The sequence below is a fragment of the Kogia breviceps genome, chromosome 12 (genome assembly GCF_026419965.1).
Source record: "Kogia breviceps isolate mKogBre1 chromosome 12, mKogBre1 haplotype 1, whole genome shotgun sequence".
In the NCBI taxonomy this organism is placed as follows: domain Eukaryota; kingdom Metazoa; phylum Chordata; class Mammalia; order Artiodactyla; family Physeteridae; genus Kogia; species Kogia breviceps.
The window spans coordinates 55,670,269-55,742,357 of record NC_081321.1 but is presented as its reverse complement, the minus strand read 5'-3'; the positions used below and the strand labels follow the sequence as shown (position 1 = coordinate 55,742,357).

At 39.6% G+C, this 72,089-nt stretch overlaps 1 protein-coding gene across 1 annotated transcript; it reads left to right on the top strand.

Annotated features, from left to right (window-relative positions):
- The first annotated feature begins 37,948 nt into the window (after positions 1-37,948).
- Positions 37,949-42,530, top strand: IFNG (interferon gamma). Its single transcript, XM_059080190.2, has 4 exons — positions 37,949-38,062; positions 39,220-39,288; positions 39,384-39,566; positions 42,396-42,530. Exons 1-4 carry the CDS (start codon positions 37,949-37,951, stop codon positions 42,528-42,530), a joined length of 501 nt encoding a protein of 166 aa, XP_058936173.1.
- The last annotated feature ends 29,559 nt before the right edge of the window (positions 42,531-72,089 follow it).

The following is a 72,089-nucleotide window of genomic DNA, read 5'->3' as shown; positions in this document are numbered from 1 at the left end:
TATGGAAACAATATGTGTCCATTGATAGATGAATGTATAAAGGAAATATGGTATACATATACAATGGAACATTCGTCATCCATGAGAAAGAAGGAAATACTGTCATATGCAACCTCATGGATGATCTGGAGGACACCATGCTGAATGAAATAAGCCAGTCACAGGACAAATACTGCATGATTCCACTTATCTGAGATATCTAAAAATAGCCCAGCTCTTAGAAGTGGAAAGTGGAGTGGTGGTTTCCAGGGGTTGAGTGGGGAGGGGGAATAAGGAGTTGCTATTCCATGGGTGTAAAGTTTCAGTTACACAAGGTGAATTAATTCTAGAGATCTGTACAACAGTGTGCCTAGGGTGAACAATACTATAGTGTAAACTAAAAATTTGTTGAGGGTAGATCTCATGTTAAATATTCTTACCAGAAAAATATAATGTCAGATGATGACAAGCATTAAAAAGAGCAATCAAGCTGGAGGGGGATCAGGGCCAGGGGTCAGGGCAGGGGATGGTTCACTCTTTAAAGGGTATGGTCAGGAAAAGGCTCACTGATGAGGTAGCATTTTTGCAGATCTGAAGGATGCTCACAATGACTGAGAAGTAGTAGCAAAGGTAGTATTATTTTTTTAATTTTTATTTTTAATTTTAATATTTTAATTATAGTTGATTTACAATGCTGTATTCGTTTTAGGTGAGCAAAGGTATTACTGATTTTGTGTTTTCTGTGGCTATAGAAACTGTGGCTTGGGAATGTTAAATATTTTCAGTAATATCGCATAGTTATTAGGAAACAGACGAAAACCATAACCTACAAAGTTTTACACTTCTCTGAGCTGCCTTTTGTGCCTTACTTTCTCTCATCTCAGTTATCTGATGACTTTTAATAAACAGCAGAAACAATTTCTTAACTGTTGAAAACCATGTTCTCTTGATTGACCAAACTATTTTTTTAAATACATGTAGTGAATATGTTTTCTGAATCAAAAATTGGGAAACAAATTCAGAAACATTTCTAAAGTACTTAGAGGGACAATGGACCTTGTAATTGAAGTTGACATCAAATCAAGAATATGTGGCCACCATAATACAGATCCTTTGGACCTGACAGAAAACATTAAACACAAACTAGGGTGTACCTTGCTCCTAAGGAAAAAACAAATATGTGACTAAAACGAGAATTTCTCACTCTGTTCCATGGAATAGTAGCATTTTCTCAATATAGTAGTAGTTTTTTTTTTAACTTACAAAAGTGTTTTTTTATTTAACAAGTTTGGGAAAGTGATATAAACTATATTTTCTACCTCTGGAATTATATTACACATTGGAATATTAAAGGCTTGGAGAAGTTCTGCTTTAAAATAAATCTTTAACTTTGTTTAACCTGTTTTCAGAAGTTGTTTGACCCAAGAATATGTTAGCTTTATCACTTAGCAACATCTGTGTCTTTCTTTCACAGAAAATAGTTTTGGAGACACTGGTCCACACAAATGATAATCTTTAGATGAAGCAGAGCTAGAAAAGATTTAGTATTTCTGACCAAACTCTAGATGTCACTCAAGGAAAAGATGATAAGGATTAAAATGGCCTTTCCCTGCTTCTTGAAATAAGAGGTGGAAGCCAATTTGTTCCTCCAGTTACATTGCATTAGGAGTGTGCAGTACATACTTCAAACTCTCCCCTCTCTGGATCTTTTTCCTCAGCATATAAATGTGTAGAAAACTCTCTTCTTACAAAAAGAAACCTTGCCTCAAGCTCACCTTCAGTCTCTAGCCCCGGACTTATTGTTCTTCTTCCATTTAGAGCTAACATTCCGGCAAGAGCAGTCTATGCCTCTGCTTCCTCAATAGCCATTTACCACTCACACTACTACAGATCACCCACCCATCCATCCATCCATCCATCCATTCATCCAACAAATAGTTATTTATGTCATGCACAGTTCTAGGCACAGGGAACAAAACAAGGTGTCTACCCCCATGTGACTTCCATTATTCTAATGGGAAATAGGCAACATAAACAAACACAAGTATATAATAAGCTAGATGATCAGACCTATAGAGTAAAAATAAAGCAAGGTAAAAAGGATAAGGAGTGGGGAAAGATGAGGATAGAGTGGGTCAATGTCTTTGCCACAATGAATGGTTCAGTCAACACAGGACCAATGGAATTAACCTGACCATGGAGATTTATTCAGAGGGAGCTCAGTCATTTTGAGGTTTATAAATTTGGATCAATAATTGAAAGGAGTACTATCTATTCCTGATGTGAATGAGAAAAATTGTAACTATTGTGGGCCTCTCATTACCAGTAAGAAATTTAGCCAGAATGAATGAAGCGAGTACAAGGAGGCCAAAGTTTAGAGAATCACCAAGGAGTGGAGCTGTATTTTAAATTAAACTGTGGCCCAAATCTTCCCTATGTTTTAGTCAGGTGGAATAATTAATCATTGTTTTAGGCCAAATTGAATAGAATTTTTTGTTACTTGCAACCAAAATCCTCCTAACTCTATAGTTTAGATTTCTACCCAAACAGACATGGGATCTGTGGGCCTAGGTACAATTGTTGGGATTCTGAGTTGTTTCTAGAGGTTCCTTTGTTGTTCCTATTTCCACGTCATTGCCCATTTTTTTCTGACAGTTATGGTGTCCCATCAATGTCCAGATGCTGGGACCAGGTTTCAGAGGTTCCCTAGCTGCGCAGGACCATTCTTGGCTTAGGTGCTGGGGTGCTGTGTACCCATGGATCCTGGGCTACATAAGTCCACGGAGAGAACTTTTAAAGTCTGAATGGGCTGTGAGAGCTGGCTGTGGGCCACTGAAGCATATTTGGGCAAGTTTTCCCAGAAAGAACATATCCCCTTTGTAACACTCCAGAATCCTCTGGAGCAGTGAATGATCTGGATTCCCAACTAGGCACTTGCTTCTTATATAAGCACCATCAGCTGTCCACACTGGATCTTCTTGGCTAGCATCTTCCTTGTCTGGATAGCCAGGGAGAACTTTGCAAAGTGCAAAAACTATCATGACATCCACCTCCATCACCCTTCAAAACATGGATTTTGGGCTTCCCTGGTGGCGCAGTGGTTGAGAGTCCACCTGCCGATGCAGGGGACACGGGTTCGTGCCCCGGTTCAGGAAGATCCCACATGCCGCGGAGCGGCTGGGCCCATGAGCCATGGCCGCTGAGCCTGCGTGTCCGGAGCCTGTGCTCTGCGATGGGAGAGGCCACAACAGTGAGAGGCCAGCATACCACAAAACAAAAAACCAAAAAAACAAAACAAAACAAAAAAAACCATGGATTTTCATTGTCCCTGTCATAGTGAGCAAGCTCCATGAAATGATCTCCATCAGGGCTGGTACTAGGGTGAGGCCAGTGGGGCACCTGGCGTGCACGTTTTAAGCAGGCGTTCACTGTCAGCATTGTGCAAATGGAACTTGCACGATCCTGATAGTGAGAGTCTCCTTACATTTTAGGCTCTAGTCACCTCACTCTCCTCACCTTCAGTCCAGCCCTGGCTTCCAGGGTACTATGTGTCCTCGTTTAACCTCATCTTGCAACACCCTTACCCTAATTGTCCTTCCTCTTTGAGATCTAGACCCCTAGTCTTTTCATTTCCTCTTGTTGGAAACATTTGCAAAGGTCATAGTTGAAACATAGAACATGGGCTTCCGCTGATCAGAATGGATGCCCAACCACTCAGAATGGACGGTGGCTTGAGAACAGGTGGCACGATGCTATTGGTGTGTGCGAGCATCGGCCCTGCGAGCCTGCACATTCTGTTCCCTCCCTGTGGAACATGTTTTTTCCCCCACTTTGAACATTAAAAAAAAAAAAAGTCCTTCCATGGTGCATATTATGGGCTGGACACTATTTTGAACACCTTACAAATATTAACCTATATAATCCACATACTAATGCCATTATTATAAGTGGTTTAGGTGAAGTACACCAGTTCACACAGCGGCCGACCAGCATTTCGTATTAGCATCTTGGCATTCCAGCCTCAGGGTCCGTGCTCGTAGGCACCATACAGCCTTTGCACCAACTCCCAGTTTAATCCTATTTGTTTGTTATATGCTCTCAAACAGCTGTTTTCTTTCCTTCCTAGAATTTTATTATCAATCATCAATCAATCATCCATCTAACTAGTCATCTAACATTTCCCTACCCACATTAGAATTAATCTCCAAAATGCAGGAACTTTTGCCTGACTTGTTCATACTACAACCCCAGCACGCTTAGTCAGACCTAGAACTAGGAGGTATTCTGTAAATACTAGTTAAATATCAACTGAATTACATTCAGTAGTACATTTGATGACTATCTCAACTCTCTCTCCCCAGACTGTAAGGTCCTTGACAGCAGGAACTTTGCTCATGGTTGTATCATCAGCCTGGGCACAGTGCCTGGGACATGGTAGGTTCTCAACATTTGGGTGCTTAATTAATGAACGCAAAATATGGGAGGATTTCCTGGGATGGGGGCTCCTCTGTTACCCCTTGGTCTCCTTCTGGAGTAGGCATCTTCTGACTTCCTGAAACTCAGAGGATGTTAAAGTCCAAATAATGGCTGAAAGAACGCAATTTGCCTCACACGGAGTCACTGGGATTGTGGGGCTGGTCTTGATTATTCTAGATTTGGTGATTTGAGCACATGCTTGACAAAGGTATTTTCTTCCCTCTGAGATGCTCTTGATGACCCATGTTTCTCCTTCTCCCATGACATTGGTGGCCTCTACTGGAGCAGATTTTTCGGGATTTTTTTTTTCTTAAATGGTGGCAGGAGTCAGGATGCTGTTGAGATGCTGAGAAAGGGTAGACCAGACTGTTAACCTTCTAGATAAGGCCTTGGTCCTTCAAGAAGTTGTGTTACTAGAAAGGCCAAAACAGAAATACAAAGGATGAAAAGGGAAATCTGTATAATTTCACAAATAACCAGGTATTTTTATTTGTTCTCAGGATTTCTATGTCAAACTTTCTAGCACCTAACCTTGTACTCTATCAATATCTTAGCTGGGTAGAATGTGACCCATGAATTCCACCATTGTGTCCTCAAATACAAAACCTAAGAAATATAGATATTCCCAAAGAAGAACTTCTCTCCCCTTAATTGTAATAGCAGCAATGCACGAAGACATAACTGTATAAAACATTCCAAATTTATACGAAGGAACTGAATATGTAAATAAATATGTTCTAGTCAAAACAGAGGTATTTAATTGATCTTAGGTTGATGACCAATTTTGCAAATACCAAAATAATAGGCAACACCATTAAGAATAGACCTATGTGTCTTATTATATCAAATTTTAAAAAATCATACATGAAGAACAACTTTTAGTACATTTAAAAGATAAAAACCACGTTGGAAAAAGATTCTTTTAAAAATTATGACAAAGGTTTAATATCTTTAATACTTAAATAGATATTTTCAATAAGTAGGTATAAAAAGTGGTATAGATAAATGACATGAGAATTTTCTTTTTGAAAAATGCAAGTAGGAATGTCTACCAGTTTTTATGATCACAAAATTCTGTGTAACAAACATCCACTAAATCTCAGCATCGTACATAAGCAGTCTTTTGGCTCTCAACTCTGCATGCCATTGGGGTCCATTTGCCAAGGTTTGACTTATCTGGATGGCATTGCTTATCCTGGCTTGGCTCTGCTTCCAGTACTGCTCTCCTACTTTGAGGATCTAAGGTGGTGGGTGTAAAAATGTAAGGTCTCTTAAGGTCTAAGCTCAGAACTGCCAAATTGGCATGTCCTCCTTATTTGATTGGCCAGTGCAAGTCCAATTCAGAGACAAATGGCAGGGGCATATTTCTGCCTCTTTAATGGGAGGAATTGTAAAGTCCCATGACAAAGGGTGTTGATGAAAGGTAGGGTGAAGAATTAGGGCCAGTAACATAATCAACAATGGGAAGTAATAGCTTGGAAGCTGCTTCTGAGAAGTAAACTGTGAACTTGGAGTAGGTATCAGTGACTTGTCTCTATTCACAAGGGCTGCAGGAGCAGTGGGCTGGAGGAGACCACTACAGAACAGAGACGGCATGAGGGTTTTACATTTTGAGTCAGATTTGACATGGATACAAAGCATCAACTTACTAGAAGGTTAAAAAAAAGCTTGAATGCAACATTGCTTTGAAGTTATTGGAATATCAGTGAGAACTTGTTGTGAGGCCATCAAAAAAATTCTTGATCAGGTGAATTAGGGGTAGTGTAGGTTAATTTTCCAGATCTTTTCCTCATGTGAAAACAGTAGTAACTCCCAAAGGAAAAGGACATAGTTCTCTTTTGACAGAGTTTTATAGCCTGTGTTACTTTGTATAATTGGGGAATTTTCATTGGGTCATCAGACCATGGGCTGCTGATGTGACTGAAACCTTCTTCGATTCAGAAAACAACAAAGACCAGTTCATTAATGAGGAGGACAGAAGGAATCATTTCACTGAGCTTTGATTTTTGAAGTTCTGTGTGAGGATGAATATGTTCTGTGATAATGCTGTATAACAGACAACCCCCAAATCTCGGTGTCTTAAGACGGTGCCTTGTTCCTGGGTATCTGGGTCAGCTGGGGCTGTTCTGGTGCAGCCTTCAGGCTGTTGGTCTAGATTCAGGTATACTCTACATATCTTTCATTCTGTAACCTAGGGCATGTCCTTTTCATGCACATGGCAGAAGTGCAAGAGGCCAAGCCAAACCATGCAAGCATATTGTAAGCTTCTGTTTTCGTAACATCTGTTAAGATTCCATTGGCCAAATTCAGTTAGATGGCCAATGCCAATGTCACTCGGGTGGGAAAATAAACTCTGTCTAATCTAGTGGTTGTGGCAAGAGGCATGGATGAATCGTTCTAATATAAAGTGAAGAATTGAAGCAATAATCTAATCTACTTTAAGGGCCTCACTGAGTTTATATCCACTCACTAGAGTTTATGTCCACTAACTTCCATATTATCTGATGGGACTGACCCACGATGTGTAAACCTTTGGTGACTTGGGTGATAGTTTTTCCTCTGATTTACTGTGCTAGCACCATCTGTGAACATTGCCTGACATAAATGTGCCAGAGCTGTCCAGCCAGCTCGTGATCTTGGGAAAGGCGTTCTTAGAGCAGGGAGCCAGAAAACTATTGTCTTATCAGGACTGTGACCCTGTCATCACTCTCAAGTCAGGAATCCGGTACCCAGGTAAGAAGACATTCTCAAATTTAGAACTGAGACCAGTTTTTTGGGAATAAAACAATAAGAAGCTTTTGAGGTGGTTCATTAACCCTAAATATCACCCAGTAGTATATGTAGGGATAAAAAGAACAGGAGTTATTGCTGTGTTAATGTAATGATGCTTTCTCTTGCTCCTTCCTATCCTGATGTACCAGTTTACTTTGAGGAGTTCAGGTGTCCATGAATCTTGATCTCTTGGAGACCTGAAATTTCACACACCTTTAACAGGGGTGAGGTTGGGGAGAGACAAGTGATGCAAGTTCAGTCACACTCTGCCTCCTGAAGCACCTTGTGAACTGGTGAAGTGACCGGGCAAGTATTTATATATTTAGATACCATCTACTAGCCTCATGATGACACCACTACTCTGGAAATTCTGGATTTCATTAGACAACAGTCATCTCTGAGACAAATGAGAGGAACAGTTTTGAATACTCTGAGGCAGTGCTCCTGACTCATTTCAATCCAGGAAATCTGGGTCATACTCCACTTCTGACTGTCTAGGTGTTTAGTTTGAAACAGGACTCAATTGATTAGCTATTTCAAGGTCTCTGATATCAGTTCTTTGTCCTGCTTGTTTGTTCATTTTTAATACACTATTTGTTTATTCAACATATATTTATTGAGTGCTTATCGCATGCTAGGTACTGTTCTCATACCGGGGAACAGCCATGAAAAGACACTATACCCCTGCCTTTCAGGTTCTTACAATCTAATGGGGAAGCAGAAAACAAAGAGCCATACAACGACATGACAACAATGACAACAAAACTGATAATTTCAGAATGTGATAAGTGCTCTGAAGGAAATTACTGGGGTAATAAGATAAAAAACAATTCACTGGGGGTGGGTGGGTGAGTATGTAGAGGGTTATTTTAGCTAGGGTGCTCAGGGCAGATTTCTGAGATGAAATGACATTGATATTTAAGCTGAGACTTGAAAGATCAAAGTTGAGACAGCTATGTGAGTTGCTGGAGAAAGAGCATCTGAGGCAGAGGAAACAGCAAGTGCAAAGACCCTGAAGTGGGAAAGACCTTGGAGTATTCAAGAAACAGAAAAGGAGTCAGTGTAGCCCAAGCACAATAAACAGTGAGAATGGGACAAGATAGGGTAGGAGAAGTACGCAGGAAGTAGATGATGTAGGACTAGGAGGACAGGGCAAGGAGTTTGAATTTTATTCTGAGAGTAAAAGGACATCTTTCTATTAATATCTTCATCTTTTTACTATAAAATCTTGAAACTTACAAAAAAGTAGAGAGGCTATTATTTAAAAAAAACACAAAACAGACAGACCCTAATATACTCAGCATTCAGCTTAAAAAATTCTTAACATCTGGCAATCTTGATTCACCTGTACCTCCTACTCCTCCAGCCTAGATTATTTTAAAGAAAATTCCAAGTTTTATCCATAAATACTTCAGAATGTCAAAGAAATAAAGACTAAAAAACCCCACCACCATTGAAATATTGTCATGACATGTGAAAAATTGACAATAATTTATTAATATAAAATTAAACATCTCACAAATGTCTTTTTTATAGTTGGCTTGGTTGAATCAGGACACAAAACAAATGGGTAGATATATTTCTTAGATCTATAACAGTACCCACATGCTTCTCTTTCCCTTTCTCTCTCAATCTTAATATTTATTGGTTGGAGAAACCAGATTACTTGTCCTATAAGATTTTCCAACTTTGCATTTTGCTGCTGGTATCTCCACAGTGACACTTAACATGCCCCTCTCATCCATAGAATTTCCTGTAAATTGGTTATTAGATGCAGAGGTATGGTCAGATTCAGTTTTGATTTTTTGGCAAGAATACTTCACAGTGGTGCTGTAGATTGCCTATTGCATCACTTCAGACAGCACATAATGCTGCATCTCTTTTCTTGATGTTAAGATAGATCAGTGGTTTCAGATGTTGTCAGCCAGATAAAATCTTTATAATCAGGGGAGTGGCAAGCCATGATTTATACCGTAAATATCACTCTGGCTAGTACGTGGCCAAAAAAAGTTGTGGGCAGGGATGGTAATAAAAATATTTAACAAACTGTATGACATGGGTTTTGACCAACCACAGGGAAAGCAAACTTACTCATGGATTCTCAGCCCTCATTGTAGGAGTGAGAGCTTGGGAAGCAGTTAAAGGGCACTTGCAGTGGCACATGTGACAGATGGTGGCAACTTAGACCAGGGAGGAGGTAGCAGAGATGGAGAATGGTGGATTCAAGGAGGCTTTGGAAAGGTCCAGAGCTGCCCAGTGTGTGGGTTTTCCAAACTGCAGTTGTCATTTCTGTCTAAAAACCATGTATCATGGGGCTCCTTATTTGAAGGCCACACAACTTATTATTGTTAGGTTCTCCTATCATAGCCCTAGAACAAACCCTGGTTCTAGAAACAACAATGTTAATTCTCATTGTTCTTTGAGACACCAACTGAGTAGGAAACTAGAAGAATCGATGTACCATTGATGGAGCAGAAAAAAATCTGTTGGACTTCTTTTCAAAGAAAAAAGAGACACATTTAAGAAATCAAAACATTAATATGGTATGTGTTGTTGTGAGGTGATTCAAAGTAGAAAGTTTAATAAGTATATAGAAATAATTTTTATATTTGCTATTTGTATTAGTAAAACGAAGTGAATCACATAAGTGTCAAATTCACTGATGATACATCTCATGTTGCTGCTTCCTGCTTAACTCATCTCTTAATGAAAAAATAGTGTCACCACAGTTACTTGCTTTTAACCACAGGTGAAGAACTAAGCTTTATTTCCTAGACAAAAATGTAAGAAGCCAATATTATTCACTTTTTTTCTGTTCATATGTAACATCTTGGGGATGACCAATGACACTTTCCTACTGAGAAAGAAAATTTTCATGGTAGTGGTAACCACAGGTTTGGTCGATTACTCACATTACTACATTAGTAACATCTTTTACTCTATACTCCACACAAGGAAAAAAGTGCTGAATGCAAAACCACAACCTCAGCTGTTGGTGGAAATGATAGTTAATGGCACCTTGCTGCTGCATCTGTGGGCCAATTCTCAGTAAAGAGGATTACTTTGAATATGGTTTCCAAATCAATGGATAAGAGTGAGTTGTGGCAAAAGTTAAATGATCCATGGAAGTAACCTAAGTGTCTATTTGACAGATGAATGGATAAAGAAGATGTGGCACATACATACAATGGAATATTACTCAGCCATAAAAAGAAATGAAATTGAGTTATTTGTAGTGAGGTGGATGGACCTAGAGTCTGTCATAGAGTGAAGTAAGTCAGCAAGAGGAAAACAAACACCGTATGCTAACACATATATATGGAATCTAAAAAAAAAAAAGGTTCTGATAAACCTAGGGGCAGGACAGGAATAAAGACGCAGACGTAGAGAATGGACTGGAGGACACAGGGAGGGGGAAGGGTAAGCTGGGACGAATTGAGAGAGTGGCATGGACATATATACACTACCAAATGTAAAATAGATAGCTAGTGGGAAGCAGCCACATAGCACAGGGAGATCAGCTTGGTGCTTTGTGACCACCTAGAGGGGTGGAATAGGGAGGGTGGGAGGGAGACGCAAGAGGGAGGAGATCTGGGGATATATGTATACGTATAGCTGATTCACTTGTTATAAAGCAGAAACTAACACACCATTGTAAAGAAATTATACTCCAATAAAGATGTTAAAAAAAAAAGTTAAATGACTCAATTTCTTATCACACTTTAAACAGATTGATTTATCTTTTTGGTACAAGAAATCTGGTTATAAACTATACAAGTAAACATATACAGATAAATTACGTAAATAAGTGCATATATATCTATATATAAAAATTATAAACAACTTGAAAAAATCCCTAGGTATAGAATCAATTTGTGCTTTCTAAAAGATATCTCAAAAGCAATTCTAAGTTATAGTGGGAACAATTTGGGGCCTCAACGTATCATTTTAGAAATCTAATAGCCTATATTAGAGAGTTAAGGTCATCAAAGTAGCCAAGACAAGTCCTAAGAAATAATAGCTTTTAGTTGGGAGCCTTCAAGAAAATATAGATTTATCAAATAGTCTGTCAAATTTCACAAACACCACTGAAACAAAATATGTTTAGCCATAATATAGGTTTTCCATTAACTATTTCTACACTGGTAAAGTATAATTTGTAAAAATCTTAGGATAATAGTTTTCCCCCTCAAGCATCACTTAAAAGATAGCTTTGAGGCATAGAATCCACTAGGATTTTTAATTTATCAATAGTTTTTCAAAGAATATTCTCCAAGAGTGTTGTGACAGCAAGTCTTAAAAATGTATTATTTTAAATTTGTCATATAACAGGCCATTTTACTTCAGAGCTCATAATTTGGTGACTGTAGTATCAAGTGTACAAGAAAAATCAATTACTACTGTTGTGTAATGAGAAGTTATTAGTGTCACCATTGAAGCAGCTACCAATAATTATGCGGCCAAGAGAATTTTAGGTGGATTATGATAAATGTTTTAAAACAAGTTTTGCCTATTTCCCGCTAGCGAATTTCCCAAATAATAAATCAGTTCTCCTTTAAGTGGTTCATCATCTTCTTTTTGGATTATTATTTCTGAGGAGAACTTTCCAAGATATATTACATAGATCCCTACTTATCAAGGGTTCACTCTACCTCTTTGCACTCCAGTTTTCTGCTCACTGAAATGAAGACATTCAGTTCAGAGACCACTAAGCTCCCTCATAACTCGTCTTCTACTGGCCCCAGGCCTGCTGGTCTGTTGGTATGTGTCATATTTACCCCTTCCTTCCTGGGTGTGTCCTTACATGGCTTTTCTTCCTTAGGACGCCTTCCTCCTATGGCTCCATCTATAGATATTAATGCAGATGTGACATCCTCCTCCCCAGGGGGTCTAGACAGAGACTGGAGGTCCTGTCCTCCTGGGAGATAAGACCACTGTTCCCTCAACCTCCATACAACCACTGGCAGGACTGGAGAGGGGACCCATATCTCCTTGTTCTTAGTAGGATCCTCAACATTCATAGCCTCCCCACCACTCTGGACTCTGAGAACACCAGCAATAATCCCATGGTGCTCTTATCCCTGTTTAAGACAGATGCTACAGAAGCCCAGAATCCCAGGTCCCCTCTCACCCTCAGGCTTTCATCTCCACAATGGCTCTGCACTTCCTTTTCTCTGACCCCATCGCCAACTTTTGGACCCTCCCATTGTGTCCTCTGAACTCACTGTCAGTAGCCAACAAAATCCTTTAGACCTTCAACACTTTTCCCTGAACTTCACCTTCTTGCTGTAACTGACCTGACTCTTCCCTGGTGACCTGGCTTCCTTGTAGCTCTCTCTAGATGAGGCTGTTTTTCTTCTCTTTCCTCTGATAAACCCTAGGTATGGAGGTGGAGGGAGTTTGCCCATTTGTGTTTCATCATAAGCATCCACACCATCTCCCTCTCTGCTTTCTAAAATGCATTAGCTTCTTCCTGTTTTAAATATCATATTAGACTATGTCACCCACTGGTCCTCTGGTGGTCATTATATGCTGACCCTTCAGTCACTCCTCCTCATTCTAGAAAGATTTTACCTATGGATCCACTGTCATTCTCTCCAGCACCATTCCTAACACAAACTTTAATATCTATTTAGATGGTGACTCCAATATGCTGATCTCTTAATTCCATGATCTCACTGCCACCGAGATCTAACCTTCTATCCTCCTCATCTGGCTGTCCCCATGGACAGACCCCATAACTTGCATTATAACAACAGCCCTCACTCCCCATATTATCTCAGTTTCATGAATCCTACTCTATAACTTCACAGTTTGTCCCCTCTGGTACCCATTCCGGCAATCATTCAACCCCATTGATATTGAAAATCCATTAATCCTTATATCTTTTCATTACCCCCTCACCCATTTTACTTCTCTTAATAGCCAGCCTACATTTCATGGTCTGTCATCTGCCCTTCTCTTCCTTCTTCATATTCTCCTGGCAAAACCTCATTTATGGCTAAATCCAACTCTCTGTTGCGTACTCTCAGCTCTGCACCTGGTGGCAGTTTCTCAAGTCATAAGAGTGATATTTATTTCTTTGTAGCATTTGTACTAGAAACTGAATCTATCAAGCTGGCCAGTACCAATCATCATCATCATCATCAACAACAACAACAGCAACAATATCCTAGCTCGCTCTCTGCCTACCAGGGCTCTAAATGCTTTACAAAGACCAACATGTGTGTTCTTCACAATAATTCTATAAGCTAGGTGCTGTTATATTCCCTATTTTTAAACGGAGGAAAGTAAGGTCCCAAGAGGCTAAGTAACTTGTCCAAAGTCACATAATCACTGAGTAGTGAAGTTAGGATATGAACCACAGTTCTCTGGCTTTAAGGTCTGGGCTGTTAATTGCCATCCCAAATGCCTCCTAACTTAGGATTCAAACAGTGAAAAACATAAATCAAACCAAACCACAAAAGAAAAGAAAAAGTAGATGTTTCTACATAGGAATGTTGCATTAAGTGTAATCCCTGTAGGGAGCCAGTACTCCAAGCACTTCCAGCAGGCTCCCTGAAAGTGGTTTCGTAGAGCGATCTTTATGTGTAGCCAGCATGAAATGCTCTGCGAACTTGCTGTGCAGATACTATGATGTTTTACTACTTCTCTATTTTTGCTCCCATTATTGGGGTAGGACTTTTCTCTCCACCCTCGTTGGGGAAACTCCATGAGTGTAACACTCCAGCTCTCTCTTTGCCCTCTCACTCACTCTGCCCTGGGGTGTGGAGTGTCTCATCTGGCTGCCATGTTTGGGAAGACAAATGGGGCAGCATATTTTAGTCTCTTCCTCTTCTCTCTTCCTTCCCTCCTGGGAGTGAAATCCTTAGGTTTTGTTCTGCTCCTGCCAGGGGCTTGGAGGGTGTGTCCACCCTGTCTAGCAACACAGGATGGGTAAGTCTCTAATTCTGAGGTTCAGTTTTAAGATTCCCACTTGCCCACAGATTTGAGCCACATTCACTAATATCAGCTCAATCAGCAAAAGAGTGACATTTTGCTCTTCCATTGTTCCATTTTTCTGTCTTATTTTTCAACTAGCACAGAACCAGGAAGAAAAGAGGGATGTTATTTATTGGATGTCAGATTGAACTCTAAAATTCACTCAACTTACAGCAAGAAATCCAGCATTTCCTTCTTATAGGTTCTTCAAACTTCCTCTTACAAAAGCCCTGGGGACTTGTAAATCCAAAAAGGTAGTTGCACAATCAAGTGGCTCTAGATGACTATTTCCTCTGCTGCCACTTGTTGAAGAGTGACCCAACACTGAATGATGAGCAAGGCTTGCATAGGTCACTGAAGCACTCCAGGGCAGATGATTTCAGTCTCCCTGTGATAAACTGCCAAGGTACCCCAACTTCAGCTTTAAACTTGCTGCCTTTAATGCTCAGTTCTTTCTGTCCCCACACCTGGCCACCTCTCAGGTTCCTCCTGGCCCCAGGAGCACTTCCTCAGAACTGGTTCCAGCATCTGTCCCCTCATGCACTCAATGACCCTTCTCTGCCCCAAGATCCATTCCATGACCACGACAGCTTTTGCCTTCTAAATTATCAAATACAAAAGGTCTGCTATTCTATTTATTTATATTTTTATTTAATTTTATTATTTTTTTTGCGGAACGCGGGCCTCTCACTGTTGTGGCCCCTCCCGTTGGGGAGCACAGGCTCCGGATGAGCAGGCTCAGCGGCCATGGCTCACGGGCCCAGCCGCTCCGCGGCACGTGGGATCCTCCCAGACCGGGGCACGAACCCGTGTCCCCTGCATCGTCAGGCGGACTCTCAACCACTGCGCCACCAAGGAAACCCTATTTATTTTTTTCTTTCTGCATAATGACAACATTTGACCTATGTTGACACTCTGTGACTGTTCGATCATCTGCAAAATGGAAATAAAAATAGTACCTACTTCATAGAATTGCCAGAGGACTACATAAGTTAATACATGCAAGTGGTATATAGTAAGCACTTATTAACTAATCTGATAATATTTGTCATTATAATTTCTTGTTAGAGAAGAGGCAATGTCCTCACCACTTGATAGAATGTAATTGGTGGGGAAACCAGCTATATGTGTATGAAAGGTAGTTGTACTGGGTTGAATGGTGTTCCCCCCAAATTCTTGTTTTCCTGGAACCTGTGAATGTGACCTTATTTGGAAATATGGTCATTGCAGATAGAATCAAGTTAAGAGGAGCTCATGCTATACTCGGGTATTCCCTAATCCAACGATTGGTGTCCTTTTAAGAAGAGGGAAATTTTGACACAATTACACACAGAAGGGAGTCAGCCATGTAAAGACGGAGGCAGAGATTGGAGTTAGGTTGCCAAAAGCCAAGGAACACCAAACATACCAGCAAACATCAGAAGCCAGAAAAGGCAAAGAAAGATTCTTCTGCAGAGACTTCTGAGAAAGTATAGCCCTGCTGACACTTGATTGTGGACTTCTAGACTCCAAACCTGTGAGACAATAAATTTCTGTTGCTTTAAGCCACCTTGTTTGTGGTAATTTGTTATGGCAGCCATAGGAAAATAATAGAGTGGTAAAAAGAAAAGATTAAGAATGAAATATTTACCAAATAAACCCTTCCTTGTCTTGAAGAAGCTCCTAGCTTAGCGGGGAAAACACACATATAAACAAAATTATAATATGAGATGAAAAATACAACTATGGAGGTATACACAATATGCTGAGAGTACAGAAGAAGAGAGCTGTATTCAACCTGAATGAATCCATGAAAGCTTCCTGGAAAAGGTGATGTTCAAGGTGAGTTTGAAAAAGTAGGAGTTATCAGGTGACAGAGAGTTCAACACGAGCTGGAGGCTGAAATCACTTTGGTGATGCTGGAGCTTAAGATGTGAGGCAGAGAATGCTGAGATGAGGATGGGCAGGTGGTTGGAAGCCCAGGGATGGTCTCTTGCATTACATTAAAGAATGTGTAGTGAAGAGTAGTTCTTATTTGAGGAAAGGCACGCCACAATCATATTCACGTTTGAGAAAAGAATCTCTGTTTGGAAAGAGTTGAAAGGACCATAAGCAGAGACCAGAAGCTGGTTAGGCAGCTCTTGAGGTTTAGGAAACACAACAAGTTTGTTTCCAAAGAATGGGCAGGAGGCTAAAAATATTACATTAGGACATAAAATTGGAAGACCTAAGAGGTTGATTAGATGTTGGATGTTTCTAAGAAAAGAGGATGCCACCACCACAGAGAGAGAGAGCAAAAGTGGAGGCAGCTTAGGGTTGATGGATGATGTTTGGGGTAACTGTCAGCCAACAAACGGCAGTAAACTCATTTGGGTGTATATTCCCCACTCACAACTGTCCCCTTTGAGATCAACCCTGCACCTGGCAGCCACAGTTTGGTTCTCACAGGTTGTAACAGTCAGGGTTTGATCAAGAAAATAGAAGCTGCCTTAGGTATTTCACATAACAAGGTTTTAATGACGGGGATTAGAGTTTGACTGGATCATTGTTGGGAGCTTTTGTCAGCCTACAGCATTGAGCTGTATGGTTCTTAAGACTGGCCCTGAAGCAACTGGGAAGCTCAAAAACCTCCAGGAGGCTTCTATGGACCATTTCAGTCTGTAGAATTGATGTGGGAAATTCTCAGGAAGCTTGCTCAGAAACTGGTTTGAGCCCCATGTCTATTCATGTGCACTTGAGTCTCTTCTCTCTTCTACCTTCTAAATCTTGTGCAAGTGCCTTAACTGGCCCACTCTAACCAAGGAATATACAGAGAAGAGGATTCTGGGAAATGTAGTTTCTGGTTTCATTGCATCACAGAGGAGAGAGACCTTAGAATGTATGTGGGTTCTGCAAAGCTGACAACAGGCAATCCAGATGGATCAGTTAATTCCACTGGAAATTCTAATTTATGATTCAGGGACAGTAGAGTCTCTGCCTCTGTCTAGAACCACAAGTAAAAGCCCCAGAGCTATAAGGTGGCCATCTTTTGTCCTGTGAAGGCAGAAACAGACAAATATTCAGGAAAAGAAAGAATGAAGCAAATGAGCAAATGTGCACGGAAAGGTGACGAGAAATCATGTAGCCTACAGTCAGAAAGAGAGAGACAGAGACAGAGAGAGAAGAGATCTCTTGAACCATGACTGAAATTCCTGCCTTGGATTCCGTGAGAAAAACCTGGGTTCTTAGAATAAATTATCTTGTTAAATATTTTTGCTTAAGGTAGCTCATGTTGGTTTCTAATCCTTCCAAATAAGGGAGTCATGGGCTTCCCTGGTGGCACAGTGGTTGAGAATCCGCCTGCGGATGCAGGGGACACGGGTTCGTGCCCCGGTCCGGGAAGATCCCACATGCGGTGGAGCGGCTGGGCCCGTGAGCCATGGCCGCTGAGCCTGCGCGCCCGGAGCCTGTGCTCCACAAAGGGAGAGGCCACAGCAGTGAGAGGCCCACGTACCACCAAAAAAAAAAAAAAAAAAAAAGGGAGTCTTAAGTGAGGTAGTATCCACTGGGGGATGTCTACTCGACAGTGGGATAAGTGGGTCAGAGGTTTTGGAGAGAGAGGTCTCTGCCAGAGGTAGAGATTAAGAGGTTATCAGTAGAAAGAAGCAGCAGAACTGTGAAAATGAGGAGCTCAGAAAATGGTTACTTTACCTGAGGGTGAATGATAATGTGGATATTAAAGGAGTTATAAATGGATCTTTAGAACACTGTAGTGCTGGTATGAAAAAATGATAATCAGTGTTGTATGAATGAATGAATAAAATTATAGCATGAAATGAAGTTGGAAGGATGAATAATATAGACAAGTGTGTAAATAAATATGTCTTACTTGATAAATGCTATAGTAAAGTATATTTACCTGCAGAAATGCTTTTCAGGCCTTGATTTTTGGCATGCTACTTGGTAATGAATGAAAAGAATCTAATTTTAACTTCTTTTCCAGTACAACTAGTAATAATTTTGAGCTAAGTGGGGTTTTTGTTGTTATTGTGTTTGGCTCTGAGAATGCTGTGTATTTTTATTTAATAGATTATAAAACTTAAAAATTGCCAATTAAATTTTAGCATGTGCACTTAAAAGATTATTGATGTAAACAATATTTTCATAGTTTTTTTATTTTAGGAGGAAGATACATCTATCTTCAAAAAACAGAAATTTCAAAGCTGTACTCACATTTCTTTTACACACTAATGTTGAAATATGATCATGAGTTAACAGGATATATTTATCTATCTTTTAAATAATCACTTTTTGTGAGGTAATTTGCAAATTAAACCTATGTGATGGGCACATACTATTTACCTGTCCAGCATCTTTCCTTCTTTATTTAACCTGGCTTATATTGTATACATGATTTATTGGGAGATCATAATTTTTTATATGACTCCACAGTTGATTGTCTGTGGGGTTGGCACTTGACTTAGGTTTGACCTTTTGGGGCCTCACTTGGATTTTTCTGGAAGACTGCAGGAGCCTCCTAATTGGTCTCTCAGTTCTACTATTGCCTCACTGGAGCTTAATTTCCTTTTGCCAGCCACAAGGATCCTGTTTAAACATATGTCAATCAACATTGTGAAAATGACTATACTACCCAAAGCAATCTACAGATTCAATGCAATCCCTATCAAACTACCAATGGCATTTTTCAGAGAACTAGAATAAAAAATTTCACAATTTGTATGGAAACACAAAAGACCCCGAATAGCCAAAGCAATCTTGAGAAAGAAAAACGGAGCTGGAGGAATCAGGCTCCAAGACTTCAGGCTATACTACAAAGCTACATTAATCAAGACAGTATGGTAGTGGCACAAAAACAGAAATATAATATCAGTGGAACAGGATAGAAAGCCCAGAGATAAACCCTTGCACATATAGTCACCTTATCTTTGATAAAGGAGGCAAGAATATACAATGGAGAAAAGATAGCTGCTTCAATAAGTGGTGCTGGGAAAACAGGACAGCTACATGTAAAAGAATGAAATTAGAACACTTCTTAACACCATACACAAAAATAAACTCAAAATGGGTTAAAGACCTAGAAGTAAGGCCAGACACTATCAAACTCTTAGAGGAAAACATAGGCAGAATACTCTATGACATAAATCACAGCAAGATCCTTTTTGACCCACCTTCTAGAGAAATGGAAATAAAAACAAAAATAAACAAATGGGACCTAATGAAACTTAAAAGCTTTTGCACACCAAAGGAAACCATGAACAAGATAAGGAAACAACCCTCAGAATGGGAGAAAATATTTGCAGATGAAGCAACTGACAAGGGATTAATATCCAAAATTTATAAGCAACTCCTGCCGCTCAATAAGAAAAAACCAAACAACCCAATACAAAAATGGGCAGAAGACCTAAATAGACATTTCTCCAAAGAAGATATACAGATTGCCAATAAACACATGAAAGAATGCTCAACATCACTAATCATTAGAGAAATGCAAATCAAAACTACAATGAGGTATCACCTCACACCAGTCAGAATGCCATCATCAAAAAATCTACAAACAATAAATGCTGCAGAGGGTGTGGAGAAAAGGGAACCCTCTTGCACTGTTGGTGGGAATGTCAATTGATACAACTACTATGGAGAAGAGTATGGAGGTTCCTTAAAAAACTAAAAATAGAACTCCCATATGGCCCAGCAATCCCACTACTGGGCAGATACCCTGAGAAAACCATAATTCAAAAAGAGTCATGTACCACAATGTTCATTGCAGCACTATTTACAATAGCCAGGACATGGAACCAACCTAAATGTCCATCGACAGATGAATGGATAAAGAAGATGTGGCACATATATACAATGGAATATTACTCAGCCATAAAAAGAAACAAAATTGAGCTATTTGTAGTGAGGTGGGTGGACCTAGAGTCTGTTATACAGAGTGAAGTAAGTCAGAAAGAGAAAAACAAATACCGTATGCTAACACATATATATGGAATCTAAAAAAAAAAATGGTTCTGAAGAACCTAGGGGCAGGACAGGAAGAAAGATGCAGACATAGAGAATGGACTTGAGGATACGGGGAGGGGGAAAGGTAAGCTGGGACGAAGTGAGAGAGTGGCATGCACATATATACACTACCAAATGTAACATAGATAGCTAGTGGGAAGCAGCCACATAGCACAGGGAGATCAGCTCAGTGCTTTGTGACCACCTAGAGGGATGGGATAGGGAGAGTGGGAGGGAGATGCAAGAGGGAGGAGATATGGGGATATATGTATATGTACAGCTGATTCACTTTGTTATAAAGCAGAAACTATCGCACCATTGTAAACAAATTATACTCCAATAAAGATGTTAAAAAACAAACAAAAATATGTCAGATCATTTCACTGTCTTGTTCAAAACCCAATGGAGACTACCCATTTGTTTACTAGAATAAAATCCACCTTTTTTCCCTATGGCTGCATGAGCTGGTCCCTGGCTATTTCCACTACCCGCTCCTCAGGTCCAGCCACACCAGCTGTCTTGCTCTAACCCAGCCCTGGCTCACGATGCTCCCATATTTGCTGTTTCTATTTTGTTATTTTCTCTGCCTGGTCACTCTCCTTCCAGCCATGACCCTGACCCCCTCCTTCCCTTCAGTCAGGTCTCTGCTCAAATGTTCTTTCCTCAGAAAAGCTTTCTTTGACCCATCTGTTTAAAGTAGCCCTGTCCCTTGTTCACTGCAGCATTAGTCACAATAGCCAAGACATGGAAACAAGCTAAATGTTCGTCAATGGATGAATGGATGAAGAAAATGTGATATATGTAGATAGATAGATATGTAATTATCTACGTATAATGAAATATTATTCAGCTTTTAAGAAAAGGAAACCCTGCCATCTGTGATAACAGATGAACTTGGAGGACATTATGTCACAAGTGAAATAAGCCAGACATAAGACAAATATTGCATGATCTCACTTGCGTGTGAAATTTAAAAAAAAAAAAAGGTCAAACTCATAGTAACAGTAGAGTGTTGGTTAACTGAAGCTGGAATGTGAGGGGAAAGGGGAAGTTTAAAAAAAAAAGGAAAGTAGAATGGAGGTTGCCAGGGGCTAGAGGGAGGGGGTCATGGGGAGACATTGTTTAATGGGTACAGAATTTCAGTTTTGTAAGATGAAAAGAGTTCTGTAGGTGGATAGTGGTGATGTTTGCACAACCATATGAATGTACTTCATACTACTGAACTGTACACTTAAAATTGGTTAAGATAGTACATTTTATGCTATGTGTATTTTACCACAATAAAAATAAAAGGTACCAGCCCCTTCTCCTACTTACTTTTTCATACAATAGTCCCTTCCTGACATTATATTACATAACTGTTTGTTTCTGTATTGTCAGTTTCTTCCACCAGACATAAGATCCATGAGGACAGGGGTTTTGTCTCTTTTTAAAATTATTGCTGTATCCCCAGTGCTTAAAAGGATGTCTAGCACATCAACAAGTATTTAATGAATTAGTACAATGTTTCAAAGTGGAATTGAAAAAAATGTTAGTCTATCTCTGGGGGCAAAAATCTGAAATATGAAGTTTTGGAGGAATGTTTTGACAGCCAAGTTTCCTTCCAAGTGGAGGATGCTGCTCTGTGGTAGGTGAGATTGAAATTGTCTCACCAAGAGAAGCAGAGATGAGAGCCAGGGAGACGAGTCCTTGTCAACGGAGGTCCCTGGTTCCAGATGTCCCTGAGGTTCTCCCTCTGTTACCTGCGATTTCTCAGATTGCTTCCAATAAACACTCCTCTTTGATTAAAATAGTGTAGCTGGGATTTCCATCACTTGCTGCCCAGAGAGTCCTGACAACTGCAACTTGTCAATGTACTGTTATTATGACTGAAAAATAAAAAGAGTATAATAAAAATGGGAAAAATTATTAGGGAATAATTAACAGAGTGGTAACAGAATTGACCACAGTAAATGCTGCTGGTGTCTTGCCCTTATCTTTTCAGCAGCCTCCCTTCCTGTCCTTACCCACTGCGTTAAACATTAAAGGGTAACAACGTACTATTCCTTGGCCTGAGTGTTTCTCTCTGTCTGCGTGTGGGGAAGGCCGGAAGTGCTAGGAGGTTAGTGTCCCTGGGAGCAGCCCTCAGACAATGATGAAGAGAGTCAGAGGATAAATAGCCCAGCTTCCTCGCCCCTTGTGTAGGATGTCTTTTAGGTATGATCTAAACCCTCGCGCAGAGGTCTTTTGTGGGTTGAATCCCAGTTGCATACAGTGGTTCCTGTCTGTTAACCTCCCTCTATGGACTTTCTCTCTCCCTTGAGTCACCTCATTGCTTTCCGCCTGTGCTTCCAGGGCATCATCACCCAAATGATCCTTGGCTCAGACTCTGCTTCTGTTGTAACCCAACATAAGGCAGTTTCTCTATATAAAAGTTTCCATTGATGTGAACAAATAATTTAAAAATGAGGAAATGCATAAATATAAGTTTTGTAAATCAGTTTACAAATTAAAAAAAGATGAAAATGAAATAAAAATAGTGAACATGTTTAGGGCTTATAATATGCCAAGCATTGTTTCCACAAGGTTCATTTGTTTGATTCTCACAAAACCCCTGTGAAGTAGTTGCCATTATTAGCAGCTAAATTCAGAGTTTATGAAACTCTCCTAGGTTCACACAGCCGGAGACAGAAATCAAACTCAGTCTGGCTTCTTTGTCTGTGCTATTAACTGTGATAGTATGTTGCAGAAATAATTTTTTAAATTAATTTTTATTAATCCTATGCCATCAAGCAAGTACTGTATAAAATTAAATTGTTTGTATATGTAGCATATATGAATAACATAGAAAACTAATGACATTTGAGATGACTGTATTCTCAAGGAAGAGAGGGTCACCATATAAACAGGAGCAGTTATGACACGAACACTTTCTTTACTATTATTATTATTATTATTTTTAAGAACACTTTCTTCAAATCCCACATTAGTCAATCATTGTTTATGAGAGTGATCTGTTATTAATATGTAATAGTGAAAGACCATTAGCAGCAGCTTCTGTGATTGGCGGTAACACAGCTCATAGGAAAATAGAGGGCAGGTATAGAGTAAAGCTAAAATCGGCATGTATAATGAGGTATCACCCTATTCCCTGTATGGATTTGGCACTAAACTGCAGCTAAAAAATTGAGGTCTCTTTGAGCTTGCAGCCCTGGTCAAGTGGCCCTGATGGCTTTGTCCTCCAGGCTGGTGGTCAAGAGTTATAGGATATTACTGGACACCCATGCAAAGTTGGCACTTTGAGAGAGATAAAGGAGACTCAGATACAGTGTACTCCCTCTAGGACCTTAAAGTCTAATGGGTGAGGCAGGCATGCGAGGGTAACTTGGATTTTTTCTTTTATGAGCAAAACTTCCAGTGAGGTTATTTAGAACATTCCACTTCATATGGATTTAGACACTTTTGCCCAGTTTCTACTCCTTGCTTCAGCTGTTGCAGCTGTAATAGTGGGCCTGGTTACCTCAGCAGGGGGAAGATGCAAAACCAACCGTTGCAGCCCTGGGAGCTCTGTAGGTGGTTTTCTTATAGTTCTTCAAATAAGAGGAAGTCAGCCTCACGACTCTGCTACAGAGAACACTGCCGAACAACGCTGTCACCAAAAGCCTTTGTCCTCTTACAGAGGCTGAAATATCTGAGGGCATCAAGATGCTGTGCCAAAGAAGGAAGTATGACATCAGGCCAGGTGGGGAGATAAGAGCAATTTCCTTCTTTCTCAGGGTGACCCACAGGAAGGAGAGAGGAAGTCAAGTCAAATTGGCTTGACACCCCTGTCCTGGGAATTCCTATCAGGTGACTGAAAAGAAAACTTAACTAGCCAAGTCACTGCTTATTGCCAAGAGATGGAAGGCAGCTTGGGGGAAACCCCCAACCACAGGCCAATAGAAGAGAGTGGAGCTAGTCTTGCTGAGAAAGCAGACTAGAAAAGTACTTCTTCAACTTACATCTGGAGTGACAAGAAATATTTCCGTCTTGAGTCTTTTCTCTTTCCTAATGGAAGCATAGACTGAATGCTTTGTAATATGTCATTTAGATTTCCCCTCTTGCGATTGACATTTTTTTTTTTTTCTTCTTTGAAAGAAGATCATCTGAGAGGATGCAGGGCGTGCTGTTTTTTGGTGTGGGTTTAATACATTTCCCAATGAAATCAGAAGTGTGACCAGAATATAAGTCATGATCAATGATTCTAAGTAGCAAATGATGTTTCTAATTTTCAAAAAGGGCATATCATACATCACCAAGTTTGAGGCTGCTGAAGCTTAATTAAAGACATTGACATATGCTTAGCGTTGTGTGGAGTAATAAATCTGCTATAATTGGAAAGAAGCAAGACTACTTGAACAAAAAAGATGAGAACTTTAGTTTTCTTACTTGGCAGTGTGGTACCCATTGCCTTTCAAAATGATAAGAATAGGCAGAACCTTTAAATGTCAGTCACCTCAAATCCTTTGTGGAACTAGGAAAATTCTGTTAAAGCAAGCAAGCAAACAAACAGAAACAGGAATAAAAGAAAAAATATCAGAATGTGAAAAAACAAAATTAAAAAGTGTGTTGAGTAACAAATGAACAGAATGGCCTGATAGGCTTCTCAAATTGAAAAAGTCCTAGGAAGATATTCCTAAGAGGAAAGTATATTAGCAAATATCTTTCAGCGTTACTATAAATATGAAGTGAATGGTTTTTTTTTTTTTTTTTTTTTTTTTTTTTTTGTGGTGCGCGGGCCTCTCACTGTTGTGGCCTCTCCTGTTGCGGGGCACAGGCTCCGGACGCGCAGGCTCAGCGGCCATGGCTCACGGGCCCAGCCGCTCCGCGGCATGTGGGATCTTCCCGGACCGGGGCACGAACCCGTGTCCCCTGCATCGGCAGGCGGATTCTCAACCACTGTGCCACCAGGGAAGCCCAGAAGTGAATGGTTTTTTAGAGCCAAATGAGTCTGAACAGGCAGTAAGTGTTTGCTTTAAAGCCTTTAAAACACATTCAAATTTTTATTTTAAAGTATGAAATACACATTCCTTTATTTAGGTAAAAGCTGTAGTCAAGATACTGGGCTTCAGAAGCTATATTTGTTGATGTAATGTGAATGCCTACCAAATGTATAATGGCTAAAACCTAGTTTTATGGCTGAAACCTAGTTTATTTCTTACTCATGTAAAATCCAAAATGTATGTATCAGAGCAGCAGGTATCTTTCCTCTTGCAGGCCTGGGATCCTTTCGTTCTGTGACTCTGCCGTCTTCAGTATTTGGCATGTGAGGTCACTGTGTGCATTTGTATCAGGCTGGTAAACAGAGAAGGATCATGGAGGACTGAACATGGAGGGTCGAAAACATCACTTTCACTCATATTCCATGGGCTAGAATTCAGTCATATGTCCACACACAGCTGAAAGGAAAGGTTGGAAATGTAGGTGAGTTCTGCACCAGGAAGAAGAAACAGATGTGGTGTTTGTCAAGTCAGTCTTAGCTCCAGAAGTCTTCCCAGGTGGAATGTACATAAGCTGATTCAGTATCTGAGCAGTCAATGCAGTGATGAGCTTCTTTGCTGTTGCTTATTCAAGTGCTAAAAGTTTCAAGGATTGTCCTAGAATGTCAAAAAGAAAGATAGTTCATAAATTCCACTGAAGGTTTTACCATTCCATGAGGTCCTCTGAAAATCCCCGAAGACGTCAGTTTTCCCCTTTTGACAATCAAATATCTTCTCCCTTCCTAATGGCGATTTTGCTTTCTTTTGGAGAATCTCATCATCCTCAATATCTGTAGTCAGGCTGGCAAATCTGGGTTTCTTGCACTCCCATCATGAAATGCACAGGAGTCCCTGGAATATCCTTCTACCATATTTCTTTTTTTTCCTCATGATTAAGGATTGACTACCATAGGACAGTCAGCTGACACAAGATCAGTCAATTTGACTCACTCCCTCTGGGTTTGATTCTGGAGCAGGAATGCCAAGATGGGAACAAAAGCATTAGAGTTTCCAGATTCATTCCTTCACGATGCCCTGCAAAAGTATTGAGTAGTTTCTGGGGCTGAGGCCTGGGATTGCCAGATACAGCTTACTTGTTTTGAAGATGGTTCTTCAGCTTTGTCATCCATCCATGAACTCCTCCTTATACCTTCAATAAGTGTTATCTTTTAACATATTAGTCAGAGTTGTTTTTTAATACATATGAACAAACAACCTTAAATGATATAATATTGAATGCCTCAAGCTTTCAGGACCAAATTAGAGATTAGTAGACATTCCATGATCAATTTCTAGCTTCACTGGAGCAGGATGGTTAAGAGTCCAAGCACTGGATTCAGCCACAACTGGCTTTGTCACTTAATAACTCTGTAACTTTGGACAAGTTGGTTAACCTCTACGGGCTTCACTTTTCTCCTCTATAGAATGAAAATAAATGTATCTTTCTTAAATGGTTGTCATAATTAAAGGAGATGATGTACATAAAGCAGTTATTGTGGGTAGCTCTTACTTACTATTAGGTACCATTATTATTATTATTATTATTTTTTTGCGGTACGCGGGCCTCTCACTGCTGTGGCCTCTCCCGTTGCAGAGCACAGGCTCTGGACGCGCAGGCTCAGCGGCCACGGTGCACGGGCCCAGACGCTCCGCGGCACGCGGGATCCTCCCAGACTGGGGCACGAACCCACGTCCCCTGCATCGGCAGGCGGACCCTCAACCACTGCGCCACCAGGGAAGCCCAGGTACCATTATTTTTACTCACAGAAATATTTGGCTGTACAAAGTTTTATCTCTAAGGTCCATTTCCCTGAGGCTAAATACAGATTTGTTGAGATTTTCTTGGCCTTTGCAGTCTTCACATTGAGGCTAGAAGCCTTCAATTTACATACTGCTCTGCTTATAATGACCTCAGCTAAATTGAGAAATTATAACATATACGTGAGGCTCACCCTTAATAACCACAGCAAAGTAGCAATAATGACTACATCTATGATTTTTTTTTAATGATTTTACTTTTATCAAAGTAAGACATGTAAAGGTATTGCTGCTTTAACATTATATTTTCTTGAAAAACCTCATGTTCTAAAAAATCTCAAACGAAAAATAACAGGGCCTTTGGGGACAATAAGGTTTGGGACAGTCCATTCAATACTTACTGAACTTTATAATCAGAGTATCAACAAAACAAATAAAAATTCGAATTAAAATACAAGCATTGTTAAATCTCTAGGGAAGTTTCCATCTATCATCACAGTGAGTCAATCCTTTGTAACCTTACAACTTGGGCTGCAGCTTCCTCCTTTGAGACGTAGGACATTTGCCTTTGATAGAGAACATTTTCATCCCAATTCGAAATGCTATCGGGGTGCAGCCATTTTTATTAACCCATTGTTTTTTAACAGGAGGGAAAATGTTTTCAGCTTCTTCACCGGCACTTGCTTCTTCCCAAGTAGTGTAAAGTTTAGCACTATTTGCATTAAAGTAAAACACTTCTCTAACTTTTGACTTTTTCCTTAAGGTCTTCAAATATTGCTAAGGCTTTCTCCTAATGGTGAGAAAACTGGTACTTGATTGTACTTGATTAACATGCTGGGAAAAATCCAGTATGAACCAAAATGAATTCCACATTTTATCAACATCATTTTCCTATTTGTCATTTGGGTATGAGGAAATAATATAAAAAGAAAACACATGTTACAGCAGAACAAACTGTATAAAACAAAAAAATATCAAATAATATTGTGCAGTAATGGATTAACCTTGTTTGCAGAGAGATGTGGTCTTTGCTCTCAGCAGCAGGGAGGTACCACCAAAGCCTTTGGACTGTCCTTCCTGATAAGAGTATCATTGTTTACTGGGGCCTTGGGCTATGTCGGATAGTCTCTACTACCAATGTGATTTATGGCAGGGGCCATGGGCTACAAGGTATCTTGGGAACTATAAAACTTTGTAAATACTATAAAGCTTATGACAAAAGGCAGCAGCTCTCTGATCCATGCATTTCTATTTCTGAAACACACTTCCAAGATAATCACTTTCAATTCATTTAGCTTCCATTCTTAGCTCAGTTTCTACTTAGCTCTGTATCATTAAAAATTTCTTACAGTGCAATTTCCCCACTTTAGATAGCATCTGTATACTTCCTACTACAGAAAATTATGATTGACTTACTTTACCCTATATACATACACTCAGCCTCCCCTCTCTCTTATCTTCCAATTATAGCTATATTACATTTTTCAGAGTAAAGTTTATATTATTATGATTAGGTAAATATTGTTCACAACATTTGTTCTTGCAAAACATATGTTCTTCTTGGAGTTAATAATTGGTGTTTTTTGGTTGGTCTTCTTAGTTTTCCACATACCCATCACTAATTCACCATCTCCTCACTCCAAACTCTGATAGGGATGAAAATTTATTATAGTATAGTGAAACACATTTAGTTACATTTTTTTTTTTTCCTTGGAGGCATCCCTCAGGAACTCCTCAGTGCTTTAGTTCCAAAAAGTGCTTATTGCCCTGTAGGTCTGCTGCACATCTATCTTTTGGGGTCTACCTTCATAACGTGCTTGAAAATCCCCTAGTTTCTTTCCTGTGTTGGAGCCTCTGTTTCCTGGATCCCAGGTCTTCTTCCTTGATTTACTTTTTTATTTTGGTTAAATACTTTCTCAGCTTTCTCAAGATCCTTCATGAGAAAACGTACATGGGAAATAAAGTTATGAGATCTTGCATGAATGAAAAGTGTCCTTATCCTAACAGTTAGTTGATTGATAGCTTGGCTGAGCAAATTCAAGTCTGGACATGATTTTATTCTGATTTATTCAAATATTTGAACATACTGTTCCATCAGTCTCTAGCTTCCAGAATTGCTATTGAGAAGTTTGACAACATTCTGTTTCCTTATCCTTTGTATGTGACCTGCTTTTCTCTCTTGAACTTTGAGAATCTTCTCTGTTTACTAGTCTCTGAAATTTAATGATATACCTTGCGGTCTGTCGTTTTAAATTCATTTTGCTAGGAATTCATTGGGTTTTTCATTTTGGAAACTCATGTTTTGCAGCTATGAGAAATTTTCTTAAAGTTCCTTGATAATTGTCTTCCTTTAATTGTTTCTTTTCTTTTTCTGGAGCTTTTCTTATTTATGTGTTGGACTTCCTGAATCATTTCTTTAGAAGTTTTTGTAATTTTCTTTACATTTTCCAGCTCTTGGTCATTTTGTTTATTCTTGGAGATTTCTTCAAATTGACATTTCCACCCTTCTATTGCTTTTTAACTTCTGTTGCTATAGTTTTAAGTTCTAAGAGATTCTTTTTTCTCTAATTGTTTGTTTCATGAATCTTCTCTTACTTAAAAAATAATTTTTTGCATTTTTTTCCTCCAAAAATGTTCCTCTATTTGTTTCTTTGAATTTCATCTATTTATTTATTTATTTTTATTATTATTTTTTTTTGCGGTACGCAGGCCCCTCACTGTTGTGGCTTCTCCCGTTGCGGAGCACAGGGTCCGGACGCTCAGGCTCAGTCGCCATGGCTCACGGGCCCAGCCGCTCCACGGCGTGTGGGATCTTCCCGGACCAGGGCAAGAACCCGTGTCCCTTGCATCGGCAGGCGGACTCTCAACCACTGCGCCACCAGGGAAGCCCTGGGAAGCCGTTTGAATTTTATCTTTTATCCTAAAGTGTTTTCTAAAGTATTTTGTGGTCATTCATGTTTTCATATGTAATAATGAAGTCCTAATTATTGGAAGGTGTTTTATATGCATAGATGGAGCTTCTTGACTTACAAGCATTCTCATAGGGTAATACTTGAAACTACTGTGCTTTTTTGAAGGATACATCAAATGTCAGTATATCTTTTCCTTTGGGCTGGGCAGTTTTTCAAGAGGGGAATCTTCTAGTCACCTGCCTGGGGGATGTAAGTCTAGTAGAGTAAGCATTTTGGAAGCCTAGTGGTCTCACTGTTCAGTATGATGACTTTTAATTAAATCCTAATCTTATCAAGATGCTTTACTTCCTCCTTGGCTGTGTTAGATATCTAGAACCTTGCTGAAAAACAAACTTTCAATCTTCAAACAAAGTGTGGCACGGGTAGTGGCCTGGCTGAATTAGCTAGAAGGGATCTAACTACATCTTATGTGTATGTATTTTCAAGGTTGTTCTATTTTCTTTTTCTTTTTTCTTTTTTTTTTTTTTTTGTGGTACACGGGCCTCTCACTGCTGTGGCCTCTCCTGTTGCGGAGCACAGGCTCCGGACGCACAGGCTCAGCGGCCATGGCTCACGGGCCCAGCCACTCCACGGCATGTGGGATCTTCCCGGACCAGGGCACGAACCCGTGTCTCCTGCATCGGCAGGCAGACTTTCAACCAGTGCACCACCAGGGAAGCCCAAGTTTGTTTTAATTTCAATCTTACCTTGAGCTTCTTCTTTCAGGAGTGTTTGATTGCCCAATTCTTGAATCTTCTTCAGATCTACCAAGTGAACTGATTTTCAGATTGTTGAGTTCCTTTCAGCTTGTTGTGGTACTTGTCACAGAGAAATCTAAAGTTGAGGTTAGTTATCACTTGCTCATTCTCTTTCCTCTTTCATAACTTTATTGACATTTATCACCTACTGTTGTCTTATTCTCTTTCTCTTTGAGGCATTATAACCTTTTTATCCCTCTAGGGGTTCTGAAAGAAAGTGGGGGTAACATATGTATTCCATCTCGCATGTTTCATGCTCTCAAATCCTATGATCTCGACCATCGCTCCAGCAAGGGAGGAGAGAACTGGAAGTTTTCCCAGGGGCTTTACTTAGTCTTGACCCAGAAGTGACACACATTACTTAGACTCCAACTAGACTGGCCAGAAAATGTCCCAAGATCCCATTTAACTGCAAGAGGCTGTGAAGTGTTTTATTCCATGTGCCAGGAAGTTGAGATCAGGATATTGGAAGGCACTAGTTATGCTGACCACACATTTGAGCTCTTATTATATGTCAGGCATTGCATCATTGCACATATTAACCTAATTTATACTCATGTAGTCCTTTGAGACAGCTACTGTTTATATCACCTTTTTATGTATGAGGAAACTGAAGCACAGAGAAGTTAAGTATCTCATTTCAACTCAACAGTGTAGAGCAAAGTCATAACTGAATCCAAGAAGCCTGATTCCAGAGTCTTTGGACATAATCAGTAGGCTACTTTTCTTCATATTTAATAAACAGAAGTTTATTAAGGAATAATTTTGAGCAGATACTGTATTAGAAAAAATATGAAAGAATTTGTGTCAAAAGGCTAAGAGTATTTACCCATGGATAGTGAAGTCATAGATGATTATTTTCTTTTCTTGTGCTCTTCTGGATAGTCTGATTTTTTATTTAAAAGCTCTTACGTGGGCTTCCCTGGTGGTGCAGTGGTTGAGAATCTGCCTGCCAATGCAGGGGATACGGGTTCAAGCCCTGGTCTGGGAAGGTCCCACATGCCACGGAGTAGCTAGGCCCGTGCGCCACACCTACTGAGCCTGCGCGTCTGGAGCTTGTGCTCTGTTGAGAAGCCACGACAGTGAGAGGCCCAAGCACTGCAATGAAGACTGGCCCCCTCTCACCGCAACTAGGGAATGCCCTTGCACAGAAATGAAGACCCAACACAGCCAAAAATAAATAAATAAATAGATAAAATTTAAAAGCTCCTACGTAATTTTATAACCTTTAAAAACAATTTCCATTTGAAAAACTAACAGGTGGGAATTTGGTTCGAGTAGTTAATGAATTGGTTCAGGGATTAAGGACACAGTAATAATGACTTATGAAACCCTGGCTTAGAAAAAAAAAACTTATTATTCATTGGATGTTTATGGTTTCAGAATTCTTCCTCCAGTTAACCTGGGGAAAATCTAAACCTGCCAGTCTGTTGTATGGAACTTTTACGATGGGAGATAGAACAGTTACGTCTCCTTTGTATGCACACGTTTTCAAAGCTTAGTGCCATTTCAGGGGCCACCCAGAGGACAACTCGCTTTTTGACATCATTGCAAAAAGAAGCATGTGGCCCTGGAGTTAAGTACAAATGGTGAACCTTACATTTGACCTTACAGATTCCATACATCTTTCAAGGCTCAATTAAAAGTAAAAGCTCAAATTCAACTGAAATTAAAATTCAATCCATTCATGAAATTCCTCAACTTTTCTATCTTTCAGACAATTACAATTGGCCCTCTATATTATTCGTGGAAGTTGATTGACTGCACAGATGTGGAACCCACACATATGGAGGGCCCACTGAACTATGCAACTTTATAAAATGGACTTGAGCATCTGTGGATTTTAGTATCCACTAAGGTTCTGGAACTAGTCCCCTGTGATACCAAGGGGCAACTGTATTTCTCTTTGAATTCCTAAGCCTGTTGGACTCTCTATCTCATATAATATTAGTTCTCAGTAATATAGTCCTCATAAATCACAGTTGTAGAAACATAGAGTGTTAGAAATGGAAGGAAACAGTTCATTGGATCCAACTCTTCTTTTTAAGATGTTGAGATGTAAAGCATGGGTAAAGGCTTTGCTCAAAATCCCACATACCAGTGGTAGATTCTAGGACCAGAATTTGGGACTCCTTCCTCTCAAGCCAGAGGTCTTTTCCCTATAATAATTCATGAATTGTAATTTTTTTTCTCTAATACTAATGTTCTTGGAGGAAGAGACCATAATTTTTACTTCTTTGTAATTTGTAAGAACTCTTCTCCCTATGAGGCACAGCAACAAGTACACCTTTGCCCCAAGGGGACCAATAGATAATGAAACACATAATGAGTTGGTAGATTTCAGTGTTGAAAAGGATTCAGAGTCTACATCTAAACTTAGTAGGAAAGAACACCATGGCTAACTAGTGATGCCTGCCATGGGTATAGGAGGAGGGAATGCAATATATATGTCAGGTATGTGTTTTACTCTCTATGCAATAATCAGTCCTCTTCACTTATATGAACACCCTGGGAAGGATGTACATACGTGGAGAAAAAGGGAGAATGTGGATACCTACCCAGTAACCAGAACAGTGGAATCAATCGTAGCTACCAATGTGGTGACATATGCTCCTGCCAGATTGCCTCACTGTTAACTTCTTTGTAACCTCTAGGGCTATAGGCATGGAGTAGGTGCTCAATAAAGACTTACTAATTGAGTGATATTGGGATATAAACAAATATTTTCACAACAAAACTGTCCCATCCTTCTTTAATAACCCTGTATAAATCACAGTACTTAGCACTTAGTAGATGCTTTAAAATTCCTTGTGCATTAAAAGTATGACCTTCAAAGCATGACATGAATCCCTAGATGAACAGTATACAATCCCATTTGACATAAACTTGAAAATATTGTAAGCTGATAACGGTACTACATAAGTATAATGTCTTCTATATTCTTTGACTCAAGTCTCAAAGTTGCCCAGATGTCATGAAAGAATAAGGGGGATTCAGAAAACTCTCCTCTAACATACGGGAGTTTTGAGTCAAATTTCGGGGAAAATCTGACTCCGCGTGGATTTCCATTCTGTATATCATTTTATTCCGTAGGCTCAGCTTGCGTGATGTCAGGAGTTCCCGGGGTCAAGGCAGCGTGGGGCACGGATCCAATATTGACTCATACTCGGTGGAAGAAACCTACCCCAAAGTCTGGATGTGATAATTCGGTTGTGAGCGCTAGGGATAGGACTGCTGACCACAGAGGAAAAAGGGCAACAAAGGTGTAAGTTTTGTCTTACTCAGCGAGGGCTGAGTATAGCATGAGATACGCTCGAAAATCTTGCTGACGCTTTATGCATAACCATTGCCAGTTTTCAGAAAGAAGTCTGGCTGAAGAGAAAAAAGAAAGTTTTTAGTCCCTTCGTTTTAGTAATTTGCTCACACTTTGGCTCCTGGCGGGTTTGAAAAACTTTTAAAGGATATCTTGGTGGTGAATGATTCTGCAGTCTCAGTGTTGACTGAACCAACAAAGTGTGAAACCTCTAGTTTGCATGCAGAAGGTGTTTTACAGGGAGAAAAGAGAGAGAAACATCTTCTTTGGTAAACTTGACAAGACAGGAAAAGATCAAAGAATATACTATTGTAGTGACAACATTCTGAACCCCAAAATCATATGTTGAAAGATGAAACTCTCATAGGATGAGATTCACTTCCAGCCTGGGATGCAAGACCAGTTACAGAATTTGCAGGAACTGGTGCAAAATGAAAATGGGAGCCGCATGTTTAAAAATTATTAGTAATTTCAACAAGGTAACAACAGAGCATTAAACCAAATGTGGTCTCCGCTAATGTGGGGTCCTGATAGACTCTACAGGTCTTATGTCCACGAAGTTGGGCCTGCTGGGATGTCTAACCAATAATTTCAAAACTTTTATTTGCAGTCTTACTATTTTTTAAGGAATTAAAGAGTGAATATTACCTCACAAATTCTACAGAAAAAAAAAAAAAGTCCCAGAATCAAAGCCTGATAGGATGTAATTACTTGAATTCACATATTCAAAACAGTTATTGGCACATACAGTAGTTTTGACGGCTGTTGATTGGGGACAGGTAGATTAGGGAAAAGATCTTGGCTCTACTCTGAGCTCTACATTGTCCAGTTGAATGAATTTAAGCACAGCACTTTGTTTTTTTCCTGGGTCTTGATTTACAAATCTAAAGAAATGAGAGAATAGGCCATAGATAGTCTCTGTAATTCCCTAATTCTGTGCTGTGCTTGGTCATGCCATCAAGAACTATTACTTGAATTACTAAACTTGAATTTTAGCCATGTATTTACTGGCCATATTGTAAAGATATCCCTAATGTGTATGTATATGTGTGTGTGTGTGTGTATATATATATATATATATATATATATATACACTGAACCAACATATATATATGTTGGTTTATATATATATAAATATATATATTATATATATATTATATTATATTATATATAATATATATAATATATATTATATAATATATATATTATATATTATATATAATATATTATATATATTATATATACATTATATAATATATATATTATATAATATATATTATATATAATATATATTATATATATTATATATATATGCATATATATATATATATATGCATATGATTTTGAATAGGCATTTGCAATTTACAAATCCCCAGACAAAGCATAATTCCCAATTATGGACCTCACTATTCTTAACTCCTCACCCCCAACACCATATTCCAGTGGATAGATCATGGGATGAGCAGAACAAATTTTTACTTCTTTCCAGAACGTTGGTAACATTCCTTCCAGTAATTTGGAGTTTGGTCATAGGTTTCCTGGATAGTATTGAGTGCCTGCATTTCTCAAGGCTTTGGAAAGGGTTTCTTGTCACAGTGTCACCCTGTAAGCACATTATCTGGGCCGTCTTTTTCCTTGAGGAGCGATACAATAGAGCTTTGTGGGCAGCAGTGTAATTTCCACACTCCTCACTTGCTTGATGTGAGGCTTTGGTCCCACAAACACTTTTTGAATTTGTTTATTCTTTGGGAAGATAACCGCTCCAACAGTTTTCAGTCCTTTTTCGCATAAAATAATACGTGGAATTGCCCCAGTAAGCAGGGGTTGGCTAAAGAGGCATAGCATCAGGTTTCCAACATTAATCATGAACCCTCTTTAATTAAAAACGAGTTTCCTGGGCTTCCCTGGTGGCGCAGTGGTTGAGAGTCTGCCTGCCAATGCAGGGGACACGGGTTCGTGCCCTGGTCCGGGAAGATCCCACATGCCGCAGAGTGGCTGGGCCCGTGAGCCATGGCCGCTGAGCCTGCGCGTCCGGAGCCTGTGCTCCGCAAAGGGAGAGGCCACAGCAGTGAGAGGCCCACGTACTGGAAAAAAAAACAAAAAACAACGAGTTTCCTACAGGTTAGTTCTGATAGCATTGGGATTATTGAAGAAAATTAGCTTGAGGGAAGAGTAGGCCCTGAATTAAGCATTCAAGTTCACTTTTATTCAGTGCTGTCTATGGACAAATCTCTGTGCTACAGTGTTTTTAGGGAAGAAAACTGTGTTATGGAAGGGATGAAACAATTTCTGATTCTAGGGAACTCAGTCCCTAGATTAGGAGAAGATATATAACTAACTCTAATATGAGATTGAGGGATCAAGACTCTAAGAAAAGTGTGAACCACTTTCCTAGGCCTGTGTATAGAAGATGTGAGATTACTTTTAAGAAGGATCATTTTGAGAGAACTCATGCAGATCATGATTTTTAGGCTGGACTTGGATGGCTGGGTGCCACTCTGAGAGGCACAGATGTGGGAAATCAAGGAACAGCATGAGCAAAGGCTCAGGGTGTATTTTTTTAGGAATGACTAGTCATCCAACGTGCCTGAATAGGGATAGATCACTTTTATTGAGTGCTTACTACATGATAGGCAAAATTCTTAGCACTTTATAAATTATCATCTGACAATTATCAACTGAAGCCCGGAGAATATATTAATATTAGGTTCACTTTGAAGATAAAGAAACCTAGCTACAGAAGAGTTAAGAAGCTTACTCAAAATCATATAGCTTGATAGCAGTGGAGACAGGATTCAAGTCTGCATTCATAACTGCACTACTGCTGTGTATACAGTACAGGTTGAAAGACAAGGTGGGCTGGAATCAAATAGTGGAGGGTCTTCTGTGCCATACCTAAGTGCTGTATTTCATAAGTAAAAACAATCCTATTTGTATCTGAAAGGAAAAAAATAAAAAAGTTAAAAAAGTCTATCATTAGTGATTATTTGGAACAATTTATCATCTAGAGCTTTGCTGTTCAATATGGTAGCCTCTTGCCACACATGGCTATTGAGCATTTGAATATGGTGAGTCAAAATTGAGATGTACCATGGGTATAAAATGCACACCAGATTTCTAGGATTTAGTATGACTAAAAGAATGTATAATATTTTATTAATATTTTTCTGTATTGATACATATTGAAATGATATTTTGGATATATTGGTTTAAGTACAATAAATTAAAAAATTATTTTTCCCTGTTTCTTTTTACCTTTAGTAATGGGGCTATTAGAATATTGGCTTGCATTATATTTCTGTTGGGCATTGTTGGTCAGAGCAACATAAATTTGTGGTAGATTTTATATTAACCATCTTTGATGAAGGGCTTCCTACCACATCGGTTTTCTAACCACATTCTTTTCCTTGCTTTCTGGTCATTTGCAAGAAAAAATTTAAGAGGCACCCCCTTTGCAAAGGTTTGAGAGCCTCTAGAATTTCCCTTTTTACTTGCTTCTGACCACAAACGAATGATCAATTCCTCTGGATAAGGAATCAACATTTTACAAGGGCAAAGGGAGGAGGTGCACAAAAATTTCCAATCCCTGGATGGTGTGAAGTGAAAGTGCTTTCAAAGTATCCCACAAGAATGGCACAGGTGGGCATGATGGGTCTGTCTCCTCGTCAAAAGACCCAAGGGGTTGAAAGGAAACTCTAACTACAACACCAAAATGCCACAAAACCATAGTTATTAATACCAACTAACTAGCATCTCCGTCTATCTGTCACCATCTCATCTTAAAAAACTTGTGAAAATACGTAATCCTGATGAGACTTCAACTAGGTATAAATACCAGTAGCAAAAGGAGACACAGTACATTCTTCTGATCATCTGCAGATCAGCTATTAGAAAAGAGACATCAGCTACGTCCTTGGGACCTGATCAGCTTAATACAGGAGCTACTGATTTCAACTACTTCACCTAACTCTCTCCGAAACAATGAAATATACCAGTTATTTCTTAGCTTTTCAGCTGTGCGTGATTTTGGGTTCTTCTGGCTGTTACTGCCAGGCCCCATTTTTCAAAGAAATAGAAAACCTAAAGGAATATTTTGTAAGTTTGACCTTTTAATAATATTTGCTTGTGGTTGAAATGACTGATGTTTGATGTTGACTTGTAATTGTATCTATGATGGGCTCTCATCTCTAGCCCACAGTCATCTTGAGAAGACTTGGTGTTATTGTGACTGTTGTTGGCTGGATGTGTTTTTTTGACTAAATGATCTAGATAATGCTTTAACTCTCTGCTTAATTTGCTATAGAGATTTAGTGGGGATTCATGAATCCTCCAAAAGATGGGCATAATATGGGTATAATTTAGAGCATTGCTAATTTTGTGATGAGAATCTATTCAATTATGATGTCAAGTAGTATGCATCCTGAAAAAATGACTATAGGTCTTTCTTTCTGATTTCTCAGGCTGCTATGATGGTGTCAGTCAGAGGAAGGTCAAGATTAGCATTAAAAATGGTCATTTGAAAGAACTGATCAATTAAAGAAGATGAGGTCCTTAAAGCTTTGGCTTAAAAAAAATCACTTACAGGTGTTTTTCTCCAAAAAGTGGTTTTAAAATTTTACTGTTCCATCCAGATTGTCTGTGAATTACTCTTGGAGTAGTCATTTGCTGAGATTTTTTTTGTAGGAGTTTAATCTGCCTTATATTTAAAATTTTTTTTCTTTCATTTTATGAGTTTCTTAAAATTTTTACTTATGGTTAATTAAAACAGTTTTTTTGCATTTTAAATATTTTATTGTATGTCCAAAATTTAGCTACTATAATTACAGCTGGAGCTAGCTTTTAAAGCTGACATAATACCTTATAGGAGGGCACAGGTAGAGGTTATAGAAACCTGTACCGTAGCGGGGCAGTATTTTATAGGGAGATGGCTTTCCTGGGGTTTTTTACTAGACCTAAAAATACTTTCTGTCCCTTACTATAGTTACTTGGGACAACTGAAGTATCATCAGCCTTGTTGAGTTCATTTGTGAAGTTATATTAGTAAATAAGAAAGCTAAAATAGCATGATAGTCTTTGGCTGTATCCAACATGATAGTTTTTGAGAAAACATTATTAGAACTAAACAGAGTGTTGAAAAGAAAATCAGTGAACATTGTCAGCATCCAAGTTCAATAAAACTTGAGGTACAGTTTTAGGGCAATTTATGGACTAATTGTAAACCAATTTTTTCCTGTTTTGTTTTGTTTTCTCAGAATGCAAGTAACCCAGATGTAGCTGAGGGTGGACCTCTTTTCTTAGAAATTTTGAAGAATTGGAAAGATGTAAGCTGAACATTTCCATTTGGCTAATTTTCCTATTGCTTATTTTCTGATGGATAAATTCACATCAACTTCTCTTTGTGCCTTTTTCTCCCAAGGAGAGTGACAAAAAAATAATTCAGAGCCAAATAGTCTCCTTCTACTTCAAACTCTTTGAAAACTTAAAAGATAACCAGATCATTCAAAGGAGCATGGATATCATCAAGCAGGACATATTTCAGAAGTTCTTAAATGGCAGCTCTGAGAAACTGGATAACTTCAAAAAGCTGATTCAAATTCCGGTGAGATGATCTTAATTCTTTTTTTTTTTTTTTTTTTTTTTTGGTTTCATTGCAGAGGCTCTTGCAAAGCACTTCATTCCCAGAAAGTAGAAATTAGCTACTGGGTACAGTTGTTAAAGCTATGAAATGAACCTGTGGCCAAAACCCCTCTTTACCAATTCTGTTTGTGTTTTGGGTGACTTTGCAGTCAGTTATGCGAGTCACTTAAATTTGTGATTTGGGAAAATACTGAAATTATGCCTATAGCACAAAGATAGGTGAATGAACAAATCAGTGAGAAAGAAGTAGTGAAGAAGTGGGGGGAATGTTGAAAAGCAGCTCCCCCATTGCCCCTTGTTTGTGTTTTGGAAATTCTCATGCTTTGAATAGGAGGTTGCATGTCTTAATGGAAAGAGCAGTGGGAGGGCAGGGGTAGAAGATGTGTGTTTCTTCTCCCAGCTCAGCCACCAAAGAAATGTGTGATCTCAGATGAATCACAGGCCTGGCTGGAGCTGTTTCCTCATCTTAAAAGGAGCCTGTTGGGTTCACTATAATTTCTATGGTCTCTTTTGCTTCTACAATGCCATGGATAGAAAATCAGAATGAGTTAGGAGAAAAGTATGGCCTTTGAGGAGACAAAGGCCCTCCTACAGCCAGACTCTGGTCAACCTCTCAGATTGTGCGGCCCAAGTAGAGGTGAGAGTGTTTGCTTTTAGAAAAGAAAATAGGTAGAATTTATACACCTTATAGAAGAATTGTCCTATCAACTTTTGGATACTAGAACATCTTGGCTGGAGAAATCCTTAGGCTCCTAAGCTTTATCTTATCAAATTACCTTGAGTATTTAAAGTTATGGTTTCTAGAAGCTGAAAAATAACTTTGAAGCATAAAGACGTCACATTTTCCAAAATTTCATCTAAGAGACAAAGGCCTCCAGAGTTTTTGGGGGGCGGGGGGTTGGCTTTGGTATAAATAGGCTTGAATGAGAAGTGGAGTGGTCCCGTTATGACTTGTGCTCTCAGGATTTGTGCCCAGCTCTCCCCATAACTGGGTCTGCCTCTCAGCAATCTCACATAAGTTCCTAGGAACTGAAATAAATGCTTGCTCTTCAAGATTTCTCTAGTCTCCAGTACGTTCGATGGTATGAGAGTGGCTTGGAAAAATTATAAGACCATTACTACTTCCACTGGTAATGTTTTCTGGTGTTCAGCAGATATCCATTGGTTGCAGGCTAGAGAATGAAAAAACACTTATTCCTAGCTCAGTGCTGCCTCTGGCTTGCTGTTCAGTCCTGGATGAGTCTCTTAGTTTCTTGGTGATGCTTTGAACACTGGAAAGTTCAATTTATCACTTGTAAACACAAACCCGGTAGAAACTTTTCTACTGTGCTGTAACTGGGCCTTGAAAAAAAAAAAAAACCTGTTGGTCCCATCCTTCTGGAAGCTCCAAGCCTCCTGCTTCACAATGGGCAGTCCTGAGTGAGCTCTCAACCATTGTCTTTTTTTGCTCAATTGCGAACATATTTAAGGCATGTTATGCCTTTTAGTCCTGTAGCCTAGTCATTCTCAGAAATGTGGCAAGGTGGCTGCAGTGTTTCCAGCTTTAGAAAGACATCTAGTGGCAGAGCAAAGATGAAAGTAAATGGTCCTCATTTTATGAAGCATGACTTCACCTAAATGGTCCTATTGGGTAGAGCGAGAAAATAGTTCAATTTGCTGGAATGGAAGGCAGGGTACCGGGAAATTTGCTTTCATTCCTGATTTTAAGTGTTATATACCAGTAATTGATTATTGCCATGTAAATATGATCAGTGTTTATTTTTTCTTAGAGGTTTGTTTTTTTTTTTAAAGAAGATGTTAGGCATAGGAGTTTATTAATTAATTTATTTATTTTTGCTGTGTTGGGTCTTCATTTTTGTGCGAGGGCTTCCTCTAGTTGTGGCAAGCAGGGGCCACTCTTCATCACGGTGCGCGGGCCTCTCACTGTCGTGGCCTCTCTTGTTGCGGAGCACAGGCTCCAGTCACGCAGGCTCAGTAGTTGTGGCTCACGGACCTAGTTGCTCCGTGGCATGTGGGATCCTCCCAGACCAGGGCTCGAACCCGTGTCCCCTGCAGTGTTTATTTTTAATCCCATTATGGAAATGATGAGACTGACCTAATTTGGGGGAAATTAAAAATTATGATTTTTCATCTGACTTGGACTTAGTATTTACAAAGTACTGAACCTATACCAGTGGTTTTCAAACTTTGGTGGTGTCTGAATCACCTGGTGATGTTAGTAACTACACAATGGCCCAGGCCTAGTCTGATTTCATACACCTGGGTGTCTGAGTTCTTCATTAGGTCTCCACGTTATTCTTCTACACACCAAAGATGAGAGCCATTGGCTATAGTAACTCATTTGATACTTATAGCAAAGACTAAGTACAAAGTGATAGAAGTGGTAGAGAGCCTAGAGGTCGTCTAAACAATCTCCTCATTGTTCAGAGGAGAAAACAGAGATTGGGAGAGGTTAAGTGACTAGTTTAAAGTCACATGTATTGCACACACAGAATTCAAACACACATTTTTTTGTCACTACTTCAGGACTCTTTCCACTATATAATTTTCAGAATGTAGTGGTAAATTAAAGGATATGTAATGTGTCCCACCATGTTACAGCACAACTAGCAATTTCATTATAATTTTAGTCTTAATCACTGAAGAAACCAACATTACATATTAAGGTAATATATTGCTAGTGAAAATAATTTATTTTAAAGGAATACTTCTACTTTCTTGGACCATGACAGCAGAATATCCTAATGATTTGTATGCCTGAAATTAATTTTGCTGTTTTCTTTTCCAATAGGTAGATGATCTGCAGATCCAGCGCAAAGCCATAAGTGAACTCATCAGAGTGATGAATGACCTGTCGCCAAAATCTAACCTCAGAAAGCGGAGGAGAAGTCAGAATCTGTTTCGAGGCCAGAGAGCATCGAAATAATGGTCATCCTGCCTGCAATATTTGAATTTTTAAATCTAAATCTATTTATTAATATTTAATATTTTACATTATTTATATGGGGAATATATATTTAGACTTATCAATCAAATTATTTATAATAGTAACTTTTATGTCATGAAAATGAGTATCTATTAATTTATGTGTTATTTATAATTACTGTATCCTGTGACTATTCCACTTGACCCTTTTTTTTTCTGACTCACTAGGCAAGTCTATGTGATTACAAGGCTTTATCTCAGGGGCCACCTAGGCAGTTGACCTAAGCAAGACCCTCTGGGTTGTGCATTTATTTCACTTGATGATATAATGAATGCTGATAAATGAAATGATGCCATCCCGTTGCTGCCTATTTGAGACTATGTCTGCCTTCTGAGCCACTGCTATGATGGCATGTCAGACAGCACTTGAGTGTGTCAGGCAATATGACTTGTCCCCTGATAAAAACATAGCATCTCATCTCATCTCATGCCTGGTGCTTCAGAATATTGCTGACAATTGTGATTGTACCCAAATGGAAAGTAATAAGTTTGTTTATCAATATTTAATATATATGAATAAAGTGTAATTTCATAACTATTTATGTTGTGTCAGACTTTTTCTAAAGTGGGGACCAGATTAAATGAACCACGGACTAATGAATTAGTAGAAGGAGAGTAATTTTTAGCTGTGGAAATATTAGAGTTGGGTTAAGACACATTAAAATTGGTGTTTCTCTCTGCTCACGATTTGTTGGTTTCCAGTGTTCCATTTGGTAGCTGTTTGAGTTATCTCTCCAAAATATGGATGTAATTATGTAGCCATTTACTTCAGAGCTTCTTCTGTGGAAAGTAGTCCAAATTGTTTAGGTTGGCACACAAAAATTTATTTCTCCTTTCTCCCTCAACTCCCCATGGCATCCTTCATCTTGCTATCCCCTTTGTCCTCTGGCCACTTTGGGCAAACACCATTTGGTATGGAATAGTGAGTGGGAACTCTAGGGAGAGAGTCTTGGATTGGAATCTTGGTCCTGCCATTACAAGTAGTGTGACCCTCATATTCTCTAAGCTTCAGTTTACTCATCTGATAAAGAATTGTGCCTTCCTCATAATATTGTGGTGAGAGTTTATTCTTTCACTCAAGAAATATTTACTGCAGCACCTACCATGTGCCTGGTGCTGTTCCAGGCACTTGTGAATGAAACAAACAAGGATCCCTGCCCTCGAGGAATTTAGAATTTAGCAAAGGGGAGACAGATAATAAATGAAATACATAATATGTTAGTAAAATGCATGGTATGTTAGAAGGTGATTGGTGCTATAGAAAAAAGGTAAAAAGGAATGGGGGAACTGGGAAAACTACAGGTGGGACAAAGCAAATGGGCTAGAGGTTTAAATGGAGTAATTATAATTGGCTTCATTGAGGAGATAACAATTGAGGAAGCACTTGTAAGAGCTAAGAGAGGATTCTAGGCAAAGGGAACATTTTTGCAAAGGCTCTAAAGTGGAAACTTGCCTTGAATCGTGAAAGAAGAGCCAGCACTCCAGTGTAGTTGGAGCAAAATGAGTCAAGAATATCTCTAATTTTTTAGTTGAGCAACTAAAAAGATGAAGTCATCATGTGAGATGGGGAAACTGGAGGTAGCAGGTGTTGGGTGGAAAACTAGAAATTCAATTTTGAAGGTTAAGTTTAAGGAGTCCATTAGATTTCAAAGTGGAAATGCTGAGTAGGCTATTGGGTATATCAGTCTGGAGTTGAGAGAGAACTCTGGACAGTTGATGTAAATTTAGGAGTTGAAGGTAGAGCAGGTACTTAAAGACCTAATACCAGCTGAACTTCTGAAGGTCATGAGTTTACATAGTGAAGAGAAGAAAAGCAAAGTATTGAGTCTTAAGGCACACTATGTTTAAGAGGCTGGGGAGAGACCAAAAGAGACTGAAAAGAAATGACCAGTGAAGTAAAAGGACAACCTAAAAAATGAGATGTCCTGAAAGCCAAGTGAAGAAAACATTTCAGGAATAAACTGTATTAAATGCAGTTAAGTCTGGTCAAATGAGGACTGAGAACTGAACACTGGATTTAGGAACATGGAAACCATTGCTGACCTTGGACAAGAGAAATTCAGTTGGAGGATGAGGGTAAAAGCCTGATTAGAATGGGATGAAGAGAGACATTGGAGACAATAAACATGGATAACTCTTTTTAGAAGTTTTTTTTTTTTTTTTGCAAAGGAGAACAAAGAAAGGGGTAGATGTCAGTATATGACATCAAAACAAGTTTTAAATTTTTTTAGTTGTTGCTTTTAAGATGGGAGAAGAAGTAGTATGTTTACATATTAGTAGAAATGATCTAAGAGTAAAACAATACACGATATAGGAGAGAGGAAAGAACTTCAGAGTACTTCCATGAGTAAGAAAGAGAGATGAACTGAGGACACAGAGGAATTGGCTTTAGGCAAGTGCACAAAAATTTATCTTTGTTAGCAGGTAGGAAGGTAGACTATGTGGGTTCTGATGTTGGTAGCTGAGTAAATGTGGTAGTGAGAACTTTTGGAAATTTTAACTGGTTGTTTAAAGTTTTTTCAGTGAAATAGAAAGCTGAGAGTGAGGTTCAGGGAGTGCCGGAGGCTTGCGAGCAGCAGAAGAATGGATGGATCAGGAGAGTGCAATGTAGATTACCAGGCAACTTTAAGGGCCCACTTATGGTCCAAGTTCATGAAATTATGGAACACCAGTTGGTTTAGTTGAGTTTGTCTCTATCTACATTGAGCTGTGGGTGAAAATATATAGAGAAGAGACAGACAGTTACATTTAGCAGACTTTGATTTGGCCAAGTAAGTAGGATAGGGAGAATGAGGACAAGGAAGTCATGGGGATACACAAGGGTGTACTCATGATGGTTCATGAACTGGTAATGAACTCTAAGTTGGTTAAGAAGGGGAAAGACTATTAACAAGTTTGCTGAAGGAGGGCAAAGAAGTGATTACATGAAAGGATATCTGCCCCACCTCTGGGCCTGAAAGATGGGTGAGGAAACAGCCACCATTTGAGGAGGATGGAAGGGAGGCAGTGTCTTTAAGGGAAAATCAGTTTATCTTTTGAGTATGAGGAAGTCAAGGATAGGATGAATTTGGTTAGTGCAGGACTGTGAATTCCAGATCCAGTGAGTTAGGGGTATGAGAGGAGGTCATAAAAGGGAATGTACATAGGGATGTGTTGTAAGTCTGGGACTTCTCATGATCACTAACATAAACAAGGATAATGGATATAATGAGCTTAATTCTACTGGCTTTGGGGTATATAGTGGGGGCACAATTGTGAGTGTCAAGGGCAGAAAGGGTTAGTTGTCTGGGGCTTCCTTCTCAACTATTTAATGCTCCCACAGCAATACTGTTCAGTGAAATAGTTTATGTAAAAGCATCGATTTAGTCCTTGACAATAATCAGAGGTCATTATTTTGATTGTTGGGCAGTAGCTGAATACCAGTGGGTGAGACTCTATCTCCATTCCCTGGGCTTCTTCTTCCAGTCTAAAGTTTTTATCAATCATTTCCAACAAAGTCAAGCTTCCCCATAAAAAAGAAAAAAATCATTGTACAGCTACTAAAAAGAATGTCTTTACTTTTTAGTTTTATTGCCTTCTTTTATTTTTTCACTAAAATTTTATGTTAGCCATTATTAAATATTTATACTGAATAGATAGTTGATTGAAAGAATTGGGGAGGATTGAGGTAATCTTGGTGTGTCTGGAATTCAATCGGCATCTGAATGCTTATAGAGAAGGAAAAATATCTTCTCTTTTTTAAAGGCAGCATTATTTATTATATATTTTTTTAATTTATTTTTTTGGGTTGCATTGGGTCCTTGTTGCTGCAGGTGGGCTTTCTCTAGTTGTGGAGAGCAGGGGCTGCTCTTCATTGTGGTGCGTGGGCTTCTCATTGTGGTGGCTTCTCTTGTTGCAGAGCACAGGCTCTAGGCACTCGGGCTTCAGTAGTTGCAGCAAGCAGGCTCAGTAGTTGTGGCGCACAGGCTTAGTTGCTCTGTGGCATGTTGGATCTTCCCAGACCAGAGCTCGAACCCCAGTCCTCAGCCTTGGCAAGTGGATTTCTTTTTTTTTTTTTTGCAGTACATGGGCCTCTCACTGTCGTGGCCTCTCCTGTTGCAGAGCACAGGCTCTGGATGCGCAGGCTCAGCGGCCATGGCTCACGGGTCCAGCCGCTCGGCGGCATGTGGGATCCTCCCGGACCGGGGAACGAAACTGTGTCCCCTGCATCGGCAGGTGGACTCTCAACCACTGTGCCACCAGGGAAGCCCTACAGGCAGGTGGATTCTTAACCACTGTGCCAGCAGGGAAGTCCCGAAAAATATCTTTTTTCTCTATCGTTTTAAACTCTTGACTGGTATCCTGTAACAAAAGACAGATTAACAAGAGAAAAACATATATTTATTTAAATTATATGTGACGCAGGGACCTTCACAAGAAAATAAAGACCTGAAGAAGCAGTAAAACCTGAGTGTTTTCATGCTAGATTTGGTGAAGGATGGAAAAATGTAGTAAATGGTGGGACACTTAGCAAGGCCTGCTGTTGTTCAGATTCCCCTCTGAGTTCCTTGTCATCAAAGACTAGAATGCTCCTTTCCTCTGGTTAAATGACCCGTTTCAGGAGAAGGTCAGAAAGTCTTTTCTGCAAATGCTTTTTCTCAAATTCCTTCAGCGTGAAATATTCAATACATCAAGGTGGCATATTCTGGGGTATCATGTCCTGAACCCTGTCGGGCTCACAGGAGAAAATACAAAGGCAAGAGTTTCTTATCCTGCTCTCTTTACCTAGAATGAGAATCTGGCAACCCCATGACAAGGCTTCTTCTGGGCAGATGGTGATGAAAGATCAAAGGTGAAAGTGCCATCATGATCAGAGCTGCAGATGTAAAGCCACATCAGAGAACCATTGACATCCTGGGTATGGCCACCCCCAGGGATGTGTAATAGGTTGGTGTAAAATAATACTAATGAGTAACCAGTGAACATGTGCTATGGTTAAGAGCTCTTTTTCAGCATTCAGGTAGACCTAGATTTCATTATCTGCAAAAATTTAGGAATGTTATTGGCTATCTTCGAGCCTCTTTTCTTTCATCTGTAAAATGGGAACTGTAAGGTCATCGTGAGGACTACATTTTTTAAAATGCATGTAAAATGCTTGGAAGAGAGAGAAAATGCTTTGTCAAGAGTAACTATTATTATTAATGCTATTTTTATTGAATAAATCAATGAATCATTGTTATTAGCTTTCTCACCATGACAAGTTCTCTTTAGTTTTTCTTGATCTGAGGAATTTTCCCCTTCTCGGAGAATAGGAAGAGAGAGCAAGTAGCAAAGGAAGTCAGTCAGTCAGAAGCCATTGACTTTACTTTGTTTTAATTGTGTTTTCATTGGCATCATATATCATTACTTAGGCTAATACGTAAGTTTTGTGAGGTTTCATGTCTCGGGGTCATCAGGGAAACATGAAATTTGGAACTGAGGTGTACAGGGCTTGTAAAACTGACCTAACTTCGGGGATTGAGGTCAGGAATGTACAGAGCATTCTGGAAGTCATTGAGAGGTTGTGACATGGCAGTTTTGAAGACAGAGGGTAGGGAGCATCTAGAATGTAATTCAAACCCTAGGGACAGGTGTGGCAAGCATGATTTTCAGAGATCTGTCCACAAAAGCCTGGATTCCCACTGGTGAGCTGGGTCTCCATGGCAGCATCTTGTCCTCGGCAGGAAGCTGGTAGGAGGGTGAGGAGGATCAGGGTGCTGATCAGGTTATCTGGTCAACTGCACTGGAACAACTTGGAAAGATGAAGGAGCAGGAGTCTTGGGGCTTGAAAGGTCAAAAGCGTGTCAGAATCCATCTGTTGCATCAGATCCCTGCTAAGCTGCTGTGGATATAAAACAATATGAATATTATGTCTTTCCTATGTTAGTATTGGTCAGACCCCAAGGTATGGACAAGCTAAGACTGAAACCACAGAGAGCTGGGAAAGGCCAAGATAGGGACCTGACAGCCCACATTAGATGGGAAAAGAAAAATGAATCATGAATAGCTTTGTCAGAAGTTCAATGGCCATGAATGGGATTAAAGATTCTATTTAACTGAAGTTAAGGTTCTTCCTTTTCAGAAATACCAAGTTATTTTGAAGATCTGACAGTGTCACTCATCAGTTGTGTGACGTTGACTAACTCAAAAGGTATTGGGTGGATCAAATGACACATTGTTTGTGATTGTCAGTTGCAAATTTCTATGGAAATGTGAGAAAGTATTGTTAGGGGAAACACTGACTGAAACCGCCTGCCCTGGCCAGACACTATAGTAACCACTCGCATGAGTTATCTTAACAACAGGAGGTCCTGGTAAGGAACGCAGGACTAACGAGCCACCACCAACTGGAAGAATTCGGGAAAGGTCAAAAGGAGACAGGAAACGCCTGTCCTTATATCCTCCCAGAATCCTTCTCACTGCAATCCATCTTGGCTGAGCGATGTGTGCACCACCAGGAAGGACCCTGAGTCAAAATGATTGGCCAGAGACAACCTGGAAACGAATTCCATCACCATAAAACCCAAGACTGTGAGCCACATGGCAGAGCAGTCCTCCTGGGTTCCCTTATCCTGCTGCTCTCCACATGGGCGCCCCTTCCCAATAAAATCTCTTGCTTTGTTAGCATGTGTGTCTCCTCGGACAATTCATTTCCAAGTGTTAGGCAAAAGCCCACTCTCAGGACTTGGAAGGCGTCCCCCTTCCTGCAACAGTATGATGCTAACACAATTCTTTCCTGGGAGGAACTTTGTAATATTCTGGATGCAAAGATAACGAACTGCATGAAATGAGGAAATATAGCCTATTTTTTGATTCCTTGAGTTTCTTTGGGGCTTAAAGGATCAACTAAATTCTAATTTCTTATATTTCTTTAAAACTTGTCAGGTTTTACTCATAAAACTTGCCTTAAGAAAGGCAAATTCGGGATTTCCCTGGTGGTCCAGTGGTAAAGAATCTGCCTTGCAATGCAGGGGACACAGGTGCAATCCTGGGTCAGGGAACTAAGATCCCACATGCTGAGGGGCAGTTAAGCCTGTGCTCTGCAATTGCTGAGCTCGTGGGACTCCACTAGAGCCCACGAGCCACAAACTACAGGGCCCACCCGCCCTGGAACCCACACGCCACAACTAAAGAGGAAATACCCACATGCCACAACTAGAGAGAAACCTGCATGCAGCAACGAAGATCCCACATGCTGCAACTAAGACCTGATGCAGCCCCAAATAAATAAATTTTTTAAAAAAGAAAGGCAAGTTCATTATAAGAATGTGTAGTGGAATTTTCTTGAATCTTTAACTCATTTGTTTGACCTTGGAGTTCCCTCCCATTAAAATAGACTTTCTGTGCTTGTTGTTAGAGAAAAGTGATGTAACAATGGAAAATGGAGAGAGGACTTTCAAGATGGAGGAGTAAGATGTGGAGATCACCTTCCTCTCCACAGATACATCAAAAATACATCTACATGTGGAACAACTCCTGCAGAACACCTACTGAACGCTGGCAGAAGACCTCAGACTTCCCCCAAAGCAAGAAACTCCCCATGTACCTGGGTAGGGCAAAAGAAAAAACAGAGACAAAGAATAGACACGGGACCTGCACCAGTGGGAGGGAGCCGTGAAGGAGGAAAGGTTCCCACACACTAGAAGCCCCTTCGCGGGCGGAGACTGCAGGTGGCGGAGGAGGGAAGCTTCGGAGCCGCGGAGGAGAGCGCAGTAACAGGGGTGCAGAGAGCAAAGTGGAGGGATTCCTACACAGAAGATTGGTGCCAACTAGTACTTGCCAGTCCGAGAGACTTGTCTGCTCACCCACTGGGGCGGGTGGGGGCTGGGAGCTGAGGCTGGGGCTTCAGAGTTTAGATCCCGGGGAGAGGACTGGAGTTGCTGAGTGAACACAGCCTGAAGGGGGCTAGTGCACCACAGCTAGCTGGGAGGGAGTCTGGGAAAAAGTCTGGACCTGCCTAAGAATCAAGAGACCATTGTTTTGGGGTGTGCGAGGAGAGGGGATTTAGAGCACTGCCTAAACGAGTTCCAGAGACGGGCGCAAGCCACAGCTATCAGCGCGGACACCAGAGACGGGCATGAAACGCTAAGGCTGCTGCTGCAGCCACCAAGAAGCCTGTGTGTGAGCACAGGTCACTACCCATAACTCCCCTCCCAGGAGCCTGTGCAGCCTGCCACTTCCAGGGTCCCGTGATCCAGGGACAACTTCCCTGGTAGAACACATGGCATGCCTCAGGCTGTTGCAACATCACTCTGGCCTCTGCCACCGCAGGCTCACCCTGCATTCCGTACCCCTCCTTTCCTGCAGCCAGAGTGAGCCAGAGCCCCCTAATCAGCTGCTCCTTTAACCCCCTCCTGTCTGGGCGAAGAACAGATGCCAGAGGGCAACCTACATGCAGAGGTAGGCCAAATCCAAAGCTGAACCCCAAGAGCTATGCAAACAAAGAAGAGAAAGGGAAATTTCTCCCAACAGCCTCAGGAGCAGCAGATTAAATCTCCACAATCAACTTGATGTACCCTGCATCCGTGGAATACCTGAATAGACAACAAGTCATCCCAAACTGAGGAGGTGGACTTTGGGAGCAACTGTAGACTGTGCCAACTGAAACTGGGATTTACTGTATGCGATTGACTAGTTTCTGATTTTTATGTTTATCTTATTATAGTTTTTAGCACTTGTTATCATTGGTGGATTTGTTTATTTGTTTGATTGCTCTTTTCCTTTTTTTAAATTACTTTTATATTTTAAAATTATTTTTAATAATATTTTAAAAATAAATTTTAAATTAAATTTAATTTTTTTCTTTCTCTCTTTTTTTCTCCCTTTTCTTCTGAGCCATTTGGCTGACAGTGTCCTGGTCCTCTGGCCAGGTGTCAGGCCTGAGCCTCTGAGATGGGAGAGCTGAGTTCAGGACATTGGACCACCAGAGACATCCAGGCCCCATGTAATAGTCAGCAAGATCTCTCCCAGATATCTCCATCTCAACGCTAAGACCCAGCTCCAATCAATGACCAGCAAGCTCCAGTCCTGGACATCCCATACCAAACAACTAGCAAGACAGGAACACAACCCCACCCATTAGCAGAGACGCTGCCTAAAATCATAATAAGTCCACAGACACCACAAAACACACCACTGGACACGGTCCTGTCCACCAGAAAGACAAGATCCAGCTTCATCCATCAGAACACAGGCACCAGTCCCCTCCACAAGGAAGCCTACACAACCCACTGAACCAACCTCACCAATTAGGGGCAGATACCAAAAACAACAGGAGCTACAAACCTGAAGCCTGTGAGAAGGAGACCCCAAACACAGTAAGTTAAGCAAAATGAGAAGACAGAGAAATACACAGCAGATAAAGGAGTGAAGTAAAAACCCACCAGACCAAACAAATGAAGAGGAAATAGCAGTCTACCTGAAAAATAATTCAGAGTAATGATAGTAAAGATGATCCAAAATCTTGGAAAAAGAATGGAGATAATACAAGAAACGTTTAACAAGGACCTAGAAGAACTAAAGAGCAAACAAACAGGGATGAACAACACAATAAATGAAATTTAAAATTCTCTAGAAGGAATCAATAGCAGAATAACTGAGGCAGAAGAACGGATAATTGACCTGGCAGATAAAACAGTGGAAATAATTACCACAGAGCAGAATAAAGAAAAAAGAATGAAAAGAATTGAGGACAGGCTCAGAGACCTCTGGGACAATATTAAACGTACCAACATTTGAATTATAGGGGTCCCAGAAGAAGAGAAAAAGAAAGAGAATAAGAAAATATTTGAAGAGATTATAGTTGAAAACTTCCCTAATATGGGAAAGGAAATAGTCAAGTCCAGGAAGCACAGAGAGTCCCATACAGGATAAATCCAAGGAGAAACATGTCAAGACACATATTAATCAAACTATCAAAAATTAAACACAAAGAAAAAATATTAAAAGCAACAAAGGAAAAACAAAAAAGAACATACAAGGGAATCTCCATAAGGTTAACAGCTGATCTTGCAGCAGAAACTAGGCAAGCCAGAGGGGAGTGGCAGGACACATTTAAAGTGATGAAAGGGAAGAAACTACAACCAAGATTACTCTACCCAGTAAGGATCTCATTCAGATTCGACAGAGAAATTAAAGTCTTTACAGACAAGCAAAAGCTAAGAGAATTCAACACCACCAAGCCAGCTTTACAACAAATGCTAAAGGAACTTCTCTAGGCAGGAACCACAAAAGAAGGACAAGACCTACAATAACAAACCCAAAACAATTACGAAAATGGTAATAGGAACATACATGTCGATAACTACATGTAAATGGATTAAATGCTACAACCAAAAGACACAGACTGGCTGAATGGATACAAAAACAAGACCTGTATATATGCTGTCTACAAGAAACCTACTTCAGACCTCAGGACACATACAGACTGAAACTGAGGTGATGGAAAAAGATATTCTATGCAAATGGAAACCAAAAGAAAGCCAGAGTAGCAATTCTCATATGAGAAAAAACAGACTTTAAAATAAAGATTATTATATAAATAAAGGACACTACATAATGATCAAGGGATCAATCCAAGAAGATATAACAATTGTAAATATTTGTGCACCCAACATAGGTGTATCTCAATACATAAGGCAAATCCTAATAGCCATAAAAGGGGATATAGACAGTATCACAGTAATAGCTGGAAACTTTAACACCCCACTTTCTCGAATGGACAGATCATCCAAAATGAAAATAAATAAGGAAACACAAGGTTTCAATGACACATTAGACAACATGGACTTAACTGATATTTGTAGGACATTCTATCCAAAAACAACAGAATACACTTTCTTCTCAAGTGCTCATGGAACATTCTCCAGGATAGACCATATCTTGGGTCACAAATCAAGCCTTGCTAAATTTAAGAAAATTGAAATCCTATCAAGTATCTTTTCTAACCACAATGCTATGAGACTAGATATCAACTGCAGGAAAAAAAAACTGTAAAAAATACAAATACATGGAGGCTAAACAATACACTAGTAAATAACCAAGAGATCACTGAAGAAATCAAAGAGGAAATCAAAAAATACCTAGAGACAAATGACAATGAAAACACGATGATCTAAAACCTATGGGATGCAGCAAAAGGAGTTCTAAGAGGGAAGTTTATAGCTATACAAGCCTACATCAAGAAATAAGAAAAATCTCAAATAAACAATCTAACATTACACCTAAAGGAACTAGAGAAAGAAGAACAAACAAAACCCAAAGTTAGCAGAAGGAAAGAAATCATAAAGATTAGAGCAGAAATAAATGAAATAGAAACAAAGAAAACAATAGCAGAGATCAATAAAACTAAAAGCTGGTTCTTTGAGAAGATAAACAAAATTGATAAACCATCAGCCAGACTCATCAAGAAAAATGGAGAAGACTCAAATCAACAGCATTAGAAATGAAAAAGGAGAAGTAGCAACTGATGCTGCAGAAATACAAAGGATCCTGAGAGATTACTACAAGCAACTATATGCCAATAAAATGGACAACCTGGAAGAAATGGACAAATTCTTAGAAATGCACAACCTTCCAAGACTGAACCAGGAAGAAATAGAAAATATAAACAGACCAATCACAAGCACTGAAATTGAAACCATGATTAAAAATCTTCCAAGAAACAAAACCTAGGACCAGATGGCTTCACATGTGAAATCTATCAAACATTTATAGAAGAGCTAATATCTATCCTTCTCAAACTCTTCCAAAATATAGCAGAGAGAGGAACATTCCCAAACTTATTCTGCGAGGCCACCATCACCCTGATACCAAAACCAGACAAAGATGTCACAAAAAAAGAAATCTACAGGCCAATATCACTGATGAACATAGAAGCAAAAATCCTCAACAAAATACTAGCAAACAGAATCCAACAGCACATTAAAAGGATCATACACCGTGATCAAGTGGGGTTTATCCCAGGAATGCAAGGATTCTTCAATATACACAAATCAATCAATGTGTTACATTATATTAACAAATTCAAGGATAAAAACCATATGATCATCTCAATAGATGCAGAAAAAGCTTTTGACAAAGTTCAACTCCCATTTATGATAAGAACACCCCAGAAAGTAGGCATACAGGGAGCTTACCTCAATATAATAAAGGCCATACATGACAATCCCACAGCCAACACCATTCTCAATGGTGAAAAACTGAAACCATTTCCACTAAGATCAGGAACAAGACAAGGTTGCCCACTCTTACCACTATTATTCAACATAGTTTTGGAAGTCTTAGCCACAGCAATCAGAGAAGAAAAAGAAATAAAGGGAATCCAAATTGGAAAAGAAGAAGTAAAACTGTCACTGTTTGCAGATGACATGATACTATAAATAGAGAATCCTAAAGATGCCACCAGAAAACTACAGAGCTAATCAATGAATTTGGTAAAATAGCAGGATACAAAATTAATACAAAGAAATCTTTTGCATTCCCATACATTAATGATGAAAAATCTGAAAGAGAAATTAAGGAAACTCTGCCATTTACCATTGCAACAAAAAATAATAAAATACCTAGGAATAAACCTACCTAAGGAGACAAAAGACCTGTATGCAGAAAACTATAAGACACTGATGAAAGAAATTAAAGATAATACAAACAATGGAGAGATATACCATGTTCTTGGATTGGAAGAATCAATACTGTGAAAATGACTTTACTACCCAAAGCAATCTACAGATTTAATGCAATCCCTATCAAACGATGAAAGGCATTTTTCACAGAACTAGAACAAAAAAGTTCACAATTTGTATGGAAACACAAAAGACCCTGAATAGCCAAAGCAATCTTGAGAAAGAAAAATGGAGCTGGAGGAATCAGGCTCCCTGACTTCAGACTATACTACAAAGCTACAGTAAACAAGACAGTATGGTACCGGCACAAAAACAGAAATATAGATCAATGGAACAGGACAGAAAGCCCAGAGATAAACCCACGCATATATGGTCAACTTATCTTTGATAAAGGAGGCAAGAATATACAATGGAGAAAAGACAGTCTCTTCAATAAGTGGTGCTGGGGAAAATGGACAGCTATATGTAAAAGAAAGAAATTAGAATGCTCCCTAACACCATACACAAAAATAAACTCAAAATGGATTAAAGACCTAAATGTAAGTCCAGACAGTTTCCCTTAGAGGAAAACATAGGCAGAACACTCCATGACATAAATCACAGCAAGATCCTTTTGGACCCATCTCCTAGAGAAATGGAAATAAAAACAAAAATAAACAAATGAGACCTAATGAAACTTAAAAGCTTTTGTACAGCAAAAGAAACCATGAACTAGAAGAAAAGACAACCCTCAGAATGGGAGAAAATATTTGCAGATGAAGTAGCTGACAAAGGATTAATCCCCCAAATATACAAGAAGCACATGCATCTCAATATCCCCCCAAATAAAGAACCCAATCCAAAAATGGGCAGAAGATCTAAAGAGACATTTCTCCAGAGAAAATAAACAGATTGCCAACAAACACATGAAAGGATGCTCAACATCACTAATCATTAGAGAAATTCAGGTGAAGACTACAATGAGGTGTCACTTCACACTGATCAGAATGGTCAGTCAAATCATCAAAAAAATCTACAAACAATAAATGCTGGAGAGGGTGTGGAGAAAAGGAAACCCTCTTGCACTGTTGGTGGGAAAGTAAATTGATACAGGTACTATGGAGAACAGTATGGAGGTTCCTTAAAAAACTAAAAATAGAACTACCATGTGACCCCTCAATCCCACTACTGGGCATATACCCTGAGAAAACCATAATTCAAAAAGAGTCATGTACCACAATGTTCATTGCAGCACTATTTACAATAGCCAGGACATGGAATCAACCTAAGTGTCCATAGACAGATGAATGGCTAAAGAAGATATAGCACATATATACAATGGAATATTACTCAGCCATAAAAAGAAACGAAATTGAGTTATTTTAAGTGAGGTGGGTGGACCTGCAGTCTGTCATACAGAGTGAAATATGTCAGAAAGAGAAAAATAAATACTGTATGCTAACACATATATATGGAATCTAAAAAAAAAAAAAAATGGTTCTGATGAACCTAAGGTCAGGACAGGAATAAAGACGCAGACATCGAAGGCTTCCCTGGTGGCGCAGTGGTTGAGAATCCGCCTGCTGATGCAGGGGACACGGGTTCGTGCCCCAGTCCGGGAAGATCCCACATGCCGCAGAGCGGCTGGGCCTGTGAGCCATGGCCACTGAGCCTGCGCGTCCGGAGCCTGCGCTCCGCAATAGGAGAGGCCACAACAGTGAGAGGCCCGCGTACCACAAAAAAAAAAAAAAAAAAAGACGCAGACATCGAGAATGGACTTGAGGATGTGGGGAGGGGGAAGGGTAAGCTGGGAGGAAGTGAGAGGGTGGCATGGACATATATACACTACCAAATGTAAAATAGATAGCTAGTTGGAAACAGTCATGTAGCACAGGGAGATCAGCTTGGTGCTTTGTGTCCACCTAGAGGGGTGGGTTAGGGAGGGTTGGAGGGAGATACAGTAGGGAGGGGATATGGGGATATATATGTATACATATAGCTGATTCACTTTGTTATACAGCAGGAACTAACACAACATTGTAAAGCAATTATACTCTAATAAAGATGTTAAAAAAAAGAAACAATGGAAAATGGAGGAAAAAACAGTCTTCCTTGAGTTTCAAAAGGCTAGGATGTTAAAAAATACAAAAGATTTATGAGATAGACAATAATTTGAGTCAGAAACATCATGAGCTAAAGGAGCAAGGCTCATCCCAACAGTGAGACCTATAAGAAACTCATTTGTCTAAAAGGTATAGGGAGAACTAGAAATAAGGTGATGGGGGAGAATCTGAAAGAATCATGTGGCCCTGAATGGAGTCTCTATCTATAGGTCAGCCTGCTTCTACTTGAGCAAACCATACATCACCTTGACTCACACAAACAGCATTTTTCTAAAAGATATTTCCTTCGATTTTCACAAGAAATTCTGGGAAAACAACTCTACTTCAAGCTAGAAACATCCGTTGGTATTTCACCAAGCACTAGAATATGACTTTGCTTTATATTTTTCTGTTTATATTTTAACAAACATGGTTGACTTTCTTCTTATTCATTGTCACAGTGGCAGCTGAAGAGTCATACAATGAATGCAAGCAGGCAAGAATCAGAAAAAAAGCACTTGCTCTTTAACAATGAGAAAAATGATATTAATGATGAAAAAATGAAAAATAATTTCTGTATGTTCATGTAACTTACACATACTGCTATGGGTACATCAAAACCTTTATTAGTATAGATAGAAAAGAAGAACAGCAACAACAGCAAAATGGATAGAAATTTGGCCATTCTTACGCCTAGAAGAAGCTTTTGTGGCCTGGAGTACGTTTTTGGTAGAATCCAACAGCAATTTATGTCTGTCTCTTGTCGTCCATACTGCTTGGGGACACCCACCAGCAGATGCTTAAAGTCGTCATTATTATCTGCCCATCATTAGCTTTAGGAAGGTGAGCTTGCTGCTCTCTAGGAAGTACTGGTTATTAGCATATTCACTGGGGCTGGGCTACCTCAGAATCCAAGCATGTCACTTTAGAGTCATCCTAAATATGCTAATCCTCTTTGCTGCTCAGGTGCTCTGAGGACTTTGCCTAGACAACTGGATATCTTTCTGAGAATTCAGGCATCCATTGGTGAGCTAATGGAGACCTAGCACATTAACGATCTGTAACTTTAGGCCTTCAGGTTCAGCGAAAATGAGCCGATATTGTATAGTATGGAAACTTAAAAAAATGCTAAACAAATATAAGAGAGCAGGTAGTGTTACATGGCTGTGTGGGTGGTCCTACTTTATCTCAGTTTGGTGAAGTAAGAGTTGTCTTTGGCTTTGAAGAGCAGATGGTGTAAAATAAACAAAGATGTCTCAGCAGACTTCAAACGTGGGGAAGTGAAGTAAGCTGATTCAAGGGAAAAGCAAACTCATTTATCTCTAAGGTAAAGGTGCCTAGTCCACTTCACACCTCGTGGGAATATGAGAAGAGGACCAATCAGTTAAATCGGAGTTTTCTAATCGCTGATATAGCAATTGCCCAGTTCAGTTTAATTGCAATGTTTGATCATTAAGACATATGTGGGTGAGCAGATTCCATTTTTATTTCTCTTTTTCAAGCTTATGTAGTTTTACAACACTTGTACTTGACCATAGGGGTTAATCAGACACCTTGACACCGTGCTACTCCCCAAAACCCAGGAAACAGGAAAATTTTTCCATTGTAAGCCACTCAAAAGCCACAGTTATTTCCTGGTTAAACCAAATAAGAACTCAGTATTTGTCCTAATTCATATACTCTCATGAAAACAATTTACCTTCAGGTCTTTTGCTTATTCAATGCTTAAATCCTACCATTCTCAAAGAAAAGAAAGCTTACTAAGGCATAACCTATTTGTTCACCTATACATGCAGTAGAGAAAATAGAAATGTTTTAAATTGGTGGGAAAAAATAAATGAATCTTTTGTGTCTCAGAAGATTTTACTTTGTGATTTGAAAAGAAATGGGAAGTACAAAGAATGTTCCTGGAGCTTCACAAAAGTGTACTCAGTGGATCCCAATAGGGTAATTGTTCAAAATTACCTTAACACCGTTGTGAGCTTTGTATGAACTTTCAAGGAATTTTATCAGATTTTACCAAGAGTACTTCTTTCCATTTGGAAATAACATGTCAAATACATCTCAATTTTTAAAATCTTATTAAAGAAAGAAAATTATGAGTAATTAATCTTTGAGCCTTTCTAGGAGCTCTCTGGTGTCCAAAATGATTTCTCACTACTTTAGGTGGTGAATCATCTTTGATGCTGTAACGAAGGTCTCTAGAGAGGGTCTTCACATGCCCCATGGGGATGTGAACAAGCCAAGGGAATTGAAAGAGGAATACTGTCTGCATAAGTTGAAACAGAATGATCAAGTCTAGAGATAGTTTCAAGCAATTAGGAAAGATAAGCCTGCCAATTAGCCTCCAGAATAGTTTGGCAGATGGCAATAAGAGTACCTATAGGGTCATTGCATAAATTAAGAAAGAAAATGTAAGTTGCATGGGACATGGGGTAATTCTTCATTGCACAGAATTGTCTCGTGCATTACAGGACTTCTAACATCCTTGGTCTCTACAGCCATGAAATTCAAGTAGAATCTCTGGAATCATTGTGACAGAGTTGCTGTTTACATTTCCAAAATTAAGTTAGTGGAGACAGGTGGGTACTACTCATTTAGCCCTAGGACCATTGAACGAATTGAATTTTAAAGAGCCTTCCAGGTCTGTGCATGTATGAAACATACTTTGCATCCTTGCCTTTCTCTTCTTTCAAATCAATGATATATGGTTAATCCTCCAATGGGTTTGGCAAGACCATTACAAATATTTTCCATTTAGTTTTTTTCATTCATTGACAGTACTGTGCACTAATATACATCGAGGTCCAAGGCACTGTAAACATCAGGGGAATAAGAACCATGAATATGAATAACAGATATTGGGTGAGCTGGGGGACACCAGAAATCTTGGGTAATTGACTCTCAGCTATTTTTGTTTTTATCATTAAGTTAAAGAACATGACCAGGGCTTCCCTGGTGGCGCAGTGGTTGAGAGTCTGCCTGCTGATGCAGGGGACACGGGTTCGTGCCCCGGTCCGGGAGGATCCCACGTGCCGCGGAGCAACTAGGCCCGTGAGCCATGGCCGCTAGGCCTGCGCGTCCGGAGCCTGTGCTCCGCGACGGGAGAGGCCACAACAGTGAGAGGCCCGCATACCGCAAAAAAAAAAAAAAAAAAAAAAAGAACATGACCAGAGTAGAAAATGCTGCATAATTGGAAAATGACATGCTGGAAAATCTGGCTCAGGAGTCAGGAAATCCGCATCATTAGTTTCTTTAGGCTAACACACTGGGTTGAATTGGACGTAGCTGAAGAGGCCAGACCCCAAAGCCATACCAAGTCTGCAAGTGTATCCATGTCTATATTACAACAGGACACTATGACACTGATCAATTTATTGAATAATGTTGGTGAAGGCAGTTTTTCATAATGTGGTTAAGACCAATGATTGTTTCCCTGAGTTATTTTTCTACTTTAATTCCTGACTCAAGGTTACTACAGATGAATCAGAAAAGCAGAAAACATCAACTCAGAGGAGGCAGCAACAAAGAAGAAAACACCACGAGTCACTGAACAACCACACCCTCCCAAAGTGTCCATATGACTTTCAGATAGTGGTCTTGACACCTGGGACTTGGCATTTTTCCAAGGACCTCTAGTTATTAGACTTTTAACCTACGTGCATATCAGAGAGAAATGAACTGTCTCATTGAATTCTGGTTTGACCTCTGTTTAAAAGTAATTTTTTGGCTTTAAAAGACATGTCTTGTGGTCGCCGCTGCAGGGCTGCTGTTTCGTCCCCGTTGCCCAAGAGCTCAGACGGGGTGATGAAAAGAAAGCCAGTTCATATATGAACCCCAGAGAAATATTTTTTGACCAATGACGACCATTTCCACGATGGGACAGTGACCCAGAGTCCCTCTTGAGGTGGGAGGAGGAGAAAAGAGGGGTTAGGGGAGAATCCTATGGCTTAGGAAAAGGGTCATTGCAAAGATCTCTAAGTCAGAAGAGACTGAGTTGGGAAATGAGGTTCTATTCTTATGAGATTTTTTTCCCTGCCAAATATCTTAAAGGTCACATAGTTATTAGTATAAGAATGTTTTTAACCACATAAGTTTCAGTAAAATCAAAATTAAATGCTACTAAGGAAACCATATATTTTTTTAAAAAAAAATTTTGAATAGCAGGTTAGCAAAGAAGGAAAATTGCAGCCTGTAGGGCTGAATGACTTCTCGTTGTGAATGGTATAACACAGCCAGCGAAACCACAGACTGGGTTTTCTACCTTACAATGTGAAAACATATTTATTTTTGTCTTTTTCCTATCTCAAAGACTAGACCAGGAGGTTGGTGTTAAAAATCGAGTCACCAAAAGCGACACCCAAAGTGGCAAAACATGAAGGGACTTGCTTCCGGAAAGGCAGGGACTTCTGGTGTGTCTGGAGAAGCAGTTTCCTGATGCTGCTGAAAAGGAGGGTTAGATGTTAGCTTTCTTCTCCTCGCTAGAGATAGTCAGTGGGAAAGAGGTAGTCTTTGACGAGATGACAGGAAATGGCTTCTCAGAAGTGAAATGAGAGGCATGTCTAGATTTATTAGATGGGAGAGGTAGGGGAGACAGGAAAGCAGGCTGGTAAAAGATTCAAGAGTAAGTAAAGGAGGGCTATGCTAATTCTGCTGCGCTGGACAGGAGAGAGGCAACAGCAGGGCAGTGCGGTTAGAGTGGTCCCAGCTCTGGGGAGGACTGCAGTGGAGGAGCAGTTGGGACTTTATGTAAAGCATCTGTGAAATGGAGATGCTAGGAATGCATTCCCCTCTCCTGCCTCCCCCATATACTCTGCTAGGGTACACCCTCCACACAGTCCTCCGCATCTCCCTCTCACCCCTGGGGCCTGCAGCTCTCAGGCACCACCTCTGAAATGATGAGAGGAAGCGGCTTGGACAGATGTTACAGCAGTCACAGCAGCAGGAAAGCACTCAATGCAATCCATGCAGAAGAAGATTTAATAAGATAAAAAAAAAGTAAGTTTGATGAGCAATGGAGAAGAGTCCTGTGTCCATCATGGGCTCATGGTTGTAACTAAAATCAGAAGAAGAAAAGCTAAAAAAAAAAACCACTGACAATATGTGTCACAGCAGCATTAATAAAAGAGGCATTGGTCTAAAGGGCAATACTAAACAGGAGAAGAAGTGATCACAGGGCTCTTGAGCTGGCCTTATAGGTCTGCACACAGAGCCTCAGAGGAAAGTTAAAGCTGGATGAGAACAGAGCTTTGGGTAAATTTGCATAAGTAGGAAACATGTATCCTGTCCCCACTCACTTCCTCTTTGCCAGTCTCCTTGTTCTGGACCTCAAAGCCCTTTGTCTACCCAGGATCCCTTAGTGTGATTGTTCACTTAGGCCTGCCCTCCATCCACAAGGCCTCTTGCCTAGAGAGCACCCTCCTTGTTTCTCCCATCACAACTTTCACTTCTCTGTAACTCCCCACCTGGCTCACTCAGCTGGAAGAAATCTGATAGGCAATTTTCCCCTACGGAGCCAGATTGAATGCAGGCCTTTGAGCGACTCATCCTAGAGATGCTGATGTTTTTAAAGAAAGAATATCCCTGAGTGTTAATGACATTCTAAAAAAATCAAATAGTAAGGGAGGTGCTTCATGCCCTGTAGCACCGGGTGGGAGCATTTTTGCACATCCCATAAATTGCAGAGCACCAGTGACTGATTAGTCTGCCTCTATGCAAAGCTGTGAGGTCTTTATGGAGAGCATTTTAAATGAAATGCCTGGTCTGTAACGCATTTCATTTTATGCTATCTTGTGCTATACTCCATTTTATCTCTCAAGTGGCTTATCAGTTTTATGGAGACAGAAACAATTTCTCATACATTTCTTGTACCACACAATGTATAGGAAGATATTCCACAAATACCCCATTGTGTATTCAACTGGAAGTATAGTGAACACTGTAGGAAGATTCACTTCAGGAAAAAAAAAAAAAGTCTTAAGAGCGCCATAACCCAGGGCAATCCCACCACAAAGATGTTACCCTTTGGGAACTTCCACAAATTCAGTTCCATCAAATCCAGTTACTGCCACCATCACCCCACAACTAGATTTAGGTCTCTAAGAAAATGAATTAGCTTTTCATCCATTCCAGGAAAGTTCATTGAGCACCTATATAATCGAGCACTGTTATATGCACTGATGATATTGAGAATTCTAAGAGGTGATTCCTGCCCTGAAGGAACTCCTAATTTAATGGGAAAGCAGTCAAGCAAATGTGTTACTTCAGGCTCCTACAAAGTTCACAGATAGTTCAAGTGTTACAAAGTGACATAGTCCTGGCAGAGCTGCATTTTACTAGCAGCTCCTTTCATTCACAAATCATTGTCATCCAGCTGTCTCAGCCCACCGCTTTTCTCCTAAGGAATCTTTTCCCTCCCCTCTCATTGGCAGAGGGATGGTACCAATAAGACCCTGTATGATTGTCATTTTCTTGTAAAAGATAACGAAGACCTGCGAGAATGACAGAGATGCCATAAAGTAGTATGATAAAAATAGTTATTCCAGTTTTCTGTCGGGAAATAAAGGACCTCAACATTTCTTCCCTAAGTAATTCTTCCTTGTAAAAAAGTTATATAGCACTAACCTCACCTTTGTAAGGTTACCGATCTGGATTCTTGGACTCTTTAATCAAGAGAAATTGATAAGAGACCAGACAAGAAATTCAGGTAAGGCTGTAGCACGAGGGAGCGAAAACAAGTAACAGATTCCCTTTTTTGCTAGCTCAGCAGGGGCAAGCTGGTTCCTTAAATGGGATGAGGGTGGGGGCAGATCCGTGAGTCAGCCGGAGGTGTGGCTTAGTGGTACTGTGTGCAGAGTGCATGCGCAGTACCCTGCTTTTGCTCCTGGCTCCTCAAGAAGTGGCAGTTGGGTTTTGGCCCTTTTGTATCTTGTTCATAATTTGCCCCAACTGCACATGCATGCAGTTATTTTTAATCCCTTATAGTTTATTTGTATTCTGTTGCGGGACGAGTCCAGGTGTAAGCACTGCAGAAAAGGGTCCCACATCACAGGTCCCAAGTCCCAGCCTGTCTCACTAATATAGTTCTTAAAAAAAAAAAAAGGTTTGATCTTAATCAGAGTATTATCTTTTTTCAGCACATACCTCAGGACCATTTGAGAGAACTTCACTGTTAAACTCAGTTACTGCCACCATCCCCCTACAACTAGACTTAAACGTCTAAGAAAACAAACTAGGTTTTCATCTATTTAACAAAAATTTTATTGCACATCTACATAACTATTATGGTATGCACAGATGATATCAATACTTCTAAGAGGTGATCCCTGCCCCGAAAGGATTTCTAATCTAATGGAAAGGCTGACAAAAACATATAATTGCAAGGTTATAGCATGGTATGATGTTGATGCAAACAGGTTGCCACTGGAAGATGTGGTACCTGAGTTAATTAGGTGAGGCAGAGGATGAAGAACCTTCCAGGTATAGGATAGTAGATCTTGTTTTCCTCACTTCCTGGAATCTGGCACATCCCAAATCCAGGAAAATAAAAGGGCATTTTTATGGCAACTCAAGGTAATAATAGAGACAGAGACTCTTGTAGCACCATGAAGATTTAAGAGAGAATGCCAAAGAGGGAGGCTCTGTAGACTGTATGTTTGTGTCCTTCCAAAATTCTTATGTTGAAATCCTAACCAGCAATGTGACGGCATTTGGAGGTGGGCCCTTTGAGAGGTGATCAGGTCACAAGGGCTCTGCCCTCAGGATTAGAGCCTTTATGAGACCCCAGAGACCCCCTCATCCTTTCCACTATGAGGTTGTAGCAAAAAGACGGTGTCTCTGAACAAGAAAGCAGGCTCTCACTAGACACCAAACCTCTGGTGGATTGATTTTGGACTTCTCAGCCTGCAGAAATGTGAGAAATCAATTTGTATTGTTTATACGCTGCTTGGTCTGTGGTATTTTGTTGTAGCAGCCCCAACTGACTAAGACAAATGGTGATTTTTGGACAGTAGAAAAAGTCTGATTATATTCCTGAAGCTCCTTCTACAACCCTCCTCATTATCCATTCAGAAAGGAACAGGAGGTAAATAAACAGGGAGGACACAGACGGGAGAGAAGAGAAGAGAGTGCTGGAAAAGGGAAGGGGCCACAGGAGAAGCTGCCCCTCGAAGTGGCTTTAGAAACCGAGACTGAAGAATCCCTTCCTGTTAAGTTGGGGCTGGCCTTCGGTAAATTGGAAGCTAATGACTCCATGGGAAGTTGGTTTATTTTATGTGGGTGTTTAATATCAAAGTATCATGTCTCCTTTCTGCTGGTACCAGGGTTATGCAGCCAGATAGAGAGGCATGTACAAAGGTAAAAAGGAAAGAGAAATAATATCTTCTTCTTAATTGAAGTATAGTTGATTTAAACATTAGTTTCAGGTGTACAACATAGTGATTCGATATTTTTATAGATTATATTCCATTTAAAGTTATTATAGAATAACTATGGCTATGTTTTCCTGGGCTGTGTGATATATCCTTGTTGCTTATTTATTTTATACATAGTAGTTTGTGTCTTTTAATTCTCCTACTCCTGTCTCTCCCTTCCCCCTTCCCTCTCCCCACTGGTAACCACTAGTTTGATCTCTAGATCTGTGACTCTATTTCTGTTTTCTTATATTCATTCGTTTCATTTCTTAGTTTCCATATATGAGTGATAACATACAGTATTTGTCTTTCTCTTTCTGACTTATTTCACTAAGCATAATACACTCTAGATCCATCCAAGTTATTACAAATGGCAGACTTTCACTCTTTTTTATGGCTAAGTAATAAATAGAAATAATGATATAGTTTTGGGTTTCTCAGTATGTCTCAGTACTAATCTCTGTAAGTCTTTGAGACCCCCTTCTTCTTTCTTATCCTGTATCCCATCCTTCCCCTCCTCCAGAAGGCCCTTCTCTGTGCCCTGTGGAACCTGAGGTGAATCATCAAAAACATCCCCTGTATCATCAGCCTCTTCTGTGAATGTTCTCTTGCTTTCTAACTGAAACCTGGCTTTCTGCTGACGATACCTCTTCCCTGAAACTGACTCAAAAGGTGACTTTTCTCTCTCATGGCCCTTGTACTCTGAGCCTGGAGGAGGAGTAAGTAGGCATCCTCTATTTCTCATTGCCTCATTCCTTAACTTCCTCTCTCCTGATGCTCTTGTCCTTCATGCCATCTCAGTTACTTACTCCTGTGTTCACAATTTAGAACTTGTCATTGCCAACAGCTGGGACCTTTTGCTGATTTCAAGGTTGAACACTGCTTTCTCACCATTACCTCTTATGTGTACATAACTCTAGACTTGTTTCTCTATTTAAGATGGCTGTTTTCTTGCTCTCTATACATCCCCTGCTCCACCAGTCCCTGCTTCACTCACACGACTATCCAATCCTCTTAATGACAGGGTTTAATTAGTCCCTGGTAACTGATAAGCCCACCTGATGTCAATTCCCCCTATAAATGGTAGCCTCCTTCTCCCCGAGTAGTGAAGACTGCTGCCATGTCCTGCCCAACGTCTGTCGCACATGGTAGGGTATTGCTCCAGGACCCTTTGTATAAGATCCCCTGGAAAATAAACCACTGATGTCTCTGTTGTTGTCTCGAGGTTCTTTCTTCGGTCTTGAGGCTGGGCGGCTCCAAGGCTTGCAGGCCTGCGGGGTACAGCCCGATACCCAGTACCATTATCCTAACTCGATTTCACTGCAGTAGTTGGAAGATAGAGGAAAGGACGTGGGCATTTGGTTCTGACCAATCACCACATTTACCTTCCTGCCCTTCCAGAATGAGGGTGAATAAATTCATGACAACACTGATAAAGTGAGAAAAAGACATCAGAAGATGTGAGATTTTGACAAGTTTCTGATGGAAAGTAGGTAATGAGATACTAATCATAATCATAATGAGATAAATCAGATCAAAAGAGATGCAGCCCAGAACACAGGAAAGGCTACAGTGGAGGTGGTAGAAGTTTGTCCCCCTGCACTTACAAAAAACAGGAATGGGAGGTAACTCAGAAATCAAAGAGAATAGTTGAAAGCTGTGAAGGAAATACAGCACAAGCCAACCTCTACCCATTATGGATATGGTGAGAGGGTTTATCCCTTTGCTGAATCTGGGGAATATTCTGTCAAATAACCTGTATTAGAGGGCTTGGGATACTAGAATGGGAGATGACATTTAGGGTTTAGGAGCATTCAGCGTGGCTCTCAGCCTAGAGAGAAGAGAAGAGAGTGTTGGGAAAGAGAAGAGGCCACAGGAGAGGCTGCCCCTCGAAGTGGCTTTAGAAACTGAGACTGGGGGGGCTTCTCTGGTGGCACAGTGGTTGAGAGTCCGCCTGCCGATGCAGGGGACATGGGTTCGTGCCCCGGTCCGGGAGGATCCCACATGCCGCGGAGTGGTTGGGCCCGTGAGCCATGGCTGCTGAGCCTGCATGTCCGGAGCCTGTGCTCTGCGATGCAAGAGGCCACAACAGTGAGAGGCCCACGTACTGCAAAACAAAACAAAACCAAAAAAAAAAAAAAAAAAAAGAAAAAGAAACTGAGACTGAAGAATCCTTTCCTGTTAAGTTGGGGCTGGCCTTCGGTAAATTGGAAGCTAATGACTCCATGGGAAGTTGGTTAAATTAAAGGCAGTTGTGGGACATACCTGCCCTCACACAAAGCACTTGGAATTGGCAAATTTTAGGGAAAAGCTTTCTGAGTGTTGGCACCTATAGAGGAACACATGCCAACTACTTATATTAATCAACATGGTTCCCCAATTGTAAATTAGAAAATACAGGAAGAATTGCCAGTTATTTAAGGAAATCAGGAGTACAAATAAAGACCAAGTTGATCAAACAGAAGAACTGATTCCAGGAGCCAGAAAAGAACTTTACATATTTTTAATTAGTACCCTCAGAACAATATAAGTTATCATATTTATAAAATTTTGAAAAATTATAAAATTGTATTTATAAAATTTAATAAATTTAAATGCTGAAATTAAAAATAAAATTAAAGAGGTTCCAGAAGAAAAGTTCAAGGAAATCCCCCATAACATAGAACAAAATGACCAAGAAGATGGAAAAGAGGAAATAAAGTTAAAAGAACTAGATGGGTTATCTAGGAAGTCCAGCATAAATATAATAAAATTTCCTGAAGAGTGAAATTAGAGAGAAAGCAATTATCAAAGAAATAATGTAAGGAAGTTGCTGATATCTGATGAATGATATGTCTTTGGATCAAAATAATCCACTTAGTTCTAGTATTATAAATTTTAGAAATCCTACATCTAGACATATATGAAATACCAGGAAACTTAAGATAAAAGAAAGACTGTATGACTACCAGAGATTAAAAATAAGTCACTACAGGGGATGAGAATCAGATTGGTATCAGGCTGCTCATCAGCTAGAAGACCTGAAGTTCTGAAAATAATTTTAAGTATGGAATTGTTTACCTCTCAGATAATGACTACAATGTGGAGACAGGGTAATGGTATTCTCAGATACACTAGATCTCAGAAAATTTACTTTCTACGCGTCCTTTGTGTAAAACATTATTTGAGATGGACTCTAGCAAAGCAAAACAGAAACCTGGAAAAGGCAGGCACAGGGTCCAATAAACTGGGGATTTAAATGAGAGTGCCATGAAGAAAATAAAATTCTAGATTAGCAGTTGTACCGCAGGCTAGAGATAAGTTAGTGAAAAGGAAGTCATAGGCTATGGGAGAACTACTCCGGGAAGAAAGTGGATTTTCTGTAATAAACGGTAAGATTATGAGACTAGAGGAAAAAGAAAGATCATTAGACATTCTAACATGAATAAAAATGTGATATGAAAAAAATCATTGCTTAATAGGAAGAAAGCCCAAACTGAGCAATTATAGAGCTATAAGAAATGAGAACTAATTTGAACTTGATTTATCAAATAGCTCATATTTAGTGACATAGAGTTAACATCTTTGGGTTCAATCCAATTTTATTTTAAATAATAGTTAAATATAATGTAATTAATGTAATATAACTCTAATATTTTGGACATGAATTGGAATCAACCTATGGAAAAACCTCTGAAAAAGTGACATTGTGGAGAACAGATTGCAAATTTTATAAGCCTTGATAATGTAGAAGTAGAGCTTTAGATAACAAGTTGGATAGTGGAGGGAAGCAAAGTGAGTTATCTTATTTTACAAATGGGAGTCAAAGATGGATCAAGAAATATCTATATTGTTTAAAAATATGAGTATGACCAATAAAAGAAGTAGAAACACTGTGGGCTGGCAGGCTGGATTGAAAAAAAAGAAGTAGCGATAAGTATTACTAAGAAAAACTGGGAGGAGGAGAGAACAAAAGTGGATAAACATCTTCATCTTTCACATCAAGGAGTCCATAATTCTTATTTAAAGTTGATGAATCAGTGAGATAAATCAAAACAATGAGCATTTATTTAGAATGATAAAAGAATCAGAACAATTAAAAAACAAATAATTAAAATGGTTTTCTTTGGGGAGTGATACTAGGTAGAAACTAGGGGACCCAGGAAAAGGAGACTTTTACTCTCAGCATCTTTTGATACTGTTGGAACTTTCATTTCCATATGAACATATTTCAAAATACATTAAAAATCGATTGGATTAGAAAAGTTATTTAGAAATTTTACACTATTCCTTTAAATTAACACAGTGTGTTCTACTATGTTTGACAGATATTTTTCTAATGCTTCTTGTTTCACTGGGGAGTAATGTTAGTGCTTCACACAAGTTGCCTTGGTTCATGCACAATCTAGTCCAATATGTCAATGTTTTTCGCCACCAGGTAACAGAAGCTGGGTGTAAGGTATGGCAATGGCGCACCGCAGCGAGCTTCGCCTGAGTAAGCGCTGTTCACGATGGAAGGAGTGAGGCACCATCCACCTCCTTCCCCTCCTCGGTGCAAACGGCAGCAGCGCCATCTTGCAAGCGCGTGCGCAGTTGTCTCCGTCTTGGTGCAATTTCTGATCGCGTCACGCTGGAGCAGGTTCAGCCTGCCCGTACACGCCCTGCTAACAAATTTCTTTTCATTGTTTTTAAAGGTAAGAAATATGTTTACCTCATATTTCTTTATTTATTACATATTTAACTTTAAAAAATGGTGTTGCCGAATTAATAGGATTGTTACTATTTCTCTTGGCGCTCTGGTTTCGAGGTTGAGTGGTTCTAAGAGGTCTCTACTTTCCTCAAGTACTTTTATTTTTGGAGTGTGATTTGAGGTTTCTTTGATATCACTTATGCTCAGTTATAATAGACAAACCTGTATTTCTTTTTAAAAGCTTTTTATTATAAAAACGTTCAAATATTTACAATAGTAGACAGTATAGTATTTTCAGCGCTTATGAACTCATTATTCTGCTTCAACAAATAACCAACTCGTAGCCAATCTTGCTTCATCTATACTGTCCCCTGTCTCCCCTCTCATAATAGTTCACACAAATCCCAGAAACTATCATTTATTTGTAAATATGTATCTTTAAATATAAGAGGTCTTTTCTGTAACATAACCACAATTCCATTATTACACGTAAAAAGATTATTTCTTCAAATAGCCAGTCAATACCATTGTGGGTGTGTGTCTATATTTGACATGAAATAAGATTATTATTGTCCTATTACGTTTGAAATGAAATTTTAAGTTGTGACTCCTCTTTCCTCTCCAAACTGAGCTTTATCTCTATTAAAGTAACTCAGAAGGGCACCTTCTTACTCTCTGAAGATATTGGACAAGACATATTTTATCAGGACAGCGACTTGTGCAGGATGGCTCAGAGGCTGTATAGTTGATCATAACTGTGGCTCTGGCTGCCAAACTTCCCTGAAACCTCAGGGGAGAGCAGAGATATCTGCATGAGCCTCCACGTGCTAGCTTGCTTCTCAGCAGCTTTGCTACTCCGAGACTTCTTAGGATATTTTCAGTCTTCCAAAAAGGATGACCACTTTCAAAACAAAGCATTTGGGTCCTCCTGCCAGATGAAAAGCATGTGTGCTGCTCCCACTTTGGAAAAAAACATAGGTAGAGCCTAGTTTTCAATTTTTCCCACATCATCTCACTGGTCCCATAATTTTCTCTATTCAAAGAAAAAAAAGACAAAACTCTAGCCAGATGTGATATCCCAATATTTCCTCATTTTCCTCCTTTATATTTTAACACCTGGTGTTTTCTTTGTGGGGTTGATTTTATTTTGTTTGACTCCAGTTCATAATAAACAACTGATATAGATATATTACATACCTATCTCTATACATTATCATTCTCATATATGTAAATATAATATTTAATATCTATCATCTGTCTATCTATCATCTAGTTATTTATCAGCTAGGTTCTGGTATTAAATTACAGATGCATCATTTACTAATCATATGAGTTTGGGAAAGCTATCTAATCTTTCATTTGTTACATGGGATGAGGTTACTGGGAAAATTACATGAGTTAACACTAGAATATAGTATGTGCTCAAGGAAAGTTAGTAATATTATTAATGATATTTTAAGTACCCAATAAATAATACTGTGCTTTAATAGCTACTTTTAAAAAAACTTTCAAAGTTGTCAGTATTGATTTCTCTTCATGTTAAAACTACCTGTCATGCAGTATGTTCATGATTCACTTATTTTACCTTCTATCAGTGTGTTGCCTGTGATAATTATTACTGTGATGTTCTAGTGATACTTAATTCTCTTATTCCTTTTTTGTTAATTATTTATTACTTAAAATTCTTCTCTACCAAAG

Coding starts and splice junctions, on each gene's coding strand:
- IFNG (XM_059080190.2), top strand. CDS start 37,949: ATGAAATATACCAGTTATTTCTTAGCTTTTCAGCTGTGCGTGATTTTG. Junction 39,289..39,383: donor TTTTGAAGAATTGGAAAGAT/GTAAGCTGAACA, acceptor TTTTCTCCCAAG/GAGAGTGACAAAAAAATAAT. Junction 39,567..42,395: donor AAAAGCTGATTCAAATTCCG/GTGAGATGATCT, acceptor CTTTTCCAATAG/GTAGATGATCTGCAGATCCA.